This window comes from Sorex araneus, chromosome 8, assembly GCF_027595985.1.
Source record: "Sorex araneus isolate mSorAra2 chromosome 8, mSorAra2.pri, whole genome shotgun sequence".
NCBI classification, from domain to species: domain Eukaryota; kingdom Metazoa; phylum Chordata; class Mammalia; order Eulipotyphla; family Soricidae; genus Sorex; species Sorex araneus.
In genome coordinates, this window is record NC_073309.1 from 47,937,700 (window position 1) to 48,008,606 (window position 70,907).

Consider the following 70,907-nt stretch of genomic DNA (forward strand, 5'->3'; position numbering starts at 1 on the left):
TTGGGGGACTCTAACCCCCACCTTCCAGAGGACTCTAACCTCTGGGGAAGACTCTGACCTCCTACCTGTGGGCCGTCCTTGGGGGACTCTAACCCCCACCTTCCAGAGGACTCTAACCTCTGGGGAAGACTCTAACCTCCTACCTGTGGGCCGTCCTTGGGGGACTCTAACCCCCTTGGGGGACTCTAACCCTCACCTTCCGAAGAACTCTAACCTCTGGGGAGGACTCTAACCTCCACCCTTCTCAGTACCGGCCTTTGCTACTCGTTCCCTGGGCCTGTTGCCATGGACAGAGATATCGCTGGAGCCTCCAAATGTTAGGGCACGGTTCTGGATCTCTGACCGCAGACAAGGACCATGCAGAAATGCAATGAGCAAGTGGGTAGTTTATTAAGCTGGCTAGCCAGGGTCATACAGCGACATGCAGGTTCCACGTGCGAGGCAAGGCCCTGACCCAGGGTGCAGGAGTTACCTATGCCCATGTCGGCTGTTACTGTGAAAGCATGAAAGCCCGGCATTCCCTAGCCAATAAGTTCATAATTCGACATGCCTCTCCCTCCAGTCCCATTAGGCCCATCTGCTTGTCCAGCCTATAGATTTACAGGTCATGATTGCCTAAGTGCCTGCACGGTCCAAGGGCTGAGCCCAGGCCCGGGAGGCTATCTGTTTAGATTATACCCTTATATGGTCGTAGCTCAGGAGCCTGCACATTCCTCTTGGAGCAAGCAGATAGCAGAGGCCTGAGTGGAAAATATACGATTTTCATTGTCTTTGGTCCCACCCAGGGCAGTCCTGCCCTAACAAAGGAAAGGAGGGGACCAGGTGTGACACCAGGACAGTCTCAGTCATGCTGGTGACTAGGGGCAGAAGCAAGGGATTGTCATTGTGGCTTTCAATGGGTGCAGAGACCGAGACACTCTGGGTTTACAATTTTATCTCCCATAGAATAAAATTTATTCTCAGTTTTTTTTTTTTTTTAAGATGCCATGCAGCCTAGCTGCTGATCCTAACTAAGGACTTGTCATAGAACTTAGAAAAAAAAGTTGGCCACAAGCAGCAGTGCTCAGAAGTTGCCTCCTGGTCTTTGTCCTCCGGGATCCCTCCAGGTGGGCTTGGGGGACCATATGTGGTACCGGGGACCAGATCCTGGGTCACTGTGTGCAAGACAAGAGTCCTATTTGTTGCACTATCGCTCCATTAGCAAATTCTTTTAAAATGGCCGGGGCTGCGACTGCAGGGGCTGAGTGAAGGTTTCACCAAAGGAAACCTCAGCACTAAACAGGCATCACGTGGTCCCTGAGCACCACTGGGTGTGGCCTCCCCCAAATGGAGTAAAATAAAATTTAAAAATTGTAAAATTTTTTAAATAACCAAAGAGAAAATACAAAGAAAGTGTCCCCTTCTTTCTCTGCTGCTGTTGCAGGGCCGCTTCTCCCACACATGCTGGTTTTGGTGCTCCCTGGAGTGCGGGTCCCACATGTGCTGGTCACGGTGCTTCCTGGGGGGGGGGTTTCAGTGCTCGAAGTCTTCCCTTGTGGGACTCACCTGGCCACCCGCTCTTTAGCTGTGCTGCTCGCTCACCCTGGCTGTGGACCACTGTTCATGCTCAGTTCATCATCAGGGCAGGACCCAGACTCAGCGAATCACTGATCCACACTCAGCATATGTGGGGGCACCAGGGATCGAACTCACAACTCACAGTAGCAGTCTTTGTTTTGACAGAAGGGTAGAGGATAGCACTTGGGGGTCCCACTGAAGAGTCTATGCTGTGTGTTTATGAGCATTTGCTGATGGGTATCAGATGCATCTCTGCTGGGGCTGGAACCCAGGTTGGCCACACGGTGGACCCCTGTGTCCACTGTGACCCCACAGAAACTCTGGACATGGAGCTAAGCTGAGCTGCACGTGGGTGTTGGCACGCAGGATCCTGGGAGAAGGTGGTGGTAGGGACTCAGCAAGAACCAACAGAGTTGAGCTGGTCCCCTGGGGCCCCCAAGATTTTCCCTTTGGAGACCCCAATCCCACATGGTCAGGTGAGGAACCGCCCAGCTCTCTTGAGTTCAGTGAGTCCTTCCAGCAACGCCAGAACCTGAGGCAGTGCCAGGGCCCCAAATTTGTATCTGTGCCCTGTGTTAGGATGCAGAGGGGATCCCCTGCTGGCTATCTGGGGCGGGGTCTATGGGGGGAGGCTTGTCCTGGGGGACAGCTGCAAGCCTTAAAACCTCCTCCCTGCCCCAGTGTCTCCAGGTCGGTCCGTCTGTCCTCTGGCGCCCTCTGTCGGTGGTTCTGGGAAGCGCTGGCTTCTCTCTTCATAGCTGCACAGGAGACAGCCTGGAAAGGGAAGATTCAAACCTGAGCTGCAAGGTCCTTTCAGACAAAACCAGCGACTCTCCCTGCAGCCCCGTGGCCCAGAGCTGAGGCTTGTGGGTCCTTCTCCCTTTGGGCTGGGAAGTTTCCCCAGATGCAGCATGGGGTGCCAGTAAGAGGCCCTATTTAAATGCAGACCCCACCTTTGTTGGAATTTGGGAAGTGATGTTCGGTTGGCTGAGCACATGCTTTACACATTGGGTGCTTGTGTTTGTTCTCGAACCACATGGTCCCCCAAGCCCACCCAGAGCGATCCCTGAGCCCAGAGTCAGGAGTGGCAAAACGGAAATTGAACAGCAGCCCCCAACACAGCCCCAACAAACTAGTCTCTGCCTTTGAGTCTGATACAGTAGATTTTGGGGCAGCACAGGGGATGCTCCTGGGAGAGCGACTGGGCAGTGCTCTGTGGGCACCTCACCACCTCACTCACCTCAGCACCCGCCAGCACTTACCCTGCGATCGGGGGCGCTGTGGGGGTCCTGACCTGCAGACACAGAGCAGATACATCAGGAACTCGTGGGCAGTCACGGGCAGACCCCGGGGTGCAGGCCCACAGCTATAGGCCCATAGGGCTCCCCCTTCCCTCAGGGACCCAAGTTCTAAAATGGGGCTGGGGAGAGGCTTCATCTAGTAACTTCTTGGGATTCACTCTATTCTTCCCTTTCAGCTAATTCTTTGCAGTATCAGAAATCAAACCCAGCATCTCACATATGCAAGTCACGTGTTCCACCACTGAACCCCATCCCAGCCTGTTATAAATTATCAACCAATGAATTAATACCACAGAACCCCATCTGGCCTATTATTGGATATAAGTCAATAAATCACAGAAGCCAAACACTATCCCTGCCCCATTATTACCAATAGTAGTAGTAGTATTGGGTTTTAGCCCACAACCAGTGAAGCTCAGAGCCCACTGTTGACTCTGCACTCATCGAACACTGCTGGTAAAGTTGGGGGACCTCATAGGGTGCTGGGATCAAATCCAGGTTGGTGTGTGCAAGGCAGGAACCCTATCTGCTATACTACTGCTCTAATCCCCAGCCCTATAATCAATTATCGATCAATACTGATTGAGTCCATCATGGCCTGTTAATTCACTTGTCCCAGCAAGTTTTTCCACCTCAGCACCTGCTGGGGACCAGGGTTCCAGTTCCTGCTTCCCCCTCCTGTGTATAGGGGCATCAGAGGGCCTCTCCTAGCAAGGGACTTGAAGGAAGGCTGGGGGTGTCACTCTGCCTTCGATACCCCTGTGCCCCTGGTGGGCGCCCAGTATTGACGGGGCCTGAATCGGGGGCCTCACTCCCTCGGGTGGAAGACCAGCCCCTGCCTCAATGTCCCTGTCTGCGGGGTCGGGTCTGCCCGGCTGTGGGGACACACAGGACAGGCTGCCTGAGCGGACGAGCACAGAGCCTCATGCGGGATCAGGCTCAGGGATCGTGACTCGGAATGCTCAGGGCCGACACACGGGTGGGGAATGTTCCAGAGACACTCACGGGACTGCCTCCGACCCCGGGAATAAACCAGGGCCCCCAGCACAGCCACCAACACGATTCCTGAAACCCAGAGGCCGATCCAGAGAGCCGATCGTGAGGATGACAGTTCCCCGGGAGATCCTGGGGAAAGAGGAGGAAGAGGGATGTAGGATGGGAGACTTTGGGGTCCCCCTGCCTGCAAGCATCTCCCCTCACTCCTATCCACAGCCCCCAGTTTCACTCTAAAGAGCTCTCTGGTCCAGGAAGCAGGACCCGGGACTGACCAATCAGAGCGATCTCCTCTGTGTGGCTGCTGGGATTGGCCAGAGACACTATCAGTGTTGAGTTCAGGGGCCAGAGACACAGGACAGTGGGGAGGGCGCTGGCCCTGCAAACAGATTACCTGGGTTCCTTCCCCGCCACCCCATACGGTCCCCAGAGTACTGTCAGGTGTCATCCTTGAGCACAGAGCCAGGAATAAACCTTGAGCAACCCCGAGTGTGACACCCCCCCCCACCAAAAAAAACAAAACAAAACAAGAAAAGGTGTTGCAGTCTCCCAGGCCCCACTAAACTGGGGATGCGCACCTGGACTGCCCACGTGCCCCTGATTACTGAGGGCAGAGTCGGCTAAGAATAGAGCCCCACCATCTGTGGGGCTTTTGATATTGCCTGTGGGGGAACAGGGGTGTGGTGGGCACTGCACAGGGCTGGGAGCCTAGGGTCCGAGCACAGGAGAAGGGGTCACTCATGGACTCTGGTGGGCGCCAAGAGTGGTAAGAACAGAGGCAGCAGCAAAGTCAGGCCGGGCACGGTGGGGACCCGGGCCATGCCGGGGGTCCTACTAGGCTGGGCAGGATGGCCGGGGGTCTCTCCGCCCTTGGGGCCTCTCTTCCTGCTGGTTGATTCCCTCCGTGCAGGACTCCAGGGGCAGCTGCTGCTGGAAGAACCAGTTCTGCTAAAAGAAATTTCTGGATTAAGCACATTAGCAGCAAAGATCCAGAGACTCACGGGTGAATCTCAAAAGATGGCAGCTTGCCACAGAGATGCCCCCAGACCCTGCGCTGAGCTGATTTCACTGAGCACCTCAGATGGAGCAGACATCCTATACTCTTTATTACAAGCAATGCAAAATAAATTATCTAGCACCTGCCTGTGGGGCAGGCTTTAGTGGTGGTGAGAAAATTTGAAATAGGTGCTGGAGCAATAGTACAGCAGGTAGGGCGTTTGCCTTGCACCTGGTCGACCTGGGTTCAATCCCCAGCATCCCACATGACCCCTCAAGCACCGCCAGGAGTAATTCCCGAGTGCAGAGCCAGGAGTAACCCCTGAGCATCACCGGGTGTGACCCAAAAAACAAAAAGAAAAAGAAAATTTGAAATAATGGTGGAGGGAAGGGGTAATGCTGGTGGGATTAATGTTGAAATATTAAATGTAATCAATTACTGTGAACAACTTTATGAAAATAAAATTGAGGAAAAAAAAGAAATTTCTCCTTTAAGTTCCAGCATTTTCTCTGCTAAACCTTTATGGAGGGGCTGGAGCCATAGCGAAGCAGGTAGGGCATTTGCATTGCATGCAGCCAACCCAGGTTTGATTCCCAGCCTCCCATATGGTCCCCCTGCACTGCCAGGAGTGATTTCTGAGTGCAGAGCCAGGAGTAACCCCTGAGCATCGCCAGGTGTGATCCCAACATAAATAAATAAATAAACCTCAATGAAAACCTCAACCCCTCACTTTATGAGACTTGCCTAGGAGGAAAGTTAGGCCAGTCAGAAAGACCTGCCATTTTCCAATGCTGGAAACTGGAGACAGAACCAAGACAGCTTAGAATAGCCACAGATCCCGAGGTCTGGGGTGTTTTGTTGGCAGTGGTGGTTTTTTTTTTTTTTTTTTTTGCCACATGCAGTGGTGCTCAGGCATCATTCCTGGCACTGCACTCAGGCTCACTCCTGGGAGGGTCAGGGACCCACCTGGGTGCGGGACCTTACCTGTGAGGCCTGTGGAGATAAGCGCCCTCCCCACTGTACTGTTGCCCGGACCTCGAAGCCTCAGTTTCTCCTTCTGAAAAATCCCCACCCAAATTGCTTAAGTGAGCTCCAGTTTGGTCAAAGCTTTCCCCCACTTTGTCCCTGGTCTCTTATAAGTGCTCTCAGGGTGGGAGGAGCTAAAAGAACTGGCCTGACACTTGGGGTGCAGAGGGTGTGTCAGTTCACCGCTAGAGGAAACACAGGTGGTTTCTTTTGAGTCAGACTCGGCAGAGTATTGATTTCAGAATCTTCTGTGAAAACCTGAGACCCCAGACAGGCCCATGCAGTCAGTCAAGAGACCCAGTCATAGTCACAGTCACAGTCAGCCCTCAGGGTTGTGGGTGAGGTTACCCTGAAGGCCCCAGGGCTGTTGTTTGAAAGACCTAAAAGCCTCTATCAGCCCGCAGGGGCTGCCCAGCCTGAGAGCGGGGCTCAGCCACCAACAGCCCGACCTGAGTCCAGGCAAGTTTGAAACATTCCTCTATCACATTCTACTCAGCAACAACAATCAGGTTGTTCTTTTTTCTACACAAGCAAGCATGATTTTAGAATACTGAATGTCCTGTAATGACAAATAAGAAGTTTACATCACAAGGATTATGAAACTGTAATGAAAATTTTAAAAATGTGATGGGGACTGGGAAACTGGAATTGACCCCTGAGTTAAACAGAAGGGAGGGAGAAGCACTCCTTTCATGACCCCATTCAACCGAGTTAAGGGCACACCAGCCCACCAGATTGATGGGGGCACACTGGGCCTGACAAATTGTTGAGACCTCATGGGAGATGGCACCTGAAGGCTGTACCGAATGCGCAGAGACACTGACACTGACTGTTTTCCTCTGGGCACCTGAAGGCCATGTGGGAACGATGAATTGGTTGTTTCTCTCTTATTACCTCTGTATCCCCTGCTTCACTCATAAGAATGTTTGTACATTGTAGCTCACCTTTAGCGGATAAAGAGAGGGACTGGAGCGATAGCACAGCAGGGAGGGTGTTTGCCTTGCATGCGGCCGACCCGGGTTCGATTCCCAGCATCTCATATGGTCCCTGAGCACTGCCAGGAGTGATTCCTGAGTGCAGAGCCAGGAGTAAACCCTGTGCATTGCTGGGTGTGACCCAAAAAGCAAAAAAAAAGAATTAGAGGATAAAGAGAGACCCTCTCAGCAAACGGGACTCCGAGTCTTTGTCTCTTCCGACTTTGGGTCCTCAGTGCTGAGCCTCTAATAAAACTCACTATCGCATCCTGAGCGCTCTCTCTCTCTCTCTCTCTCTCTCTCTCTCTCTCTCTCTCTCTCTCTCTCTCTCTCTGTGTGTGTGTGTGTGTGTGTGTGTGTGTTTGTGTGTGCGTGTGTGTTTACTCGCGGCTTGCACCAGAACAACAGTTCAACCTCAAGCTTTGATTTCTGGGAAACTTTTACTTACTTGGTAGCTGACCAGAGCAGTTGGAACAGGGTGGAACTTGTCTCAAAGTCAGGTCATTTCCTTGATTACACTCAGAGGTTTCCTGTTTTGTTCACAGACTATCATCCTGTTTCTCGCTATTCTGAGTCACCTGTGAGTTCACAAAGTATTGTGTGTGCTGCCAGAAGGACTACGATGATGAGGACAAAGATAAGGAGACAAGACAACAATCAGGTGGACAACCAAGACAATGACTACGACAATGATCAGGAGGTGGAGGAGGACAAAGAAGATGTTGACAAGGACGACCAAATCCTTTAATTTGTCACAAAGGCAACCAGATGGCAGCAGCCAGTAGCAAACACACAGTGGGTTCCTGTCAGCCCCTCCCTGTGTGGCTGAGGTTTCCCCAATAGACCCAGGGCTTGATGCAGAACTGAAGAGCCTTACAGCCCCCAGGGTCTGCCCAGCCTGAGGGTGGGATCTGCCACCAACACCCCACCTGATGCAGGTAGTTTCCCCTCATTCTCACACATCCTGCTCACTAGCAAGGGTCCGTTTCTTTCTCACTAAGCAAGAGGGCGTGACTAGAGAGGCTGACAGTGGAGCTGAGCCTGGAGGGTTAAAACCATTTTCCCCTTGGCAGCTGAGAAGAGCAGAGTGTGACGACCCCATGGAAGCTCACCCCCTGGCCGAGAGACTAGAGTCTGGAGAACACGGTCTGACGGCCTCTTGGTGGAGGGAAGGGGACAGTGGGGGTGGGATTGGGGCTGATAGTGAATGCCTGTAACCAACCATCGTGCACAGCCTTAGAAACCAGGGTGTCAAAATAAAGTAGGGAAAATTAAATAAACATGTCAGGTTCTTCTCAGGTTATTTGTTTATCTATTTATTTTAATGAATTATCGTGAGATACATTTACAGAGTTACAAACTTTCATGACTGCATTTCAGTCAAACAATGTTCAAGTATCCACCCCTCCACCAGTGCCCACTCCCCACCCCCAATGTTCCCAGTATCCCTCCCCCACCCCCACCCCTTCCCACCTCCTGCCTCTGTGGCAGGCACAATCCCTCTTACTCTTTCTGTCCTTTTGGGTGTTATGGTCTGCAATACAGGTAACAAATAGCCATCATGTTTGGTCCATAGTCTACTTTCAACATGCATCTACTATCCCGAGTGATCTCTCCAACCATCATTTATTTAGTGCTCCTCTCTCTGTCTCAGCTACCTTTTCCCCTAGTGCATGAGATCGGCTATCAAGCTGTGGGGCAGTCCTCCTGACCCTTATTTTAACTGTCTTTAGGTGTTAGTCTCCTATTATGTTACTTTATATTCCACAAATGAGTGCAGTCCTTTTATGTCGATCCCTCTCTTTCTGACTCATTTCACTTAGCATGATACTCTCCATGTTGACCCACTTACATGCAAATTTTATGACTTCATTTTTTTTCTAACAGCTGCATAGTATTCCATTGTGTAGATATACCAAAGTTTATTTAACCAGTCATCTGTTCTCAGGCACTCAGGTTTTATCCAGATTCTACTTATTGTAAATAGTGCTGCAATAAACATACAAGTGCATATGTCATTTCTACTGTACTTTTTTGCATCTCCGGATATATTCCCAGAAGTGGTATTGCTGGGTCACATGGGAGCTTGATTTTTAGTTTTTTGAGAAATGTCCATATTGTTTTCCAAAAAGGCTGGACCAGTCGGCATTTCCACCAGCAGTGAAAGAGAGTTCTTTTCTCCCCACATCTATACCAACACTTGCTGTTTTTGTTCTTTTGGATGTGTGCCAGTCTCTGTGGTGTAAGGTGATATCTCATAGTTGTTTTGACCTGTGTCTCCCTGATGATTAGTGATGAAGAGCATTTTTTTATGTGCCTTTTGGCCATTTGAATTTCTTCTTTGAGCAATTTTCTCTAAATATAGTATCATGCGGGGTGGAGCTATACCGGGATTCTTGGTGGTGGAATATGAGCACTGGTGAAGGGATGGGTATTCGAGCATTGTATAACTGAGATTTAAACCTGAAAACTTTGTAACTTTGTAACTTTCCACAATAAAAAATTTAAAAAAAAATATTTTCAAGAATAAAAAAAAAAAAGAAAAGGGAAATGCTAGAAAAATATTTGTTCCTCTAACCAATTAGGAATATGGATCAGAAAGTATTTTATTAATATCAATAAAAAATTTGTAGAAACTAAAATAAATAAATAAATAAATAAATAAATAAATAAATAAATAAATATAGTATCATGTCATCTGCAAATAGTGAGAGTTTGATTTCTTCCTTTCCTATTTGGATGCCCGTAACGTCTTTTTCTTGCCTGACTACTATTTCAAGTACTTCCAGTACTATATTGAATAATAGTGGTGAGAATGGGCATACTTGTCTTGTCCCTGATCTTAGAAGGAAGGCTCTTAGTTTTTCCCGGTTGAGGATAATGCTTGCTGTAGGATTGTAGTAGATGGCTTTGACTAATTGAGTTCCTTCAATTCCCATTTTGGTGAGAGTTTTCATCATAAATGGGTGCTGGATCTTGTCAAATGATTTCTCTGCATCTATTGATCTGATCATATGGTTTTTGTCTTTTCTTTTATTGATCTGATGAATTATGTTGATTGACTTGCGAATGTTAAACCATCCGTGCATCCTTGGGATGAACCCACTTGGTCGTGACATATAATCTTTTTGATGAATTGCTGGATTCTATTTGCCAATATTTTTCTTGAAGATCTTTGCATCTGTGTTCATCAAAGATATCAGCCTGTCATTTTCTTTTTTGGTGGGGTCTCTGTTGGCTTTTGGTATTAGGGTGATTTGTGCCTCATAGAAACTGTTTGGGAGAGTTTCTGTTTCTTCAATTTCCTGGAAAAGCTTGAAAAGGACTGGCAGTAGGTCCTCCTTAAATGTTTGGAAGAATTCCCTAGTGAATCCATCTGGACCTGGGCTTTTGTTTTGGGGAAGATTTTTAATTACCCTTTCAATTTCCTTGATGGTGATAGGTCAATTCAGGTATTCCAGATCTTCTTGGCTCAGCCTTGGGAGGTTATAGGAAACCAAGAATTTATCCATTTCTTCTAGGTTCTCTTGTTCTGTGGCCTATAGACTTTCAAAGTAATCTCTGATCACCTTTTGAATTTCTTTGGTTTCTGTTGTGATGTCCCCCTTTTCATTTCTGATTCAGCTTATTAGGGTTCTCTCTCTCTCTCTCTCTTTCTTTGTGAGTCTTGCTAGTGGTTTATCGATCTTGTTTATTTTCTCAAATAACCAGCTCTTGGTTTCACTGACTTTTTGGATAGTTTTTTGGGTTTCCATTTCTGCTCTAAGTTTTATTATTTCCTTCCTCCTTTTTGGTTTGGGCTCCTTTTGTTGGACTTTTTCTAAGATCTGGAGCTGTGAAGTCAGGTTATTGTGTGGGCTCTTCCTCCTTGAGAAACACTTGCAGAGCTATAAATTTTCCCCTCAACACTGCTTTAACTGTGTCTCACAAGTTCTGGTAGCTCGTGTCTTCATTCTCATTTGTTTGCAAGTATCTTTTGATTTCTTCCTTGATTTTCCTCTCTGACTCACGCATTGTTCAATATTGAGTTGTTAAATTTCCAGGTGTTTGATTTGATTCTCTGTCTTTGTGTGATTAACTTCTATCTTCAGTGCATTGTGGTCTGAAAAAAGAGTTGATGCAATTTTTATTCTTCTGATTCAATTGAGGTATGTTTTGTGGCCCAGCACATGGTCTATTTTGGAGAATGTTCCATGTGCACTGGAAAAGAATGTGTATTCAATTTGGGGGGATGAAAGGCTCTGTATACATCTATTAGCCCACTCTCTTCCATTTCTTTATTCAAAGCCAGTACTTCCTTGCTGAGTTTCAGTCTGGTTGATCTATCAGGAGGTGATAGGGCAGTGTTGAAGTCCGACTACTATTGTGTTGCTACCAATGTCCTCCTTAAATTCTATTAGTAGTTGTTTTAAATATTTATCTGGTCCCTCATTGGATGCATATATGTTTAGGAGTGTGATTTCTTCCTGTTGTACATATCCCCTGATTATTAAAAAATGGCCTTTTTCAGCCTAAAATCTATGTTGTCGGATACTAGTATGGCCACCCCAGTTTCTCTGAGGGAGTTGTTTGTATGAAGAATTGTTTTCCATCCTTTGACTTTGAGTCTCTGTTTGCTCTGACTGTTCAGGTGTGTTTCTTTTAGGCAGAAGAATGCTGGGTTCAGTGTCTGAATCCATCTTGCCACTCTGTGTCTCTTAATTGGTGTATTTAGACCATTGACATGGAGAGAGATTATTGTCATGGAGTAGTGTGCCATCTTTTTGTAAAGGTTTGTTGTGCATGTAGGGGGGTTTTCTTCTCTTAGAGTAGCCCCTTTAGCCCTTCTTTTAAGGTTGGTTTTGAGTTTATGAAGTTCCTGAGCTATTGTTTATCCATGAAATAGTGTATCTTGTTCCTTCAAGTTTGAGTGAGAGTTTAGTGGAAAGAAGTATTCTTGGTGAGGCTTTCATTTCATTGAATTTTTTTCACTATATTCCACCATTGTCTTCAGGCTTGGAAGGTTTCATCTGATAAGTCTGCTGTAAATCTAAGGGGTGTTCCATTGTATGTGATTTCCTTCTTTGACCTTTTTGCTTGCAGTATTGTGTCTCTATCCGTGGCATCCATCATTCTGATTATGTTATGTCTTGGAGTCTTTTTATTGGGGTCTCTCTTGGCTGGCACCCTACGATCTCCTTGGATCTGGATGCCTTCATTCTCCAGTTCTGGGAACTTTTCAGCAATGATATCTTTAACTGTGGCTTTTTCATTGGGTTTGCCTCCCTGCCCTTCTGGTACTCTGATGATTCTTACGTTGTTCCTCTTGGATTCATCCCCTAGGTCTCTGATTTGCCCTAGAGCTATTTTGAGGTCTTTTCCCATTGTTTGTTGTTTCCTGTAGGCTTTCTGCAGCTCATCTTCAACATCACTGATTCTGTCTATGGCTATAGTCATTCTACTGTTGAGGGAACCCACTGAGTTTGTTATTTCATCTACCAATTCCTTTATTAGTGACACTTTTTTTTTCTTTTTTTGCTTTTTGGGTAACACCTGCAATGCACAGGGGCTACTCCTGGCTCTGCACTCAGGAATCACCCCTGACGATGCTCAGGGGACCATATGGGATGCTGGGAATCAAACCCGGGTCAGCCACATGCAAGGCAAACGCCCTACCCGCTGTGCTATTGCTCTAGCCCCATGTTAGTGACACTTCTGTTTGTAGCTTTCTTATTTCTGCTCTCATTTCTTGCTGTATTTTCTTGGCTGTCCGTTCCACTGTTCCTTTCATGTCCTCCTTTAATTTACTGGATGTCTGTCCCACCATTTATTTGAGTTCATTGAACATCCTCAACGTTTCTTTCATCTCTGAGTTCTTTGTCTGAGAGATTCTATTTGTGGGAATTCCCTGTTGAGACTTCAGGGCTCTTTTTTTCATCCACTCCTGGGGAGGGGGGTAGTCTGCACTGTTTCTTCATGTTGCTGTGGTAGCATGGAGATGGGTCCCTTCAGTACACTACCAGTGACCACCTCTCGCTGCAAGGGAGAATTCTAGATGGGCTCAGTCGATGGTGGTCTCTTTTTCCCCCTTTAAGGATACTGCTTCTTCAGTGCTCCTCTGTGCCTTATGTAGGGCCACTGGCGTAGCTTCAGGGGAAGTGTTCTTTTTCAATGGGATTGTGCAATTGTTTGTGTTCACTGTCATTTTAATGTTTTGGGGGAATATTTTGATTGGAATAGGATAATGGACTGTTGGCCTAATGTGGTTGGGATAGCCAGGATGTCCCCTTCAGAATTAGGTAATGGACGCTGAGCTGTGAGTCCAAACTGCTGTGCAGGGAGTGGTGGGCCACTTCAGTGCTGGATCGGATTGTGGTGCTCACTTCTGGTGCTCCTGGGGCTCTCGGATGTCTCAAATCATCATTTTTTTTTTACTTGGGTCCTGGTAAGTCTTGTTTCTCAAGAGTAATTAAAAAGCACTGCCCATTTGCCCTTTAAACACAATACAAACTTAAAACTTTCCAAAGTAACCTGGTAAACAACCTAAATTAAACTCAATTGCATACTAATTGCATACTAACACACATACTAACAATTTAATTCAAAACATTAATTACAATGATTTCTCTTTACTTTTAGGTATCTCTTATTTTTTTTTAACAAAAATTGCAATGGAGGCTGACCCCCAGCCTCATATTTTAAAGCTGCCGAAGTTCACCAAGGACAAATCTGCTCCCGAGTCCACAGTAAGAAGCCCTGCAGGGTGGCTGCACTTTCACCTTCAGACTTTCCCTGAGTGTCTGGGAGGAATCCAATCTAGTCAGCCTGGAATCATTAAAAATCTAAACTGGCAAAAAGACAATTGTCAAAAAGACCAGATATTTCTAAGCATTGGTACACATGGCCTCACACTCTGACCTTTATTGGTGATGCAGCTGGTCCAAGGGCTTCTGCTTCTGATTTCATCCTGGCTCTGGCTTTCCAGTGCACAGACAGACAAATTGACGATGAGCATTGTGGCCAGTTCTGTGTACACACACATACATACGCGTAGTTAATGGGTCGATTTGCACCAGCAGATTTTCTGACTCCCTAAGGATGGCGGGAGGACAGCTGGAGGGGTCAGGAAAGGCTCCTTTGGTACCAACACGGCAGGCTGAGTTACGGACAAACCATCACAACCCAACACAGTGATACATCAACATTTTCAGCTTTTCTGGTTTTGAAGGGGTAAGTAACATGCTCTTAGCAGACAAGGAGTATCTGGGTGGCAGTCCCTTCAGGGCCTGAAAGAAAGAGAGGCAGAGTCCATGGCTCAACCTGGCTCCAGTCAAGGGAGGAAGCAGGTGGGAGCACAACTGTCACTTCCCTCTCCAGAGAGAGGAAGTTGGAAATCTATTTGCAGTAGTGAAAGGAGGAAGGTCTGTGAGAAACTAAACCCCCAAACTGGGAACAGTTTGAATCTTCCCTTTCCAGCCTGTCTCCTGTGCAGCTGTGCAGAGAGAAGCCAGCGCTTCCCACGATCCACCGACAGAGGACAAAGATGGACCAACCTAGAGATGCTGGAGCAGGGGCAGGTGAGGTCAGGGCTGACCTCAGGATGCTGACCTCAGGACAAAGCTCTCCCTGTACACTGATCCCCCCCTTACTTTTTGAATAGCAGCATAGAAGCTGTCCAGAAGCACAGAAGCTGTTAGCATAGTGGCGGAGCTCTCTTTACTTAGTTGTGCCACAGCAGGTGCCCAGCAGATATGCTAGTGACTTAGTGTTACAGCTCAGTTACAGTATTCAAACTTGACCTGCAAGGTCCTTTCAGACAAAACCAGCGACTCTCCCTATAGACCCTCGGCCCAGAGGTCAAGCCTGTGGGTCATTCTCTCTGGGGGCCAGGCAGTTTCCCCAGATGCATCTTGAGGGGCCTACAAGGAACACCCATTAAAATGTAGACCCCCACGTTTGAAAGACAGCACAGGAATGGTGCTGGCCTGGCTGGCACATGTTTTGCCCACTGGGCGGGGGGGCTTGTGTTTCTTCCTTGAAAACACATGATTCTCCAGCTCTGCCCTGGCTGACCCCCAAACTCAGAGTCAGGAGTGCAGAAATGTAAACTTACCAGCAGCCCTAGCACAGAGCCAGCAAACTAGGGTCGGTTGTGAGTAAGTGTGAGAGATTTGGGAGCAACAAATGGGGTGCTCCTGGGAGAGCAACTGGGCAGTGCTCTGTGGGCACCTCATCCACCTCAGCACCCACCCACACTTACCCCATGATCAAGGGCGCTGTGGGGGTCCTGACCTGTGGACACAGAGCAGACGCGTCAGGAACCCGCAGGCAGTCACGGGCAGACCCAGGGGCCTGGGGACCATGACTCCAGGCCCACAGGGCTCCCCTTCCCTCAGAGACCCACAGTTCTAAAACCGGGTTGGGGAGAGGTTTTATTCAGTAACTCTTTGGGATTCACTTCATTCTTTCCTTTCCTTCCTCTGCAGTGTCAGAAATCACACCTGGCATCTCATATATCAAGTCACATGTTCCACCACTGAACCCTATCCCGGCCTGTTATTAATTTTCAATCAATGAATCAATACTACAAACCCCATATGGCCTGTTAGTGAATATAAATCAATAAATCACAGAAGCCAAACACTATCCCTGACCTATTATTATCAATAACAGTAGTATTGGGTTTTAGCCCACAACCTGCGAAGCTCAGGGCCCACTGTTGACTCTACACTCAGTGGTCACTGCTGGTGAAGTTGAGGGACCACATAGGGTGCTGGGATCAAATCCCAGTTGGCTGTGTGCAAGGCAGGAACCCTACCTGCTCTACTACTGCTCTGACCCACAGCCCTATAATCAATTGTTGATCAATACTGACTGAGTCCATGTTAATGACCTGTTAATTCACTTGCCCCAGCAAGTTCTTCCACCTCAACTCCTGCTGGGGGGCCAGGGTTCAAGTTCCTGCTGCCCCCTCCTGTCTGTAGAGGCATCCGGGGGTCTCTCCTAGCAAGGGACATGAGGGACAGCTGGGGGTATCACTCTGCCCTCAGTACCCATGTACCCCTGGTGGGCGCCCAGTGCTGACGGGGCCTGGAATCGGGGGGCCTCACTCTTTCGGGTGGGAGACCAGCCCCTGCCTCAGTGTCCATGTCTGCCGGGTCAGGGCCACCCGGCTGTGGGGACACGCAGGACAGGCTGCTTGGGGAACGAGCACAGAGCCTCGCGCGGGGTTGGGCTCAGGGATCTGGGTTCAGGATGCTCAGGGCCGACACACGAGTGGGGAATGTTCCAGAGACACTCACGGCACTGTCTCCGACCCCGGGATTAAACCAGGGCCCCCAACACATCCACCAACACGATTCCCACAACAACCACAACAGGCAGGCCCATCTGGCGAGCCAAACCTGAGTGTGACTGTTCCTGGGGGGTTCCTGGAAAAGAGAAGGAAGAGGAATTTAGAATCAGAGACTTTGGGTCCTCCTGCCCGCAAACATCGCCCCTCACTCCTATGGGCAGCCCCCACTGTCACTCCACAGAGCTCTGTGGTTCAGGGGGCGGGATCCAGGACTGACCAATCAGAGCGCTCCCCTCTGTGTGGCTGCTGGGATTGGCCAGAGCCACTGTCAGTGTTGAGTTCAGGGCCTGAGAGAGTGGACAGCAGGGCTGGCCCTGGCCATGCACACAGACTACCTGAGTTCCATCCCCACCACCTCATAAGGTCCCCAGAGTACTATCAGGGTTCATCCTTGAGCACACAGCCAGGAATAAACCATGCGCAACCTCAAGTGACCCCAACGAAAAGAAAAACAAAACAGGAAAAGGTGTTGCGTTCTCCTCAGCCCCACAAAATGGCGGGATGGGCACCTGGAATGCCCCCGTACCCCTGAATACTGAGGGCAGAGTCAGCACCGAAAACAGTACAGTCAAAAATCGGGAAAATGCCTGCTTTACTCCCACACATGGGCTCCCAGATCTAATCAAACCCGATGGGGCCGTTTTTTCTCCGACCTGTGGCGTTTCCAGTAGCTGCAATGGCAAGAGCTCGGCTGCAGCCCCTGGAAAGGCCTCAGCAGGAGTCCGGGAGCATCTCATGGCTTGGGCTCCTTCCCCAGGAACCCTCCCATCCCCCTCAGAGTCAATCCTGCTCGGCACCTCCTGGGGTGTCTCCGTGATCCCCACTGGTCCTTGTAGTGGGATTGCTTGGAGCACATAGACTAGAGACTAGAGACCAGCGTGGGACAATGAACTTTGTATGACCTGCACTGGGGGCTTGGGAGAGTCCTGTGCAGAGGGCCTCTTGAAAGAGGGGCCTTTAAAGTAAAACCTACCAGCAAGATAAGCAGGACACATCCTGCACGTACATACTTCTCGTGCTCTAAGTAACCTTGGGAATGATCTGACTTGGTATTTTTAATGAGAACATCTTGAGACAAACACAAAATATGTCTAACTCATGAGAGCATCTTTTGACTTGGCTACGTGCCTGGGCCAAGGTATGTAAATAATATAAAACTGCTTGCTTGAGAATAAACGGGGCCTTCAGCCTCGATAGCTGCTGGTCAACACATCATCTCTGAGTCGGTGGTCTTCATGCCGGAGCTGGACTCCGGCAGGTCCTCACCTGGGAGCTGGACTCTCATGGCTGCCTGGCCCATGCCCAGTTCATTGGAGACGCGGCAGATGAATGTCGTGTTGATGGACTCCTCAGTGGGCTGGATCAGGAGCCGGGAGCCCTGGGGTACAGCAGAGGGGGGCAGGGGGCCCGTGGTCCTGGGGGACAGAGGCAGATAAGAACTCGGCCTCTGCTGGAGCCCAGAGTGACAGGGACTGAAGAGCCCAGCACCTCCCTCTGTGTGACCTAAGTTGAAGGGTACCTGGGGTCCCCTTGGCTCTCTCAAACCTGTAAACTTTTCAGCAGGTCCTGAGACCCGCCTTCAGAATCCATCTAGAACTTTCCAGTCCTCAGGGCCTGTGTGGCCTCCACTCTGACCTCTGTCTCCTGATTCTTCCAACCCCAACACACACCTGGTGGCCTGAGAGAACTTGCCGGAACTGAGCTCCAGGCCCTCTTCTGCTCAGTGACCCAGAGAGCTCCTGCCTCAGTGAGAGGAAAGCCCAGTCCTGGGAAGAATCCCAGAGCTGCCCCGATCCCTCAGACCCCGGGTCAGTTACCACCTCCTTTGCTCTGCTCTCCGGGTCCTTGGGGGAAACCAACTAGTGATGCCCCTACTGGGTGCAGGTCATCTTTGACCCCGCATGGCCCCATGATGAGTGGGGATGAGGGCAGGAGGTAAAGACAGGGCAAGGGACAGGACTGTGAAGAGCTGGGGTACCTGCTGCCAGGGCTGAAGCCCCCAGAAACTGTGTGTGCATGTTCCCTTTATTTTAGAGAAGACCAATGTGGGTGTGGGGGCTGGGGCTGAGTCCCAGGTCCACATATCTGAGTGCCTGTCCCCAACTGAGCCCATTTTCCTGCCCACAGGCAAGACAGTCTAATAGGGATGAGAGGTGACTCTCTCTTTCTCTCTTTCCCTCTTTCTCTCTCTCCCTCTCCCTCCCTCCCTCTCTCCCTCCCTCCCTCCCTCCCTCCCTCCCTCTCTCTCTCTCTCTCTCTCTCTCTCTCTCTCTCTCTCTCTCAATCCCTCTGCTTTTCCTTCCTTGCAGACCAGGGGTAATCCCCAGCCTCCTCCCTCAGACCCAGTAGTTTATTTGCCAGCCTCCCCTCTCAATCCCAGGAGTCCATAGCCAAAGAGATAGCAAGTAGGGCACTTGCCTTGCCTGTGACCAACCCAGATTTGACCCGCAAGACCCCACACAATCACCACAACCCCACCAGGAGTGATCCAGGATTGCAGAGCCAGGAATAAGCCCTAGCACAGCTGTGTTTGTGCCTCTGAAACAAACAAACAAAAATACTCAAAATAGACCAAGGAGTTCATTCCTTAGCCCTTCCTTCTTCTCCCTAATTAGTCTGTCTTGCAATCCTTTCCCCCCTTAGATCCACAGATCCATCTTATACCTCCTCCCTCAGACCGAGGGGCCCAGCCTCAATGCCTCCTCCCTCAGACCCAGGAGTCCGACCCCAGCCATTTCCCTAGGAACCGGTAGTCATCCCCAGTCCCTTCTCCCTCAGACCCAGAAGTGCATACCCACTTCCTCCCGCAGACCCAGGATTCCATGCTCAGCCTCCTCCCTCAGATTCAGGAGTCCATCCCAGCCTCCTCACTAGACCCTGGCTTCCATCACCTCTTTCCTCAGGTATAGTAGTCCAGGTCAGCCCCTCCTCTTCTTCACCTTGAAGTTTGGGCACCCAGGCCCTGCCCCTCAATAGTTGTGAGATCATCCCTAGACCCGCTCTTTAGACCTGATTGTCCATCCCCAGTCTCCCCCCTCAGACCAGGATCAGCCCAGGACTCACGTGCTCCAGTTATAGCTCTTGGGTTCTGGGTTGCTGCGGGCGTCACAGGTCAGGCTGATCTCCCTGTGGCCCTGCGGCCCAATGTCATCATAGAGGGCGATGGAGACCTGGGGGGCATCTGGAGAGGAGACAGGGACAGACACAAGGACAGGATCCCCGAGGGGCCAACACTTGAAGAGAAGAGAAGAGCCTCTCCCACATTTCACACAGGCAACGTGAGGGGCAGCTGAGTCTGGGCAACATGACATGACCCTGAGTCATTCAGGATCCTGGGAAGGGTCAGAGTCTAGTTCTCACGTTAGTGACCTGGGGACAGATGCCAAATGTGCTCATGTCCTCGGAGTCCAGACCCTGCTCTGCAGCCTCACATGCTTGGGGATTTCTGCTCTGTCCCCTCCGACAAGTGCCTGCATGTGGGGTGCTGTAGGGTATGACTGGGGGAACAGCCAGGGATGAGGGTGAGCCCCTGAGCCTTGGCCGAAGCAAGGGCAATGTCATCGCTTCTCCTTGCTGGATACAGCAAAAGATTTTCATTGCCTGACTCATGTTAATCTTAAAGGCCTTCAGACCTATATCCTGATACCCGTGTTGCTTTGAAAATCTATTTTAAAAAAAGGGGGGCATATACCCCCTAACATCAGGTTGTCCTTAGCCCTTTCCATCCTTAATCTTTTTAATATTTCAAAATTGTTGGATAACCCCCCCATTATTATTCACTGGCATCCTCCAGCACCGGTCCCATTCATTATGGTATGTGGAGGGTCCCCTCGTTTATGACAGGGAGAGTTATTACTTGCATTTTCCTGTAGGACAGTCCAAAGCTCATATGGATTTCAAGTAGACATGTCTGGCACCTCCCTGCTGACCACCAAGATGGCTTTCAGACCCTGAGAGACACTACGAAGTCTGACCACCGCCCTAGGTCTCTCCGCTGGGCTGTAACCCATGGGCTCCAACTGCAGAGCACTTTGCCAGGCAGCTGCGGCAAGCCATTGACTTCACCACCGAGAGACTGGCAGCGCTCCAGTGCCAGATTAGCTTCCTTGGCGCCGTGACTCTCCCAGACTGGAGGGCACCGGACTTAATAGCAGACAAGAGGCATCTGTCTCTTCCTGTGAGAACAATGCTGTTTATTGATGGATCCGGGGTGGTTGAGCAGAATATCAACAGTTTGACCAAGTTTAATGAGGATTAGCATTCCCAGTACTTGTCCCACTCCCCCTTTCCCTGGCTTCAAGGGTACCTGGCTGACTGGGTTATGCCTTTCATGGTTCCCTTGATTGTGCTGGCCGTCATACTGTTGCTGGCCCCCTGTGGTCTGAGATTTGCTCAACAGCAACTTCAGACTATGAGCAGAATCATGGTCTGTGACCTGATAGATCACAGGAAGCCTCCTATGATGCTTTCACTTACTGACAGCGGTACCTGCCACTGTCCACTGACCCCCAACAAAACTGTTTTGAATCTGAGCTTTGAAAAAACAAAAAAGGGACTTTGGGGGTGCTGCACGGGATGATTGGGGGAACGAGTAGTGTTGAGGGTGAGCCCCTGAGCCTTGGGCAAAGCAGACAAGCTGGAGGGGCCCCTCCCCTGGCAGGGCCCCCTTGGCTTCCCAGCAGCAACTCCTCCCTCCCTCCTCAGACACCCAGATGCAATGTCCAATCACTACGCTTAAACAAACCATCAGGGACCATTGAGCAAACTAACTGCCCACAGGGAGAATAAGGAGCCAGAACACCCTGTTCAACTGCTTGTGGGCTTGTGCAGGAAATGCCCTCTGAAAGGTTCCATCCATTCTTCTCTCTTTCTCTAAGGTACATAGACCTAAGCCTGCCTGCAGCAGAGTGAGTCTCCTCCCTGCAGAGGCTCCCGGAGCCGTGTCTGGTCTTTGTCTGTCTTGTCCTCATATGGCTCCGTGTCCTCATCCTCCCTCTAGGAGCTGTTCCCCTTCCCTCCCCAGTGCCCAACGGTGGGGCTGGGTGGACTGCCATGACCGACTGTCTTACTGGTTCTGTGGATCTAACATGTCACTGTGACAACTGCAAATGCAGCAGAGCATGTCCGGGCAGTTGGGAAAGACAGACTATGAGGGATGTAGATGACAGTAGGCTGGACAGTGCAGAACATGAATTTGGGTCTTCACTGTCCACACTGCCTGCCTCTTCCCACTCATGTTGTCCACAAGCCCTGGGCACACTGGCTCCAGAGAACACAAAGATGCAGAATTAGTGAGTCAGTGCAGATGAGAGCAGGAGGGTCTGTGGCGCATGACCTCACATGCTCGGGAAGGCGAAGGATGATTAATGCTGAGAATTTGGATCTTCCACCTCTGATGCTTTCACTGTCTTTATTCTCAACTAGGATAGGCTGGAACCATCTCTGCTGCTCCTATGGGCAGCGCTGGGGTGGGGGGTGGAGACATGGGGACCCTGTACAGAAGGTCTTGCATGCAGGTGATCCCTGGGGCTTGTGTCAGACACTGTTGGATGCACACTGCATGGATGGACACTCCAGAAGGGGCCCCACTGTGACCCACATCTGCCTGTACTGAAGGCCCTGGCCTGGGCTTGCTAATGGAAATGAGGCTGGGGTGGGGAGACCAGGCAGATGGTTTTGGGGGCTGTGTAGACAGTAATGGGGCAGCAGGGAGGCTGTGGGACAGGTAGGCAGCCCATGAGGAGGCAGTATAGATGTATCGGGTAGAAAGCTGTGAGATCTGTAAAGAGAAAGACAGTGTAGACCCTTCCCCTGTAGGACCAGTGTAGACAGGGCAGGATATGAGGGGGGTGCATGGAGTCAGGGATCAGCAGCGAATATAGACAACACAGGAACAGTGAGAACTTCACCAGTTTTGAGAGAGACCACTGTGTACACAGTGGCTAGTGCTGTGTGGCCCAGGGGCCAGGGTGAAGTTGTTTTATACTATTTTGCACCTACATATCAGTGAAAATTGAAATATTTTACCAATCGCTAAAGAAGAGATTAAAGAACATTATAAAGTATTTTGTGCATTTGTTCTTAATCTCTTATCATAATAAAAACTCTATATTTATTTAACTTAACCAGAAACAAGCAGTAAACCAAAATGCTACTGACAGTCCTAGCCAATTTTCCCATGGCCCAGCAGGAAATTTCTGTGGATCAGCACCAGGCTGTGGACAGGGTTGGGAAGCGCTGGTGGAGATGCTGGAAAGGGGCACGAGAATGGGCTGGTAGCCGAGCAGATGGGGGGCAGCAGGTGCCAGAGTGGGCAGCCCGGGGCAGAGAGCAGCTGAGGCAGTGTGTGTGGACCCTGCTGAAGGAGCAGGTGTAGACAGTGTGGGAGTCAGTGTAGATGGCAGTGGCGGAGACAACGGGGGAACAGGAATATCTGTGATGCAAGAAGTTGGAGGAGAGGCCCTTGGCGGCAGAGGAGATGGGCTGCCCCTCCTGTCTCCCCTGCTTGGGGTCCTGATTGTCACACCTACAGCTGCCTCCAGGCGCCATCTAAGTGCATCAACGGCCTTGATCCAGAGATTCCCAAATCAATCTCAAAATGGATCAGCTCCGTATAGAGATGTCTCTGGAGTCCAACAATTTACAATTTTAGAATTTCAGAAGCATGCGGCCACATAAGCAGCTGCGTGACCTTTCACAATATTTATAATAAGCAATAGAAAATAAATTATCTAGCACCTGCCCCTGGCAGGCAGATTTGAACTGTGGTGGGAAAACTCAAGCAAACCATAATGCTCAAAAGTAGAGAAAGAGTATGGGGGAAATTATCTGCCATAGAGGAAGGGGGAGGGGTGGGGATGGGGAGAGGGGATACTGGGGACATTGGTGGTGGAAAATGTGCACTGGGGAGGGACAGGTTTTCCATCATTGTGTGACTGAAATTCAAACATGAAAGCTTTGTAACTGTATCTCACGTTGAGTTAAAAAAAAAAAAAGAAGAAGTTGGAGGAGGCAGCAAAGGACAGTGGTGGTGGTGACCCAAGTATAGATAAGGCTTGGTGTGATGGGGGTGTTGGTGTCCAGATGTAGACAATGAGTGTTGGTGTGGTGTTGGTGGCCCACGTGTAGACAATGAAGGTGAGTGTGCTGGTGTTGGTGGTGGGGTCACAGCAGCGCTGAGGCAGGAACTGAGCATGAGCATCTCAGCTCTCAGCCTTTGTCCTGGATCAACTCAGGGCCCACTGGGAAACATTACTACAGATCCCCAACCTGGTTCGGAATAACTGATCCGACCCAGGCAAAAAACAAAACAAAAAATGCCTCCACCATCACCAACCCCACAAAAGTCACCAAGATCTCTGCAAGAACCAAACTATATACTCTCTCCTGACCCTCAACAAGGCCCCATATGCACCCTCAGCCCCACCATTGCTGCTTTACCTCCTTGGGTCTCGTCCTGCCCCTTCCCTCTCTGAGTCCTTCCCGCACTTCCCTACCCACTAGCTCCACCCCTCCCCAAAGCCCCGCCCCTCACACTCACAGAACACGCGGAGCCAGGTGCGGGCGCTCCCCATCTCGGACGTGCTGATGTGGATCTCGCAGGTGTAGTTGTCTTCATCCCCAGGGCTTAGCTCACGAATGGTCAGCGAGGCATCCAGCAGGTCCGCACCCAACTGGGTAGAGTTGAATTTCACACGGTCGGGTTCTGGGATTCTGGGGCCCCTCTCCCAGTGGAATTCGGCCACAATGCTGGGGTCCCCCAGCGGGTCCAGCCGCTTCCACCTGATCTGAGTCACCCGCGAGGTTTTGGATTCCAGACGTTGCAGGTGACATGGCAGGGTCACGGTGCTGCCCAGGGAGCCATGCACCTCAGTGGGTGCCAGCACGACCACCTTCCCAGCCCCTGTGGGGTAAACAGGGAAGCAGAGAGGGGCCAGGCTGAGGAGCTGCAGATCCCAAGAGGCAGGTCAGGATGGGGAGAGCCCAGGGTGTTCAGCTGGGTGGTCACCTGCAAGTCAGCAGGATGGAGAGTGTGGGGTAATGGTTAGTTAGCTGGGGCAGGGTGGATGAGGTGAGAGTGGTGGTGGGATTGTATTGGAATATTGAATGCCTGTAACAATTCGTCATATTCAACTATGTAACCCACGTGGTGTTTAAAGTGTGTGTGTGTGTGGGGAGAGGGGAGGAAGAACACAAGAACCTTTGCCAGATGGGCCCTGAAACACTTCCTGTGGTAACTTCCCTCTGAAAGACGAAACTACCTTCCAACTCTGCAAAAGATGCTCTGAGTGTCTTTAACTCACAGCCCCGACCCGGGTTGTAGGGCACCTGGCACCCAGCACCTGCTCAGACATCCTGGAACCCATCCTGGACCCTGAGCCCCAGTAATGGCCCCTAAGAACACGGTCTGATGGCCTCTCACTCATGGACAGTCCATCCCCTCCACTCTCCAGCATTTCTGGGGACACTGAGGTGCCTTTCCAGGGGGTCAATGCCTGACGCTGTTTTGAGCTGAGGCTGACTCAGGAGTGGCCACCTGGTCCCTGGAACATTGAGATGAAGGGGCAGTGAGGGGTGAATGCTGGCGAATAGGCACCCTCTAATTGGACGTTTAGGTACAGAGTGGAATGGGGTGCTGTGCCCCTTCTGCAGAGTGACTGATCCCGTGGGACTGGAATTGCCGATTCCCTGATGGCTTCAGGGGCCCCAAGGGCCACTGATCCTGCCTGTGGGGGTCCAGGGGTGGGGTGAGCACTGCACAGGGTTGGGAGCCTGCGGGAGCCTGGGGGTTCGAGTATAGGTCAAGCAGTCACTTACCATCTCTGGTAGGCGCCCAGGGCAGTATGAGCAGAGGCAGAACAGAGTTAGGCCCATGAGAGTTGGGGCCCCAACCCTACGGGGAGGTTGTAGTGGGCTGGAGCAGGGTGGATCGGGGTCTCCACCACCATTGAGGTCCTAACATCCTGCCCCATGATTTCCTCTTGCAGAAACCCAGGGGCAGCAGCTGCTGAAAGGAACCAGATGCCTGACTAAAGTTTGCAAACTGTAAGAGGGACTTTCTCATCCCCCAAACACCCGCCCCCTCTGCCCACAGCTTTCTCCTCTGCTCTGTGGCTGCCCCACAGCTCACCCAAGGGACCGGCCCAGTAGCCTGGAGAGGAAATTGATGCTGGTCTGAGGGGCCACTTTCTTCCTTTTTTCTTTATTTTACAGGGTGGGGCTGTTAGGACCCACTTAGCCGGAGAACTGCAATGACAGGCTCTGAGTAACTTAAGCCTCTTCTAAGAACAAGAAACGCAGAAAAATCAGATGCTTCTGTCAGAGAGTACATCCCCGGAATCAGATTCTCTGGAAAGTAACTGTCAGGGAGGTGGGCTGGATGTTGCGGGCCAAAACAACAACAACACAAATATGCGTGTACTCTGTAGGTAATAGAAATTTGCTGAGTAGACCTTTCCACTGCTGCACGAGCATGATCCCAGAGGCCAACTAAACTACTTTGGGCACCAGCAGCTCGCAGAAATGTCTCTAGACTGTGAACTGAGCCACTACCCCATGCGACGCCAGGAGGGAAGGGTTTTTCTCTCTCGGCTTTTCCATCTTATGAGCACCACAGAAGGGAAGTAAAAGTTTGCAGTGATGCAATTCCTGGCAGAAAATTCCCTGGACTTTGTTACTAAAATACAGAAATGCAAAATCGCGCGGCCACAACCGTGACCTCATATCTCTTAATTGTCTGCAATGTAAAACATTATCAAATGGTTTCTTTTCAACAGGTCTGACTTTGGGGGTAAACTCCAAACAATAATAGTGAGTTTTTTGTTGAAATATTGAAGGTAATCAAAGTAAAGTGAAATCTATCAACTACACAGGCAGGCAGAGGGGCTCCTGGTGGTGGAAAATGTGCACTGATATTGGGATGGGTGTGGAGCATTGTATAACGGAGACTTAATACTAAAAGCTCTGTAACTTTCCACATGGTGATTCAATAATAAATAAATAAATAAATGTAAAAAAAAAAAAAGAAATTTGCTGAATAATGCTGACTTGCCAAAATGAAAGTATAAGAACTTGCTGGACCTAGTGCTCAGGGTCCTTGTTGAAGCCCGCTGTGTCAGGCGGACATTTGGACCCCAGCTAGCTGGAGCAATAAACTTCGCTACGTGATTTGCAATATCGGTTCTGTTCTCTGTCCTTGAGGGGTGGTCGACTCCGAACTCTAACAGGGGCAGATGAGGTGATTGGGCCCACACCTGTCTATACTCAGGGCTTACTCCTGGCTGTGCTCTGGGACAATATGGGATCCCAATCATGGAACCTTGGTTAGCACTTGGCAAGTGAAACTCCCTAACCACTGGACTATCTCTCCGTCTCTGAGACCCAGACATTTTCTCATGCTGGAAACTTGTACAAAGAGTGACTCCAGTTTCCTTCCTTCCTTCCTTCCTTCCTTCCTTCCTTCCTTCCTTCCTTCCTTCCTTCCTTCCTTCCTTCCTTCCTTCCTTCCTTCCTTCCTTCCCCCCCCTCCCTCACTCCTTCCCTCCTTCCTTCCTTCCTTCCTTCCTTCCTTCCTTCCTTCCTTCCTTCCTTCCTTCCTTCCTTCCTTCCTTCCTTCCTTCCTTCCTCCCTTTCTCTCTTCCTTTCTTTCTGTCTTTCTCCTGTTCTTCCTTCTTTTTTTTTATTTGCAAATCCAGTGGCATTCAGGGATGACTCCTACCAGTGCTCAGGGACCCTGTGTGGTGCTGGAGATTGAATCCAACTCAGCCTCATGAGGCCCTCTCCGCTGTGCTGTCTCTCCAGCCCTGAGACCCCCAGTTCTTAGCCACCTGCTGATCCTCCCCAGCAGACAAATTCCAGGGCTCCCCACAGGCAGGGTTCGAGCTCCTTTGAGCAACTTGCTTCCCCTCTTGGAGCTTCAATTTTTTCTTCTTTATCTTTCCTTCTTTTCTTTTTCAGAAAAGGTGGGGGCCACATACAGCTGCGCTCAAGTGCCCTACACACTGTGCTCTCTCTCCTTCTCTCTCTGACCCCAACACCGTCGTATCTGGGAGGGCTGATGGTTATGAAGCAGCAGAGCAGCAGACACACAGACAGAGAAATACAAAACAGACAGATCTACAGAGAGAGCCGAATCCATAAGGTACATAGAGGAAAATGTAGGCAGAACCCTCCATGACTTTGAAGCTAAAAACATCTTGAAGGATGAAACACCACTGACCAAGCAAGTGGAAAAAAACATCAATAAATTGAACATTAAACTAAGAAGTTTCTGCATCTCAAAAGAAACAGTGACCAAAATACAGAAAGATTTCACTGAACGGGTATTTACCCAATACCCATTTGATGAGGGGTTAATATCCAGGATATACAAGACACCAGTAGAATTGTACAAAAAAAATCCTCCAACCCCATCAAAAAATGGGAAAAAGAAATGAAGAGAAGCTTCCTCCAAAAAAAGAGAAAATTACAAATGGCTAAAAGGCACATGAAAAAAATGCTGTACATCGCTAATCATCAGGGAGAGGCAAATCAAAAAAACAATGAGATATCATCTCACCCCAAAGATACTGGCGTACATAAAAAAAAAGTGCAGGAGCAAATATGGGGAGAAAAAGACTCTTTCATTGATAGGGGGAATGTGACTAGTCCAGCTTTTTTGGAAAGAAAATGGGCATCCTTAAAAAACTAGAAATTGTGCTTCCATATGACCCTGCAATACCACTTCTGGGAATACATCCTGAAGGTACAAAAAGCATCTGCACCTGTATGTTCATTGCAGCACTGTTCATAATAGCCAGAATCTGGAAACCACCAGAGTGTCCGAGAATAGACAACTGGTCAAAGAAACTTTAGTACATATACACAATGGAATACTATGCAGCTGTTAAGAAAGGTGAAGTCATGAAATTTGCTTATAAGTGGATGGTGATGGAGAGTATCATGCTAAATGAAATGAGTCAGAAAGAGAGGGACAGGCATTGAATGACTGCACTCATTTGTGGAGTACGAAATAAAATAGTATAAGATTGACACCCAAGAACAGTAGACACAATGGCTAGGAATATTGCTCCACAGTTGGAATCCTGCCGCATGAGCTGGGGGAGAAGGCAGTTGGAATAGAGAAGGAATCACTGAGCCAACAATGGTTGGAGGGATCGTTCAGGATGGGAGATGTGAGAGAGAGGATGGGGGAAATTGTCTGCTATAGAGGCACGGGGAGGGCTGGGATGGGGGGATACTGGGGACATTGGTGGTGGAAAATGTGCACTGGTGGAGGGATGGGTGTTCAATCTTTGTATGACTGAAACTCAAGCATGAAAGTTTTGAAACGGTATCTCATGGTGATGTGAGAGAGAGAGAGAGAAAGGGAAACCAAAGAAAAGCCTTTCCTGGCCTTTAGTATCTGCTGGACTTTCCTTCAGAGGTGGGTTCATCCTTCTCTGGGTCTGTTGCTGGCCAGGTGAAAGTCTTATCAGACTTTAGTTCCTGTTTTCTGCAGTTGTTTTTACAACTTCAGGCCTACTGATATTATTATTTCCCAGGAAATTCATTGCCTTGCCATTGCCTTGAGGGAGGGCCCTTCCCTATCTCCCTGCCTGCCCACATCACTGAGATCATGTTCATTTCTCAGGAAAACTGCAATGGATGTTGCCAAACAGGACGAGATTCTAATGCCTGAAAATTGCCTGGACTCAGGCTGGGGCTGTTCTTTGCACTGAAACACTACTGTTAGGTTCAGCAGCCCCTGTGGGTTAATAAAGGCTCTTTAATTAGGCAAACAAGGGTGCTCCAGACTTCTTGGCTACTTTCTCACCCCACAACAGTCTGGCCTGAAAACAAAAACACAAGATAAGAAAGAAAGAGAAAGAGACAGAGACAGAGAGCTCTGCTGGGAGGCATCAGGTTGGTTCCTGAGTCTCTCTGGTCCTTTCCTAAGTTAGTGAAAGGGATGAGGACAGTGAGCACCGGGCCAGAGTGGTAATACAGCAGGTAGGGCATTTGCTTTGTGTGCAGCAAACCGGGGTTCAATCCCCAGCATCCCACATGGCCCACCAAACACTGCCAAGAGTAATTCCCGAGTGCAGAGCCAGGAGTAATCCCTGAGCATAGCTAGGTGTGAAAAAGAAAAAAAAAAAGAACAGTGAGCACTCCCGAGTGCTCCCACAGTCAGGGCTGTTCCAGGGCTTCCCCGATCTCAGCCCTTAGTCTCCCAGCAGCTCCCTGAGCCAAGACCCATCCAGCCCACACCTGTTCTTCCCAGAGGCCAGGACACACCTCACCTCACTGCACCTCACTTTTGCTGTTTCTCTGACTTCTGGGCCTGGGGAGTGTGTCTCTCACCCCATCCCTATGGATTCTCGGGGACACGCACACCCACCGGGCAGTGAGCGCTCACTACCCCCGTGCTGTTGGGGGCCTGGGTGTAAGAGGAGCCAACAAAGGCTGGGAGCAGCTTGGGTGTAGGGGGCAGAGGAAGCTGGTTTCACTTTCTGTTTCTGGGAAACAGAAATGATGATTTCTCATCATCAAACAGGATGATTCTCAAAAGCTAAAAATAGGGTGACACAGCACTGACAAAGAACGTAAAAACTTCAAGGTGCCCACAAACCATCTTAGCCAACAGATAAGCTCATGCTTACTGGCCTTGTTCCAGGACACATAAATAAATCTCTAAAGGGATCCATCAACTAACTTGCTGCAAAATCTTCTCAGACGCTTACCTGGTTGAGACATGAGGGGGCGCTCTCGGGGTGGGAGACCAACTGACCCCACTCCCCTGAGAAAGAAAGAGGCAAACTTTGCACCTGGTGCCCAAAATGTGAGCCCCTTTGACAGGTAAGATGGTGTGTGTTCCCAGGGCAGAAAAGCAGGATGTGTGCAAGGGAGCTTGGCCGAAAAGCAGGATGTGAGCTCCTGTGGCAGAGAGGCAGGACGTGTGCGCACTTGGCAGAAAAACAAGTCCCAAGACGTGGGGGATCAATGAAGAGGGTAGCCTGCTGCTGATATGTGTTAGTCCCAGAATCAACCAATCAGTTGTTTAACTGTTACCTGACTACTCTGTTTTGATATTTGTTTGACTATTGTCAACTGTCTTATCTTTAGTATCTTATGGGGGTGGGGGCTCTTTGTTAAGCAGTGAATAGCTCACCTGTATCACTGTCATCCCGTTGCTCATCAATTTGTTCGAGCGGGCACCAGTAACATCTCCATTGTGATACTTGTTGTTACTGCTTTTGGCATATCGAATATGCCATGGGTAGCTTGCCAGGCTCTGCCATGCGTGTGAAATACTGTCGGTAGCTTGTCAGGCTATCCGAGAGGGGCGGAGGAATCAAACCTAGGTTGGCTGTGTGCAAGGCAAATGTCTTACCTGCTGTACTATAGCTCCAGCCCACCGCACAGGACAATCAAACTCAAAAAAAAAGGGTTTGAGAGAAAGTAGCTGGCGGAGATGGGGGGAGGGGAGTTCTTTCTCCATTTACATAGTCACTCTTCCTCCCACCACCACTTGTAAGAAAAGCAAAACTCTCTGCCCTTTGCTTGCCCAATGCCCCCACCCAGCAGTTGGTTGCTGATGAATTCCCTTGAAGGCAGGCAGCTGGAGCTTGCCTTCCCTCCTTCCCTTCCTTGGGAGCAAGGACAGACAGGATCCCAAGTACCATCTCTCCCCTCTCCCCCTCCTCCCTTCTTTCCTTGCTTGTTCTTGGGCCACAGCTGGTGGTGCTCAGGGCTTACTCCTGGCTCTGCACTCAGAGATCACAACTGGCACAGTTCAGGGGATTCAGGGGACCATATGAGTGAGGTGTAGGGGATCAAACCCAAGTTGGTCATATGCAAGGCAAGTGCCCTCCCTGCTGTTCTAGTACTCTCTACCCCTGCTCCCTGCTTTGCTGGGGAGGGGAGAGACGCCCAGCAGTGCTCAGGGATTACTCCTGGCTCTGTACTCAGGGGGAACCAAATGGGGTCTCAGGGATCAAACCCGGGTCAGTCACATGCAAGGTAAGTGCCCTCCCCACTGTACTCCCTCCTGTCCCCGCCCTCACCTTCCTTTCTTCTGTCAGAATAGCTCACCTACTCTCCTAGAAATAGTCCTATTTTGGAATCAATAGATTGCTTTACTAATCGCTTATCTTTGGCTTCTGTGTGTGGCTTGCTCACTTAGCATGAGAATGGGAGGAGAATGAGGTCCACAAAAAGCTCAAAATCATATTTGGGGGGTGGTTCTGCTCTCTTGTTGAAATTCTGGACAGAGAAAAGAGTCACTGATCTGCTAACTAACAATTCCTGACAAACTTTTCCTAGTGCATCTCTCCTAGTACCCATAACACTCGGGGGGGCAGGCCAGTTCCCACCCAAAGTCCTGGCAGCTTCTGGCTCCTACCCCTCCAAACAAGCACCCCTCACCTCAGGACGACGAGCCTCACAGTGAACTTAATCCTGTAAATCCTCAAGTACAAGGGTCCCTGTGGCTGAAAGCACCCAACCTTATGGAACTGGGATGGCTACTTGCCCCCACTTCCCTGTACTTCCGAAGCCCCTGCTGTCATGTTCGAAGATAAAGACTCGGTTCGGAAGAAATAGAGAAAGGGGAGAGATAAGAAATATAAAAGAAGAAATTGAAAGAAAGAAAGAAAGAAAGAAAGAAAGAAAGAAAGAAAGAAAGAAAGAAAGAAAGAAAGAAAGAAAGAAAGAAAGAAAGGAAGGAAAGAAGAAAAAGGGAATAAAGAAATAGAGATAGAAAGGAAGGAAAGAAGAAAAAGATAAAGGGAATAAAGAAATATAAATGAAGAAATATAGAGAGAAAGAAAGGAAGGAGAGAAGAAAACGGAAGGGAATAAAGAAATAGAGATAGAAAGAAAGGAAAGAAGAAAAAGATAAAGGGAATAAAGAAATATAAATGAAGAAATATAGAGAGAAAAAAAGGAAGGAAAGAAGGAAAAGGGAATAAAGAAATAGATATAGAAAGGAAGGAAAGAAGAAAAATAGAAAGGGCATAAAGAAATATAAATAGAGAGAAAGAAGAAGAAACATAGATAAGGAAGAAGTAAAAGAGAAAGAAGGGAGAAAGAAGAAATATAGATAGAAAGAAAGAAAGGAAGTAAAGAAATAGAATGGAAGAAGAAAAAAAGAAAGGGACAGAAAAGAAATATAGATAAGGAAGAAGAAAAAAGGAGAAAGGGAGAACGAAGAAGAAATATAGATAAGGAAGGAAGAAGAAAAAGAGAAAGGGAGAAAGAAGAAATATAGATAAGAGGGAAAAGAAAAAAAAGAGAAAGAAAGGGAGAAAGAAAGATAGGCAGGAAGAAAGAAAGGGAAAAGAAGAAAAGGAGAAAGGGAGAAAAGAAATAAAGAATAAATAAAGGAAGAAAAAGAAAAAGGGGCAATGGGCAATTCTGTAACTTCTCAGCAGGATGCCTATGTTGACACTTTGAACTCTCTAACAGAAGCAGCTGGTCTGCCCTTAAAGGAAGAGATAATAAGATGCCTCCTTGAGAGGATACAAAAGTATTGTCATTGGTTTAAGTCAAAAAATATAGAACAATTCAATCTAGATTTATGGGTAAAAATAGGGAGAGATTTGTGTCATGCACAGAAAAATGGAGATTTGATCCCAGCAAAGGAATGGAGGGCGTACAATAGCATTACTGGTGCCCTGAATTTTTCAGTTTGACTTTGAGTATGAGGAACCTTCTCTCTCTTCTCATACTACTCTCTCTACTGATTCATCAGCTCCTTCGTCTTCTCATACGACTCTCTTCACTAATTCATCAAATTCTAAGGCAACTTACAGGGAAACTCCTGTGTTAGAGGAGAAAAGTGGGAGAATCTTTGATATTACCAAAATTTTGTGCTAAGCCAACAGCATCTGTCTTGTCTGGTGAATCATATCAAATTGATGATTCACCTGCCCAGTCTGAGTCTGACAGCGTCAAGTCAGACACAGAAAATTCGGTTTTAAAAGAGGATGTAAACTCCCATGAGTTGAGAAAAGTTAATGAAAAATTAGATAAATTCATTAGACAAATGAAGTACCTTGAGATGCACCACCCTTCTGAAAGAAGGATAATGCCTACTGTACAGGGTATCACTGATCCTGACTCTTTGGCAGTTCCTTCTCCTCAATTATATAAGAATAGGGAAGAGAATTCTCTGTGTCCCCATTTTAATTTTACTCCTGAGTTGCATTCTCTGATGCAAAAATGTGAAACTCCTTTATATAAAACAAAGTTGTTGAGTCAACAGCCTGCTCAGTTTATGACTTTTCCAGTTGTTTGTAATACTGATATACAAAGAAAAAGACAGGCAGGGGAATATGAGCCTGTTCCTTTTAAGTTTCTTTCCTCGATTAAGCAAGCTGTGACCACCTATGGTGTTACTTCTAACTATGTGCTAGCCCTTCTGGAAAATTTTGCAGAAGCTAATACTGTAATTCCATTTGATTGGCAAACTCTTGCAAAGGCAGTGTTAGAAAATTCTCAATATGTACAATTTAAATCCTGGTGGAGAGAAGAGGCTGAGAAATTTGCTAGAATTAAAACACCAAAACAAGTTGCTAACACTGTGAACCAGATTTTAGGCACTGGCAAGTGGGCTTTAGTGGAAGAACAAGTCCGTTTAGAGGCAAACATTTTAGAAGCTGTTAATAAGACCTGTCTAAAGGCGTGGCGTTATCTTGAGACCTCTGCAAAACGTACTATGTCATTCACAAAAATCTTTCAGGAAGCAAATGAACTTTACACAGATTTTTTGCCAGACTCCAAGATTCTCTTGAAAAGGCTATACCTGATGAAGGCCTTCGTGAAATGCTTATGCTAACTTTAGCGGTGGAAAATGCTACAGCAGACTGCAAAAAGGCAATTCAAACTGCTAAGCTAATGGGAAAAAACTCTCTGAATGATTTTATTAAAGTATGTAGGGAAGTGGGAACACCAACCCATCAGGCGCAAATAATAGCCGCTGCTTTTAAAAGAGTAAACCAGATAAAATGTTACGGCTGTGGAGTTTTGGGACATCTCAGACGAAATTGTACAAGTATTAACTCTAGAATGAGAAAAGAACCAGGCGTCTGTAGAAAATGTAGGAAGGGGAAGCATTGGGCCAATGAATGCCATTACAAAAGAAAAAAAGTTAGAAAAGATAATGAGCCATCGGGAAACGGGAGTCAGGGCTCCACCCAGGGCCCCTTCAACAATACAGGAAATCTTCAGTAAAATCTATCAAGAGTTCTTCACCCCCTACCATGATAACAATCAATAAACCAAAAGGCATTAGCAATAAATTGTCCTACACAGACCTTGTAAGAGCAACAGAGGGAAGTGTAGCAGCTGATATTTCAGTTTTACAGGATTTGTTTCTGAATCCTAATAAAATTTATAACATTCCAACTAATGTTTATGGCCCCCTTCCAAAAGGAACAGCAGGATTGATCTTAGGGAGAAGTAGTATGACTCTGCGAGGTGTTAATGTACAAGTGGGACTCATTGACAGTGATTTTGTGAATGAAATCTCAATTATAGTCACTGTCCAAGCAGATATTAGAATATTAAAAGGGGAACGTATTGCTCAACTGCTTTTGCTTCTGTGTATACTAGGAAAAAATACAGGCATAAAAAGAAAGGGTGATTTTGGAAGCACTAATGCAGAAATATTTTGGGCAAAAAAGATTACTGATGATAAGCCTACTTGGTTATGACCTTTGAGGATGGAACAAGACTGGAGGGTATGTTAGATTCAGGTGCTGATGTTACTGTCGTCGCCTCCCATCATTGGTCTAAAGTTTGGCAAAAGCGTTGTGTGGACGTTACTTTTTCTGGTATGGGTGTGGTCACTGATATTCAACAGAGTGTGCAGGCTCTTCGTTGTAGTGATCCTGATGGAGACACGGCAGTCATCCGGCCATATATTGCTCCAATAGCTATCACCTCATGGGGACGAGATTTGTTGCAACATATGGCCCCCAAACTTGGTGTGAAATATATTAAAGAAAAAGAGGTGTCTCAGCAATCGCCTTTTTAATTTGGGCTGCTGTTTGAAGAACAGCTCTCCCAATAGTCTGGAAAAAGGTTCAGCCTGTTTGGGTTGAGCAGTGGCCCTTAACAAAAGAAAAACTTAAGGCTTTAAATGAATTAGTTACAGAACAGTTTGAATTGGGACATATTGTTTTCAGTTCTAGTCCCTGGAATTCACCAGTATTTGTTATCAAGAAAAAGACTGGTAAATGGCGAATGTTAAGTGATCTAAGAAAAGTTAATGACTGCATGGAACCAATGGGCCCTTTCAAATGGGCCTACCTAATTTAGCCATTATTCCAAAGCAATGGAATATTATTATAATTGATCTAAAGGATTGTTTCTATACCATCCCTTTGAGAGAAGAGGATAGAGAAAAATTTGCCTTTACTGTGCCTTCCTTAAATAGTGAAACTCCTGCTAAAAGATATCACTGGACTGTTTTGCCTCAAGGGATGATGAATAGTCCCACGATGTGTCAGTACTTTGTTAATCAACCACTGGATATAATTAGGGCACAGTACCCTGACATCAAAATTATTCACTATATGGATGATATTCTTATCACTGCTCCACCTCATATAAATTTGCAAAAGGTTTATGAGGCTGTAACTTATGAACTAGAGTTATGGGGTTTAAAAATTGCACAGGACAAAATTCAACGTCAGGTTCCTTGGGAATTTTTGGGACAAATAATATGGGAGAGTAGAATTACACCTCAAAAGGTCCAAATTCGGAGAGATAAATTAAGAACTTTAAATGACTTTCAAAAACTATTAGGAAATATAAATTGACTACGGCCTTCTTTGGGTATTCTAACCTATGCCCTACAAAATTTGTTTCAAACATTGGAAGGTGATCCCTCTTTAAACAGTCCAAGGCAACTTAGCCCGGCAGCTGAAAAGGAATTAGAAATAATTGAAGAAATTGTTAATAAGGCTCAGCTGGATAGAATTGACTCTTCAGAAAGTTTAAATCTGATAGTGTTGCCTACTTCACATTCTCCTATTGGGATTTTGGTACAAGGAACTAATATTGTGGAATGGAGTTTTTTATGTAACAAGTCTAGTAAAACATTGGTTACTCATGTAAATAAAATATCTCAGATAATTTTTAAAGGAAGAAGAACTAGACAATTAATAGGGAACGATCCTACTGAAATTATTGTACCATTGACTAATGAGCAAATTCAGGAGCTGTAGGAAATTGATGAAGATTGGCAAATTGCTTGCACTGATTATCTGGGCAAAATTCACAACAACTTTCCAAAGCAAAAGATATTTCAATTTCTTAAGTTTGCACTGTTCACATTGAATTTTTTGAATTGCTCTGATGAAATGACATCGGCGTGAAAACATTGGAAAATTCAGGATAGCTCAGAAGAAATAAGCTCTAATAGAATTAAAAATGATTCAGATAAAATTAATCAGAGATGTAAGGTCCTTTACAGGGACCCAGTCTCTGGGAGTTGGATGCCAGGCCAGGTGGAAATTTGGGGACGAGGTTTTGCTTTTATTTCAGCAAACAGAAACCATTTTTGGTGTCCTACAAAGAGACTAAAACTTCTCAGTGAATAATGGATAGCAAATGAAAAAACTGCAGTGTGGATTCTTTTTTCATGAATTTTGGCCGGCTTTGTAAAAACAGAAGCGCTTCTCTTATTTTCTTTTTGGATCCAATTCTACAAGCAAGAGACAGGCTAGTTGGACTGAAAATGGGGGATAATCCCAACTGGCCGACGGAAATTTTTACCCTGGGGACTGCCCTTTCTTTCTCTGTCCATCAGTTTTTTTCTCTGGTTCTTGGAAGTCAGAATAAGGATCAGGTATGTATGAATGCACATGCATGTTGGAGACTGTTCAGGACCCTGAACAAAAGAGGGCCCGGCAACCTTTACCCTGGACAAACCGGAAAATTCCATTACCAGCGTTTGCATAACCTGAGGCACAGGTGCCCTTGTGACAAAGGAAATAGCTAAACTCTAGAAGTAAAAGTAGCCCAGGGCAGTTAACCACGATACCCCCAAGAGCCCATAAAGTAGAATGCCTTCCTTTACACTAAAAGCCTTGTACATTCCTCCTGACAGATGCTCCTGCCAGATAAACCCTTGTCTTCCCCTCCCCACTATTTCTCAACCAACTCTTGGAGAATATCGTAAGCCCACCAAATAACGCCCCGAACCTTTCCTTATTTGGTCTGAGAAGACACTTCCTTGATGATTGACAACTCATGTACCAACCCCCTGCTAAGAAAGGTATAAAACCAGCATGGCTGGTAATAAAGACACTCTTGATCAGCACGTGTTGTCTTGAGCCCCTTTTTTCCTAACCTCACCAGTTTTATTTTCAGGTTGGGACCGCTCATAGAATCCACCCAATTAGGAGCGCTTTCCACTGTTGTCTCTCCGCGGGCCGGAGAGATTTTGGGGGAACACGCACATGCATGTGATTTTGTTGTTTTTCTGTATGTCTGTCTGTGTTAAGTGTTTAAATATTGAAGTCAGATTGAAATCAGAAGTGGCAATCCTACTCCGAAAAATCTTTAAAAGTGTGAGTGTTTTTTGGAGCTTATTAAGAGCTGTAAAATTAGAGCATGAAACCAAGGTAAAAACTGTTAAAGATTGATATAAAAGGTTCATGATTTAAAATATCTTAAGCATAAGAACCATTAAATGAGCCGTAAAAAGAGACTTGAAATAACTGTATATAAAATAGGTTCAAAAGATATTGGTTTATTTTAAGAGATAACAGGTTTATTATAAGAAACTGGATGATATTCTATGCATATTTTATTGGGACATTTATGAAATTTGAGAAAGAGGAAATTTCTAATTTTACTTATGGATGCTGGTGATTCTTCTGAGAGAAGTATCTGATAACAGGAGTACTTCAACAGTTACTGATTGTGGAAAAACCTGGACTGTGAAGTTCATCCAAAAATAGCATGAAAGTGTTGTTTTTGAACTAACTAATAGAGACTAATTGATCTTCCTTGACAAATGTCTCTGAACCAGGACTGGAATTGAAATATTGCTTAATGTGTATAAACTCTGTATTATAAAATGAAAAACAGTTTCTGTAAAATAAGGTTAGATTTTCTTAAGATTTTTTGAGGTATTGCTGGAAAGGTTTATGAAAATGTTTGTATTATTTACTACTGGTCATTTTAAACAAAAAAGGGGGAAATGTTGGTATACAACATCCCATAATCTCAGGCCTAGCTAGGCCTGGATGTAAACGACGCTTTATGTTTTTGTCACTGTAACTTTAAATAACTGTTATTGTTCCCGTTGGTTAGTTTGCATATTCAGCTTATGTGGCTGAATATGATTGGTTTGTACGTTAACCTAATAAATAAAAGGAGGTTGAACAGGCTGCTATCTGGCAGGCCATAACACAATACCTCTGGAGGCAGTCCTGTGATCCTCCCCAAAAAATGTATATTTCTTGTGCGAGTAAAATGCCTCTGACAGTCTGGTAAAATTGCAACATTGTTGCAACAGAGTTTCTTTTTTTAATTAATTTATTTTATTGAATCACCATGTGGACAGTTACAAAGTTTTCAGGCTTATGTCTCAGTTATACAATGCTCAAACACCCGTCCCTTCACCAGTGCACATATTCCACCACCAAAAACACGAGTATAACACCCACCCCCCAATCCCTCTACCCCCGCCTGCGTAGCTGATAAATTTCACTTTACTTTCTCTTTACCTTGATTACATTCCATATTTCAACACAAAACTCACTTTTGTTGTTGGAGTTTCCCCCCAAAAAACAGCCCTGCTTACAAGGAAGCATTTGATAATTAGTTTTCCATTGCTGAGAATGAAGAGATATCAAATTGCGGCCATGCGGTTTGGGAGTTCTGTATTTCAGTATTTTAGTAACTAAGTCCAGGGAGATTTATGTTAGAAATTGCATCATTTCTCTTCCTGGGCAGCATGGGGCTATGGTTTAGTTCACAGTCTAGAGACATTTCTGCAAGCAGCTGCTGGTACAAAAAGTAGTCTAGTTGGCCTCTGGATTGTGGTCGACCAGCATCAGAGGGGCCAAACAAACGTGTGGCCACCAGGGTCGCATCTCGGTGGAGAGCACGCCGTTATCGCCCCCATCCCAAGATCGCCCATACGTCCCGCTGTTGCAAATTCATACCTCTTTTTTTTTCTTCCCGCACCACCAAGTTCATACCTCCTTAATGGTCCTTATGAAATGGCAGACTCCATGCCGTCTTTCCTCAAAAAGGGAAAAAAAAACGAGAAAGAAAGACCTTTCCCCTCCTCGGCCTGTGTGGGGCTATGGCTTAGTTCACAGTCTAGAGACATTTGTACAAGCAGCTGCTGGTACCAAAAGTAGTCTAGCTGGCCTCCAGATCCTGGTCGATCAGCATCAGAGCGACCGCAAAAATGTGTGGCCACCCATGTCGCATCTTGGTGGAGAGCGAACAAATTAGTTTCTTAATTTGTAAACCAGGGTGGTGCTTAAATAAGCATGTGTGTGTTTTGTGGGGTGGGGAGAACACAAAACCCTCTGCTCAATAATTCCAGAAACACTCCAAGTGGTAACTTCCCTCAGAAAGACTCTGAACCCCCTTCAAACTCTGCAAAAGATGCTCTGAGTGTCTTGAACTCACAGCCCCCGTCCTGGGCTTTAGAGCACCTGGCACCCAGCACCTGCTCATGATGTAGGGAGGGAGGGAGGAAAGGCCCCTTCCTAGGCAATGTCAGTGAGTCTCCTGGGAAGTAATAATATCAGTAGCCTTGAAGTTGCAGAAGCCAAATTTACAGAAAAACAGGAACTGAGGCCTCATCTAGCCCCAGTAACAGACCCAGAGAAGGCCAGACCACTACTGAGGGGACAGACATCAGCAGATGCAGGAACTAGTATCAGAGACTTGAGGGAGATTCACAGGAAACTTTGAAGCTGTCCTTTTGTGATCAAACCACCACCTCTGACAGAAAACTCCAGACCAAGGCAAGATGACCCGCCTAAGGGCGAATTACCATCTAAGGGTGCATTTCTCCTTTCCTTAATCCAACAGCCATTCAAACATTCATCCAAATTCTATTCCTTAATAGTATTAGCCATTTGTGTGGACACGGTAAGAGATACATCAAGCTAATAGGGTGTCTCCCCTGTGGACATCTTGCTATAGATCTCAGACTACAGTGCTCAGGCCAGATTAGTTTTTCCTAACCCTACCAGAGTCCTAGTTCAGTTGTTACATTTTGGATCATGACAGAATTTGTCCATGACCATGGTCCTAACTTATAGTATTATGGCAAGTATTATGGCACTTGTCCTGGCCCGTTTCGATGGCAGGGTAGCTCACAGTTTGCCCTGGATACATCCAGTCCCTCATCAGGACCCTGCTTTTGGGGTGCTAGGATCTAAGGGCAACTGAGGCTTAAATAGTGAAAACAGATGCCCAGGAATGAATATTATTCAGAGTCAGTTAACTCCCAAGTTATAAAAGCATAGCATTAACTGGTCTTCCTGCGTCTGTACAAAAAGAACATTGCTCTAACGTAACTATGCAGAGGACATAAGGAGAAGAGCAAAGCAATATTACACTTACAAATACAAATCCAGTGTCCTAGTAGGATCTGACCAAGTCAACAGAGTCTGATTTGGGAATAAAGGTGATTGCCCAGTTGGGGAAGCAGGGGACAGAGAAGAGGTTACAGACAAAGAGAGGAATGTGAGTGCCTGGGGAATACGGTGATGGGTTTAGCCCAATAAACCGAAACTCCTGCAATCAGGGAGAACAACAAAGCAATGTTATCCTACACAGAGTGACAAAGTCCCTGGGACTAGTATTGATGATTTCTAGGTGGTTGTAGGGGTAGCCCGAGGGCTATTGATCCTGCCTGTGGGGGAGGCAGGGGTGGGGTGAGCTCTGCACAGGGCTGGGAGCAGGCGGGAGCCTGGGGTCTGAGCGCAGGAGAAGGGGTCACTTACTGGCTCTGGTGGGTGTCCAGGGCGGTAAGAGCAGAGGTAGCAGCAGAGTCAGGCCTGGCAGGGTCCCTGTCCAGGCCATGCGAGAGAGAGAGAGAGAGAGAGAGAGAGAGAGAGAGAGAGAGAGAGAGAGAGAGAGAGAGAGAGAGAGAGAGAGAGAGAGAGAGAGAGAGAGAGAGAGTGGGGCGGGGGGGAGAGAGAGAGAGAGAGAGAGAGAGAGAGAGAGAGAGAGAGAGAGAGAGAGAGAGTGGGGCGGGGGGAGGGTCCTAGCGGGCTGGAGCAGGGTGGCCAGAGGTGTCCTTCATCCTCGGGGTCCTAACATCTCCCTCTTTAGTTCCCTCTGAGCAGGACCCCAGAGGCAGCTGCTGCTGGAGGAACCAGACACCTAACAGTTAAAAGCTGTTGCAGAAACACTAGCCAGACCCGGATGGTCTCCTCCCACAGCTTCCTTATTGGGCTGGAGACAGCTACATTCCTGACATGCGCAATAGCTGGGAGGGACTGGGCAGATGGGAAGGGGGGGAGAATTGAATCCAAGAGAAAGGCCACTTTCTTGCTTTTTCCTTTATTTACAGTGGGGGGTAGGTAGTGAGGTAATTTGGGCCATTCCTGTCAATATTCAGGGACAATATCGGATCCTGGTCATGGAACCCTGGACCCTGGTTTGTGCCAGGCAAGGGAAACTCCCTAACCACTGGAATCTCTCTCTGGCTCCCGCTCTGAGACACGGCCATTTTCTCATTCTGGAAACTGGAACAAAGCTTGCTAAAAAAAAAAAGGGGGGGGGGAGGAATCCTGTAAAAGTGAAACTGGTTTCGAGGAACAGGACAGAATGAATGTAAAGGAATGTGTAGAAGGCTTGAGTATGTGGAGAAATATGTGTGTAGGTTTGAGGTTGTGTTTTAAGAAAGAAGACTGTAATCAAACTATACTGTTATAAGAAACTACTTAAATTATCTGAAGAATAGTTCGAGTATAAGACTCCTGTTACAGTGCTCTTAGATAATTGAAAATCAAGGCTTTTAATTTGGGACTAAATAAGTTAGATCTGATGTTGTTAAACTGTATATTCTATCTCTACAGAACATTCATTTGACTGGGACCCATAGTAAATGGGTAGATCTCATTGTGAGTAAGGGAAATGTTTGCTTTTCTCTCCTCAGTGCCATGAAACATTAAGGTATTATGTTTGCATAAACCCAGACAAGAGTTTTTCCTCTCTGCAATAGGGTCTATCCTGGAGCAGACAGGAAAACCAGCTATGGGACCCCAAAAACCCTCCTTCAGGGAAGGAGTCAGGGGATTGGTCTAAATGACTGGAGCAGGTATTTAACAGTTATTGTTTCAAGTGCTCTACTAACCTCAGGGAGACCCTAACGGCAGGCTGGCTCAAGGAAGGACTGGACATCTCTGTGCCATGGAAAATGAGGAAGCTGGAAATCTGCAATGACTGACTCAGCCTGAGCCCCACCCTCCATGTATGGGATGAGCTCCTGACTGCCGGATACTCCTATGGAGGGTGAGAGGCCTGAGGCCACATTCTGTTCAACCTGAAGGCTCTACCTTTAAGTTCATCGTGGGACCTGATCTTCACATCTTATGGCCAAGCCTGGGGTATCCCTGACGTGAGTTAAGAACATTAAACACCATTATTGGTGTGTTTCCTGCTCTGTCTTTGACCAGTTCCTAGGACTTCTCAGTAAGTAATGGGGTACCCCAAGTGGAGAGTTCTCAAATCTTGCTGTGCTTATGCAAAAGAGCAAGCCAGATTTATTAAGCTGTCTGGCAAATTTAAAATGGAGGAGGAGAGAAAACCATGCTTCTGTAATTTGCCTCTTTTGTGAGAATCAGATTCTAGTTATACAAAGGTGATTGAATAATTGGGTAATTTAGTAAGTAAGATGTCTAGTCTATAAAGATACTCAATGTTGTGCACGCTGTCACCAGTCTGGCCAGAAAAGCAGGAGCCAGAGCTTTACCAAACTGGGGGAACTTCAGCTTAAAGTATCAATTGCCTCTCCCAACCTGTAAATTGATTAAAGAACTGAGAGTGGTGATCTAAATCAGTTCTAAGTATTCATTCTTAGTTAGTACATAACAGCTCTCAATTCTTGTTTCATCATGGGGTTAATAGCCCATTACAGAATAGCTCCCCTAAGCCAGAACACCCTGCAGAAGAGGAAGAATAGGTATTGGAGCAAGGTTTCCAAAGGGACGCTGAAAATTACAGACCCTTAGACTAAGAAAGTGAAATACTGAAGAGATGAACAGGGCAGTAAGAAATAAGTAACTCAGAACCGTGCCTCCTACGCCATTGATAATTGGTTCTTGTGCCCTGAGTGCTTGAGCACTTGTCATTTGTTCATCTGCCTCCAAGATTTGGTCATTTCAAAGTAGCATTTCCTAGACTAAGTGATGTGATTTTTCAAATTCATTGCCTGGGGCCCACTAAAAACTAAGGCGGCCTGAGATTCCACCCCTTGTGCAGGCAGGGTCAGCATCCCTGTGTCAGCAGGAAGCAGTTCCAGAAGATGGACCTTCGACCATTTTCCCTTAAAGGATTAAAGGTGGTGGAATCTCTGGGGTAATGTGAAAGATAGATTAAGGAAGCCCATCCCGCCTTGAAAATCCCAACTGCCCTGTTGTGAGTGTGAACCCCATTAATGGAGGAATTCTGCTCCCTTTGGAATTCTTTTGGGTCAACTGCCACTATTCCAACTTAGCCTTGAAATGGAAGTGTAGGCCAAAATGTATGATCTCTCTCTTTTCCAGTTATTACTAGCCTTTACAGGTGTCAAGGTCCAGCTCCATGCGTGGCTCGGATCACACTGCCAGAGTGAACTTCTCATCTGTATGCATTGAGACATCTGGTTTGAATCAGGTGATAAAAACTGCCACCCGAGAATCTCAGTGGAGAGGTCTTCACACTGTGATCCTGAACACACCATCTGCTTTGAAGGAGGATGGAATCAAAAAGGCTGCCTCCTCTCTTGGAATCAGAATGACATCGACTAGTGGCATGTCCAGACAACGGGGGACGACCCCCTCAAGATAAGACTGATGAAAGTGACTTAAAGGAACCATGGGAAGGGCATGGGTAATTCTCTGTTTCTGTATGCTCGTAGTGGAAGCTGTAGAGCGAGCTCCTTACCTGCCCCAGTTTTGGCACTGGGTAGTTTTTGATATTGAGGCATGTAAAATTAACCTTGGTCTTTGCCAGTTATGACCCATGTTGGGATGTGTGTTTGATCAGGGACCTATTGAGCCTACTGTAACTAGAACTATACAGTGGCCTTCCAGCATGTATACTACAGGTTAGCTAGAAGAACCCCTATACTGGGCCCCAACAATACTTGGCTTGCTTGTATGTAACCCCTTGCTTGTTCCCCTCCTATCTTGTAATAGAAAGCAAACTGGGAAAGCCAACTTGCTTACCCTGATCCCATCCCACCTGGGACCCCAGTACCCCTGCTTTTTGTTTCTGAGCACGAACCCCTTGCAACCAGAATAAGGTAGTAGTATTTGTTAGGGATCTTGTTAATGCAGTCCAACTGCTGGTTCTGAGACAGCAATACCAGCCTCTAACACTGGCAGTGCCCAGTGAAGGGCATCCTTCAGTCTAGAGGCTGGGCATAGAGAAAGATTCCTCAATATGTAGCAGGGAAAGGGAGGAATGTGGGGATCTAGCCCAGGACAGACCACAGGAATCTATTTAGCTTTCTTAAGACTCTTTTTACAGGAGCCTGCATTCTAGAATAACTTGATTTTCTGCCCCTGAGCAAGGAATTCAGATACAGGCACCCCGGTTCGCAAGAAGGGTGGTGGTCAGACCAGATAACCAGACCCATATCACATGACCCGTATCACAAGACCCAGGACTGCCCCCAGAACCGGGACATTCCTGAATATTGGCGCGAATACTGATCTCTAAAACCATAGGCTAAGGAGTGATGTCCTTTTAAATGGATTGGTTAAGAAAGTTTGCAATATTACAAATCTATTGGCTATGAAATGCGCGGGCTCTGCTGTAACGGACAGGGAAGGCCTATGTAAGATCTCCTTTGGAGAAGCTCGGGGTCTTTGCCCAACCTGCTGGACCTGCGTGTCCGTGTAGGCGGCTGGACCCTGGCTAGCCAGTCTTACAATAAACCCTGCTTGCTGTTTGCAGTCTCTGGAGTCTCTGTCGTTATAGGGAGATCTCGGTCCGCGCCCTAACACTTCCTTTTTTTTTCCATACCCAGTAGTGCTCAGGGATCACTCTGGCAGTGCTCAGAAGCCCTGTGTGGTAAGAAATTGAACTCAGCCTTGTGGAGCAGGCGCCCTCCCCTCTCTGCTGTCTTTCCAGCCCTGAGACCCCCAGTTCTAAGCCACCCACTCATCCTTCCCAGCAGTCGCAGTCCGGGGCTCCCCACAGGTAGGGCCCAAACTCCTGTGATCAACTTGCTTCCCCTTTTAGAGCCTCAATTTTTTCTTTCTATTTATTTGGTGACGGTTTGGGGGATTTGGAGGTGGGGGCCACACACAGCTGTACTCAGGGGAGATACGTGCTATGCTCTCTCTCTCTCTGACCTCAATACCATCACGTCTGGAAGGGCTGATGGTCAGGGACCAGCAGAGCAGAAGACAGACAGACAGATATACAGACAGATCTACAGAGAAACCCAAAGGGAGGGCGGGAGCGATAGTTCAGAGGGCAGAGTACAAGCTTTGGGTGCAGGAGGCCTGAATTCAATCTCAGGCACCAGAGCTAGGACTCACCCCCAAGCACTGAGCCCAAGCACAGAGCACTCAGCACTGCCCCACGTGCCCAGAAACCAACCGACCAAACAGTAAAGAGGAGAAATGAGGGACTCGGTCTGCACTGTGGGGAGCACCTGGACTTGTGTTCTGGGGTTCCCTGTGGTTGGGGATCAGGCTGTGGGGGTCAGGGTGGAAGCCAGAGACCCAGTGAGAGGCGACTGTGAGGTCCAGGCAGGAGGTGGGGGCTGCTTCTTGGCAGCGGGCAGAGTGTGGGGATTGAAGGGATTGGTTTGATTCTCTGTTCTGGGCTTTTGTTCTGTTTGGCTTTTGTCTCCCTCACTGGTCCTCAAGGCAGCTCCCAGCTCTGTGCTCGTGCGTCACTCCCAGTGAGTCTCGGGGACCATGAGGTGCCGGGGATTGGAGACCAGGAGGTGCTGGGGATTGGACAAGAGTCAGCCTCAGTCAAGACCAGAGCTTTCATGTGGCCCCAACTTTCTCTCTAGTCCCTCCTGTGAGTCCCCAGCCTTGCTGATGGATAGTTCATGAGTAAGAGAGAAACCCCCTTTTCTTGCAAGGACACTCAGTGTCTGGGGTGAGGGAGAAGCTGATTCTGGGAAAGCTGTGAGCAACGGCTTTGGGGACCACATGAAGGAGCAAAGGGCAAGTTTAGTCCTGAACAGGTGGCAGCTAACACCCACACAGACTGACACAGAAACAGACACACACCAGACACACACATACATGTACACAATGGCACACACCGACATACGCACAATAGAAATCTTTAGATTTCATGAGGTTTCGATCCCCTCCTGGATAATCAGAAAATTCTACACAAATTCAGGCTCATTTTCTCACTCTTTTGTCCAGGAACTTGTGTTACTGTTACTTGGTTCTTGCTATTATTATTTTGTCCCCTTCCTGCCCCTCTGGCTGTAGCTCTGGGGGCGGCGGTTCCTGCACCCAGTTATGATGCTCTTAAATGATTCTCGATGATGTCACTTGGGGTCCACCCAGACCCACTTCCCTTGGGAACCCCGGGGGTACTGAGGGTGCATTGACAAGAGGACTTGGAGGAACCTTCTCGGTTGCTGCTGTCCATCCTGGGCCCTTCTGCAGTACCAACATATATAATTTCCTACTTCCTTCCTTCCTTCCTTCCTTCCTTCCTTCCTTCCTTCCTTCCTTCCTTCCTTCCTTCCTTCCTTCCTTCCTTCCTTTCTTTCTCTCTCTCTCTTTCTTTCTCTCTCTCTCTCTCTCTCTCTCTCTCTTTCTTTCTTTCTTTCTTTCTTTCTTTCTTTCTTTCTTTCTTTCTTTCTTTCTTTCTTTCTTTCTTTCTTTCTTTCTTTCTTTCTTTCTTTCTTTCTTTCTTTCTTTCTCTCCTCTCTTTCTTTCTTTCTTTCTTTGTCTCTCCCTTTCTCTTTCTTTCTTTCTTCTCTTTCTTTCTTTCTTTCTTTCTTTCTTTCTTTCTTTCTTTCTTTCTTTCTTTCTTTCTTTCTTTCTTTCTTTCTTTCTTTCTTTCTGTCTTTCTTTCTTTCTCTCTCTCTCTTTCTCTCTCTTTTTCTTTCTTTCTTTTTATCTTTCTTTCTTTCTTCCTTTTTTTCCTTTCTTTCATCATCCTCTTGATTGTCAATTTTCTCGAGTGGTCTCAGTAACACCTCCATTCGTCCTAGCCCTGAGATTTTAATTAGTATCTTATCATACACTAATAATAGGGCCCAAGGGGTTGCATGCAGGTTTTGCATGCAAGAGGCTTGGGTTTGATCCCCAGCACCCCCATGATTCCCTAAGAATCGCCAGGAGCACCTCCTGAGAAAAAACTGGACAATGACAGGTGTGGACTGCAAACTGCTCATCCCATCCCAAAATGTGAAGAACCCTAATAATGAGTCAGTGGCTCAGAGAGGGCTTCGGAAGCACTGCTCATGTCCTCAGCACAGTCCAGCAAGGTGGGCTCTGCCGGTGCCCTTCACAGATCTGGACATTAAGGCATGATGGCCAGCGACCTGCTCCCTCCCAGGGAAGGGAAGATGCCAGCCCAGTCTGAGACCCGGGCAGCTGGGCTCCTGATCCCTGTGACAGACGCTACGGGGCACAGCTTAGACAGCACCAGCTCCACCCACACGCTGGTAAAACACCCCCACCCCTAAGACAAGAGAACCACAGCGGGCAGGAGGGGGGGAGGCGGAGCTGAGGAGTGACCCCCAAGGCCCTCATTCAGGTCTGAGGGTGAAAGCAAAGATCCCATTTTCTTCACCTAAATCCTCACCTGAACCCACATCTTGTCTCCCCAAACAGTGTCCCGTGTGTTGGGAGTCCAGCCCCTGCCTCCTGGAATCAGGTGCCTCCGGTGACCTGGCCGGGAGGGTGGTGGCCGCTGTGTGAGTGAGGCCGACCTTGGCCTCCTGCCAGCACCTGTTCCCACTCACTGCTCAGACCTGCCATGGGGGGAGCCGTCCCTGCTGCCCCCACACCCTGGGCTCCACTTGGGCTTCATCCCGGCCCTCAGGGACCCCCAGAAGAGCCACTGGGCAGAGGAACAGCTGGACCCTTGGACCTGAATGAGACTAAAATGCCCCAATCACACAGTGACCAGGCAAGACACCAAGAATAGCTAAAAAATAATAACAAAAATCATAATAAAAGGTCTGAACATCCTCTCCAGTCAGCCTCTCTTGCCATTGGGGGATTTACTGGAATGGGGTTGTTCTGGCCCAAAGAGCATCAGGCATGTGTGTGTGCATGGGGAGAGGACTGCCACTCTCAGGGTGCAGGGACTGAACCTGGAGATAAGGCATGAGGAGGGCCGGGACACAGGTATGCACAGGCCCCTGCTCCCTGTTCCTGCAGAAGAATTTTATGGGGAGCACAAAATCATCAAGCAAACATTGACTTAGGAGGCAAGAAGTGGCAGGGAAGTAAAAAACAACAAAAAGTAGGGTACATAGGCACAACACATGCTCCTTGTTTTATGTCATTTTTGCTCTTAACCTTCCTCCTACCTACAAATAGAGAAAGTAACACAGTCTCCCATAAGAAGTGAGCTCAACAAGGGCTAGGAGGCCTGGTCAATGGTTGTGATCTACCACAAGCATGTGAGTAGTGGAGGGTAAGTAAGATAGAGAAGGGACAGTATGACAATAATAGTTGGAAATGATCACGCTGGACAAGAACTGAGTGTTAAAGTAGGTAAAGGGATATACATGATAATGTTTCAGTATATATATTGCAAACCATAATTTCCAAAAGGGGGGAAGGACAGAGAGACAGAGAGATAGAGATAGAGGGACAGAGAAAGATAGTGACAGAGAGACAGAAACAGAGAGAGATGAGAGAGAGACAGTGATAGAGAGACAGAGAGACTGAGAAGTCGACTGAGAGAGACACACACATAGAGAGGTGCCTGCCATAGAGGCAGGCTGGGGGTGGGAGAGGGTGGGGTGATGGGCGGGAACCTGGGGACACTGGTGCAGGGAAATGCACACTGGTGGACGATTGGTTTTGGAGCACTGTATGACTGAAAACTAATCATGAACAGCTTTGTAAGGGTCAATCTCACAGTGATTGAATAAAATAAATAAATAAAAATAATTAACTAAAAATAAGTGGGGTTCAAGGGAAACAAAGTTTGAGAGAAAAGTTCTCTTTGTTTTGGCTTTTTTATTATTTCAGGTCCCCTCCTCCTACTCTCTCCCTGTCCTTTCAAATCCAGGACCGGGGGTGCTGAGGGTCTGGGGTCTGAGATCTGGCCATGTTTGTGCAAGTTCCTGGGGTGCTGTGACAAACTGTTCTGGCTCTAGTGACTTCCTGTGTCAGCTCCATGAAAGTGGTTTCCGGTGTGATCTCCTGGACCCTTTCACAGCTGGGGCCCAGCAGTCCCCGGGGCTGACCTACTTGCGCCCTGTCGGGCAGAGGGAGAGACCTTGTGAGGGACCCACTGCAGTTTCCTTATTCCCAGACACCGGGACCCACCTGGCTGGGAGCCTCCCTGCCCACAGCCCGGAACCTTCTTTCTCCTTCTCCCCCTCAGGGCTGCCCAGAAACCCTTTGCTGTCTCCCTCCCACCGCAGCCTGGAGTCCTGCCCCTGGGCTGTTGCTCCAGCCCCAAGGACTTCACTGGGTGGTGGTTGGGGAGGGGAAGTGGGTTGGGTCTACACCTGTACTGCTCAGGGCCGACTCCTGGGTTTTCAGGAAAGGACTCACGAGAGCCCTTCTGGAAATCGACCTCATTTTTTAGGTTTTAGGCCACACCCAGCTGTGTTCAAGGGTCACTCTGGTGGGTTTTGGGGAACCCTGTGTAGTTCCTATGATTGAATCTAGGTCACCTGTGTGCAAGTAAAGTGCCTGACCCCTTGGACTATCTCTCAGGTCCCAGAACCGACCTTCTTTAAGTAAAGAAACAGGGGCTGGAGCGATAGCACAGCGGGTAGGGCGTTTGCCTTGCACTCAGTCGACCCGGGTTCGATTCCCAGCATCCCGTATGGCCCCCTGAGCATCGCCAGCAGTGATTCCTGAGTGCATAAGCCAGGAATAACCCCTGTGCATTGCCAGATGTAACCCCCCAAAAAAAAGAATAAGAAAAAAAGAAACAAAATTGCTCCCTTCACAACTGCATTCAAGGCTACAGTTACTCCCCTGGATCATTCCTGCAATCCCAGGGTTTGGTAGCTCCCACGTTGGGAAGCCCTGATACCCCATCTCCTATTGTTTATGTAGCTTCTATACATCTGTCATTGAGCCAACTGTCTGTCATTCTGTCCATGTGCTATCCATCCAACCACCTAGCACCCATCTGTCAATATAAACATTCATCTACCCAGCTTCACATCCATCCCTCCATCCCTCCATCATCCTCTCTGTGCACAAATACCCTCCACAAATACCCTCCCGGGGAAGAGTCTCGGTTTCTGCACTGGAGCAGGCCCAGGGGACAGTGGTGGGTAGAATAATGGTCCCAGACATCCGGGTCCTAATCCCTGAGCATGTGACTGTCCCTGACATGGACAAAGCCCTTTGCAGGGAGATGAATTCAGGGTCTTGGGTCGGGAGATTCTCCTGGACATCCTGGGGACCCTGATGGAGACACCAGGGTCCTTTACAGGAGAGGGGAAGGCAGGGACAGGGTGTGGCACCAGGACAGTCTCAGTCCCTGCTGGTGACAGGGGGAGCGGGAAAGGCTTGTCACCACGGGGTCCTGCAGGGACAGCAACCTAGTGTAGTAGCTGAGCACAAGGGCCACATCCAGTCCTCGGACCCCCATTTCTGCCTTGAAACAGCCTCCAGAAGTAGCCCTGACCATAAAACTGGGGCTTTGCATGTGGCTGACCTGGGTTCAGTCAGCATATCCCATATGGTCCCCCTGAATAATGTCAGGTATGGCCACAAAACCAAAAACAACAAACACAAGAATCTGCAAAGCACTGAGCCCCCCAGACTGTTACTAATTGCCAGTCTGAGAACCCAGGGTGGCCAGCAGGTGTGAAAAGGTCAAGGCAACTGATTAGCCCAATTCTACATTTAGAGGGGGTCAGTATACACGAAATTGCGCTAGCATAACCCTGTCATTTAAGGCACACTCAGCAACCCCACTCAGAGGAGTGATGGGGAAGATGCGCTAGTCTTAGAATCGATGACAAAGGGTGTCATTATTCTCAGGGAATGTCCTGGCACAAGAAGGGGCCGATTACAACCTTCAGACTCTGCTGGGAGGCATCAGGCTGGTTCCTGAGCCTCTCTGGTCCTTCTTCCTAAATAGTAAAAAGGGACTGAGGGGGCTGGAGCAATAGCGTTTGCCTTGCACACAGCCGACCCGGGTTCGATTCCCAGCATCCCATATGGTCCCCTGAGCACCGCCAGGGGTAATTCCTGAGTACTTAGCCAGGAGTAACCCCTGTGCATCGCCAGGTGTGACCCAAAAGGCAAAAAAAAAAAAAAAAAGGACTGAGAACAGTGACCCCTCCACAGTCAGTGATGTTCTGAGGGTTCCCCTGGCTCAGCACTTAGTCTCCCAACAGCTCCAGGAGCCAAAAGCTCCTGTCAGTCCTGATTCATAGAAAGGGAAACTGAGTCGCAGGCTCCTTTGCTGCTGTCACAGCCGGAAAGGGCAGAGGTGGGATTTGAGCCTGGGCATCTGTAGTGAGGTCTGGACTGACTTCGACCCACCAGGCGCCTATGGAAGTCTCTGTTTCAGCAAAACTCAGCAACAAAAACAAAAACAAACCATCCACAGATGGGGGAAAAGTTTAGATTCTTCTGTTCAGCGAGGTGAGAGTGGGGAGGGGGCTGATGGGAGACCATACAGGGCTGGGGGCCATGCAGGGACTCCATGTGCAGAGCAGACCCTGTGCTCCAGCTACTGAGCCTTCTACCAGACCCTGACAGACACTCTCCCAGGGGACTTCCAGATGGCCAAGACGCATGGGAAATGCTCTTCCCTGGGCCAGAGAGATAGACAGCGAGCAGCACGCTTGTCTTGCAGGTGGCAGACCAAGATTCAATGCCGGCACCCTAGATGGTCCCTGAGCACTGCCAGGAGTGATTCCTGAGCACCACCAGGCAGGTGTGGCCAAAAACAAAAAACCACAATAAAAACCTTCAAGTCTCTCCCCACTCCCCATGCTCCCTGGGAAAGACTCTTATCAGTCCACTCAAACTGCATACTGACTCCCAGCTCAGTGCTCTGCCCGGCCCAGGCTATCAGGTCCTCTGTCCTGACCTGAACAAATGCACCCAGGATGTGACCTTGGTTGTGGAATTGGTCCTGCCCCAGAATGTCCACTAGCCATGGCCTTAATGATCGCATTAATGATTCTGTCTGTGCATCTACACATTTGCCACCAGCCCCTCCCCACACAGACCCTGAAAACTCAGCTGAGGCGCCTTGATGAACTCACTCCGGTTTCCATGCCTAAAAGTGCTCTGAGCTCAGTGGACTCAGGACCTGGGACCTGCTGCCTTGGGGACAGTGTCAGATGGTCACCCAGTGGGTGCGTGCTGTGCATGTCGTGATGGGCACTCTAGAGTCACACATCTGGGTCAGAACTCATGTGGCCCTGGGCCTGACCCCTCCATGCATGGGTGTTTGATCTGGAGGCCCTGGGGAGAAATGTCTGGCAGTCTGAGGGTCTCTGCAGGTCACCCCGTGGTGGGACCCCTCTCCTGTGGGGTCATCCCCTGCTGCATTTCTCCACACTGATTTCCCCAGGAGTCTCACCGCAGGACTGAGCTGTCCCTTCTGAGTGGCCGAGAGCCAGGCCCTGCAGCCACTGGCCCTGCATCCGGGGTGGCTGGGACTAGGGGCCAGGAAGGAGGGCGGCTCTCAGCTTGGGGAGTCAGGGGAGCTGAGCGCAGGGAGAAGGGGAGGCCAGTGGTGTGGGGTCACCCACCAGCATCCACAGGACCTCAGAACAGACAGAATAGTGGGTGCAGCGCCAGCTGGGCGGGACTGGGCCATATGAGGGCCCTGGGGCGCAGGGCAGCTGCCCAGGCGCCTGTGTGCTCTGTGCCTTCTTCCCGATAGTGATTCTGAGAATACCCTGCAGTGGGACCCAGAGCCCAGGTGGTGACAGAGCTGGGAGCACCCGTCCACAGTGAGACCCTGTGCCAGCACTGTGCCTGCGACTCGCTGATGCCACCTACTGGCCAGGTGAGGAAACTGAGGCAGAACAGAGCAGGTCCCATCCTAGTGCTGGTGGCTGGGCTGAGATGGGCTGGGAGCGGGGCTGGATCACAGATGGCCCATCTGTGGTCCATCTTCAGCAGCTTAGAGCCCCGGGCTGCTGTTGGAAAATTTCTCCCCTCTCAGGGCCTCAGTTTCCCTGAAAATGCCCATTCATGGGGGTGGGGGTGGGTGCTGAAATCTGGCCCTGCTAAGCCCCATGCTGGCCACAGCCCAGGACAATAGGGCCATTGTCTTGTCACTGTGAGGCCAACTGAGCAACTTGCTGGGAGCAGGAGGGGTTATTCCTGCTGCTTCGGGGATATTGGGAGACTGAAGTAGTGCAGGGGTCCCCAACCCAGACGCTCAGGCCCGCGGGGGTCACTCTCCGGGAGGGACCCAGAGCATTCCCAGGAAACCCAGGTCTGGAGGTGCTGATGGTCAGGGAGCAGCATAAGAAATGCAGCAACCAAGGGGAAGGACCCCAGTTCTGTACTTGGCACCACAAAGTGTCCTGAAAGCATCAGGAGGAGTGAGCCCTGAGCACCACCACGTGGGGCCCAAACCCTAGCCCTGACCCCAAATAAAAAGAAGAGTAGATGAGTCCAGAGAGTGACTAGCTGCTCATTAAGCTCATTTCCTCTTCACTCTCACAGCAGGCCAGGCCCCATCTCAGAGTGACACTGTCACTGACCCTGGGAGCAGAGGGGCAGGGACCCGGCAGGGAGGCTCAGTGCCTGAGGAGCTGCACGGCCACAGGGCAGGTGAGAAGGAAAGGCAGGGAAGCCGGGTGCATGGGGCAAGAGGGCCCAGGTGCCCTGCACTGCCCCGTGGCACGTGAGTGGGAATGACAGGACAGGCGGTGCCAGCCAGGACGGCAGCGAGTCTCTCTCCATCACGGCCACCTCCTGCTGTCAGGAATGGGGTGGTCAGGGTGCCCTCTGGTCGAGTCACATCAAGAATGTAGCCATGGAGGCAGGGGAGGGTGGGAAAGGGGGGTATATCAGGGATACTGGTGGAGGGATGGGTGTTTGATCATTGTGTGATTGTCACCCAAACATGAAAGCTTGTAACTATCTCACAGTGATTCAATAAAATTTTTTAAAAAAGAGTGTGGCCATGGGGTACAGGAGCTTTATCCCGGGGGCCTGAGCTGCCCTCGAGACTGTTTCCTGAGCCAGAAACACACTCTGCCTTCATTTCTTTATCTGGTTTTGAGGCCACACCTGGGGATGTTCAGGGCTTACTCTTGGATCTGCATCCAGTGGATTTTGGAGTAGGGGTGAGTTTGTCAGTATCCATAACACACACACACACACACACACACACACACACACACCCCCTTGGCTTCACTTTCTTTTCTTTTCCTAAGAAGTTTTATTGGACCACTGTGAGATACAGTTACAAACTTGCATGATTGTGTTTCAAACAATGCTGGAGCACCCATCCCTCCACCAGCGCAGGTTTTCCACTACCATTGTTCCCAGTGTCCCACCCGCAACCCCCACCCCTACCCCTCTGTGACAGGTACAATCTTTTTTTCTCTCTAATTTGGGGCATTATGACTTACAATACAGATACTAAGAGGTCATCGTGTTTGGTCCTCGGTCTACTTTCAGCACACATCTCCCATCCTGGGCGATCCCTCCAATCATCACTTACTTAGTGCTTCCTTCTCCGTCCCACCTGCCTTTTCCCCCAGCATGTGGGGCCAGCTTCCAAACCATAGTGTGATCCTCCTGGCCCTTATCTCTGTTGTCCTTAGGTGTTAGTCTCATATTATGCTACTTTATATTCCACAGGTGAGTGCAGTCATTCTATGTCTGTCCTTTTCTTTCTGATTAATTTCACTTAGCATGATGCTCTTCATGTCCATCTACTTATATGTGAATTTTATGATTTCATCTCTCCTAACAGCTGCATAATATTCCATTGTGTAGATGTACCAGAGTTTCTTCAACCAGTCATCTATTCTCAGGCACTCGGGGTTTTTTTTTTTTCCAGATTCTGGCTATTGTAAACTGTGCTGCAACATACAAGTGCAGGTATCATTTCTGCTGTATTTTTTTGCATCTCTGGGATATATTCCCAGGAGTGGTATTACTGGGTCATATAGAAGCTCAATTTTTAGTTTTTGGAGGAATGTCCTTATTGTTTTCCAAAAGGGCTGGACCAATGGGCGTTCCCACCAACAATGAATGAGAGTCTCTTTCTCCCTGAATCCGCGCCAGCACTGGTTGTTCTTGTTCTTATTAATGTGTGCCAGATGATACTTCATTGTTGTTTTGATTTGCTTCTCTCTGATGCTTAGCAATGTGGAGCATTTTTTCATGTATCTTTTGGCCGATTGAATTTATTTTTTGTGGAAGTTTCTGTTTATTTCCTCTCCCCATTTTTTGATGGGGTTGGAGGTTTTTTTCTTGTAAGCTCCCTTTCAGGTCAGTGTCCTACACAGCCTCAACCTGAGCCAAAAGACATGAGCTCGAATCGCCCTCAGTGGTAATTGCAGGTATGACATGAACATGGTTCTTCCCTCTATCTTCCCATCCACCCTCCCATCATCCATCCCTCCATCCCTCCATCATCCTCTCTGTGCAGAAATACATTCCCGAGGAAGAGTCTTGGTTCCTGCGCTGGTGCAGGACCCAGGGACAGTGGTCAGTAGAATAATGAGTCCCAGGCATCCAGATCCTAATCCCTGAGCCTGTGACTGTCCCTGACACCAACAAAGGCCTATGCAGGGTGATGAATTCAGGACCTTAGTCAGGAGCTTCTCCTGGGTATCCAGGGGCCCTGGTTGCTGACAGGAGGGTCCCTCCACAGGGGAGAGGGAGGCAGGAGAGAAATACGGGGACTGTGTGTGACACCAGGACAGTGTCAGTCATGCTGGTGACTAGGGGCAGTGGCTAGGGCTTGTTATGTGTTCAACGGGTGCAGAGACCGAGACATTCAAGGTCAGACTCTTACAGAGTCAGATTTTGTCTCTCCATAGAATAAAATTAATTCTCATAGTCTTTTAAAGATCCCATGCAGCCCAGCTGCTGATTCTGGTTCAGGATCTGTCATAGAGCCTCCCAACCTTTTTTTTTTTTTTTAATTGACTATAACCAAGAGTGCTCAGGAGTTAACTCCTGGTGTTTGTCGTCAGTGGGCTCCTAGTGGGGTTGGGGGATCATATGTGGTACTAGAGATCAGATCCTGGGTCACCCATGTGCAAGGCAGGATCCCATTTGTTGCACTATCACCCCATTAGCAAATTCTTTAAAAATTACCGGGACTGGAGCCAAAGAGATAGTACAGTGGGTAGGGCATTTGCCTTGTACGCGGTCGACCTGGGTTCAATCCCCAGCATTCCATATGGTCCCCCAAGCCCTGCTAGAAGTAACTCCTGAGTGTAGAGCCAGGAGTAACCCCTGAGCATCACTGGGTGTGACCACCCCAAATAAATAAATAAATAAATAAATAAATAAATAAATAAATAAATAACCGGTACTGCGGTTGTAAGGACTGAGTGAAGGTTTCACCGAGGGAAACCTCAGCACTAAACAGGCATCATATGATCCCTGATCACCACTGGGTGTGGTCCCCAAAATGAGGAAAAAAATTTTTTAAAATAAGAAAATTTAAAATCCACTGAAGAGAAAATAAAAAGAAAGTGTCCTCTTCTTTCTCTGCTGCTGTTGCAAGGGCCGCATCTCCCACACGCGCTGGTTTTGGTGCTCACTGGGGTGCGGGTCCCACATGTGGGTCATGGTGCTTCCTGGGGGGCTCACTTATGGGGCTCACTCAGCCGGCAGTTCTCTAGCTGTGGTGCTCACACACCCCTGGCTGTGGACCACTGACCATGCTCAGTTCATTATCAGGGCAGGATCCACACTCAGCACATGTGGGGGCACCAGGGATCAAACTCACAACCTCACGATAAGCAGTCTTCGCTTTCACGAAACGAGTAGGGGGTGAGGCTTGGGGAGAGTCTACGCTGACTGTGCGGTGATGGGCGTCCGCTGACGTGTATCGGCTGCATCTCTGCTGGGGCTAGAGCCCAGGTTGGTCCCAAGGGGGACCCCAGAGAAACTCTGGATGTGGAACTGAGCTGAGTAACTGGGTGGGGGTCGGCACGCGGGGTCCTGGGAGAAGATGGTGGGTGGGACTTGACAGGAAACAGCAGCGCCAGAGCTGGTCCCCCCAGAGCCCCGTGATTTCCCTTTGCAGACCTGGATCGCACAAGGTCAGGGTGAGGAACCGCCCGGCTCCCCTGAGTCCCGCGAGTCCTTCCTGCCACTCTGGAAACTGGATGGTGATGGGCCCCCAAGCTCTCACTTGCGGACTGTGTTAGTTAGGATGCAGAGGAGACCCCCTGGGGATTGCCTGGGGCAGGGCCCAGACTCTGGAGGGAGCTTTGTCCTGGGGACAGCAGGCAGCCTTGACTCCTCCTCCCTGCCCCAGTGTCTCCAGGTGGTTCGTCTGTCTCCTGGAGCCCTCTGTCCGGGGGTCCTGGGAAGCGTTGGTTTCACTCTTAGCTGCACAGGGGACAGCCTGGAAAGGGAAGATTCAAACCTGACCTGCAAGGTCCTTTCAGACAAAACCAGCGACTCTCCCTGCAGTCCCGCGTTCCAAAAGTCAGCCATGTAGGCCCTTCTCCCCGGGGTGGGGCAGTTTCCCAAGAGCAGCATGGAGGGCCGGCAAGGGGCGTCCATTAAAATGCAGACCCCACTTTAGAGGGGCATTGGGAAGAGTGATGCTCGCCTGGCTGAGGACAGGTTTTGCCCATTGGGGGTTTGTGTCTGGTCCCCAAAACCCCACCCTGAGCGACCCCTGAGCCCAGACTCAGGAGTGGCAAAAGGGAAATTGAACAGCAGTCCCCAGCACAGACCCAGCAAACTAGACTCGGCCTTTGAGTCTGATGCGGCTGATTTAGGGGCAGCACAGGAGGTGCTCCTGGGAGAGCGACTGAGCAGTGCTCTGTAGGCACCTCACCCACCTCAGCACCCGCCCACACTTACCCCGTGTTCAGGGGTGCTGTGGGGGTCCTGACCTGCGGACACAGAGCAGACGCTTCAGGAACCCACAGATAGTCACGGTCAGATCCCGGGGTTCGGGTCCTGCATCTCCAGGCCCACGGGACTCCCCCTTCCCTCAGGGCCCCACAGTCCTAAAACACGGCTTGGGAGAAGCTGCATCCAGTCAGCTCGGGATTCACTAGATTCTTTTCTTTGGATTTAGTTCTTTGTTGTGTCGGGGATCAAATCCAGCATCTCACTGGTGCTGTACCATGTTCTACCACCAAACTCTATCCCTGTCTGTTATTAATTATCTGTGAATAAAATCAACACGGTCTGAATCCTATTCCAGCACTATTATTATTGTTGTTGCTGTTGTTGTTGTTGTTGTTACTGGGATTTGGCTCAAAACCACTGGTTCTCAAGAATTATTCCTGCTTCTGCACTCACGGATCACACATGGCGTGTAAACACACAAAATAAGAAGGGAGGCACCACAATGGGCAACAGGGCAGCAGTGCTCTATCTCTCCCACTGCCTGTGTTTGGTAGTCTCCAGCCGCTTCCCCCACCCTGGGGAGGTTGATGGTGATGACGAGGCAGGCGAAGGAAGGAACAAGGGCCAGGCTGGTTGGTCTCAGTTGCAGTTTATTCCATTCCAATCTCCATTCTCCTGAGTCTCCTCCTGCTTCTTCCTTCCCCCATGCTACTTCATTCTCCTCCTCTGGATCTGGATCTCGATCTGCCTTCTCCAGATATGACACTGGGACTTGCCCCCAGCCCACTCTTTCAGCCTAGTTAAATCCCCAAAAATGAGGGGCTGGGGCTTGCACATAGGTGTGGTCACCATCAATAGGGGTAAAATTCTTTCCCCCTAGAAGAAAAGAAGCATTTCCATCAGGGAATGCTTCTTCTAGGACAGAATCTTTTGCAGCAGGACAACCTGCCCAAGAGCAGGGTCCCATGGGTGTGTTTCTCCTCTCCTTGTCCAGCTTACATATAAGCATTCATAATATTAATATTTTTGTATGGACACAGCAAGAGATACATTAAACTTATGGAATTGCTCTCCTGGGGTCACCTCGATCTCAGACTACAGTGCTCAGGCCAGATTAGTCTTTCCTATCCCTAGCAGGGTCCTAGTCTCGTTGTTACTTTTGGATCATGACAGCATTTGTCCATGACCAAGCTCTTAACATATAGTTAAGCATTAGGCACTTTGGCTAGACCCATCTCGATGCCAGGGTAGCACATAACTCACCGCTTAACCCGGATCCGTCCTGTCCCTCATCGGGACCCTGCTTTTGGAGGTGCTAGGAAGTTAGGGCAGCTGACGCTTAAGTTGAGAAAGCAGATGCCCGGTAGTGAATAATATTCAAAGCCAATTAAATCCCATGTTACAAAAGCATATTAACAACTGTCTTTCTTTGTCCATGCAAAAAGGACATTGCTTTAAAGTAAACTATTCAGGACCCTCTGCGCCTAAAGACTTTGATTCCAGAGATGTAACACATTTGGGCATCCAGCACAGCATTCAATAGCAATGCACTGGGACTGCGAACTGGGCTACAACTCTGTGCTGCCGGGGGTGGATTTTTTTTCCTCCCCACCCTGTCTTCCTGCATGGAAAGCAGTGTCCTGGCAGCACCCATGTGGCAGGCGCCATCTTCTGTGACTCCAAACCCAGAGGTATTTGGTTTTTACTTTTGGGGCTCCCAGGAACTCATGGGAAGGGGGCGTAACCAGCACACCCTCGGCCCAGATAAATCCGGAGCCGCTGAGCGCGAATCGGACACTCTGCGCCTAAAGACTTTGAATTCAGAGACTTCTTACAGCAATGCACTGGGACTGTGAGCTGGGCTATATAATTTCTGGCAGAATTTTCCCTGGACTTTATACAGAAATCCAAAACCGCGCGGACGCTGCTGCGTCCGCGTGACTTAACATTTATAATTGTCAGCAATGTGCAACGGTTCCTTTTGAACAGGTCTGACTTGGGGGGGGGGAACTCCAAATAATAACAGTAAGTTTTTGTTGAAATTTTGAAGGTTTTTAATGTAGCAGCCACCTCTCTGGACTGTGAACTAAGCAAAAGCCCCACGCTGGCCGACGTGGCGTGGCGTACACCATACTATGAGGCGCGGGAAGGGGGATGAGGGGGAAAAAGAAAAAAAAAGGGAAAAGGAAAAAGGAAAAAAAAAGAGAGAGAGAAAGAGTTATGTACTTGTAGCAGTGGGGCTACATATCTCTTCATTTCCAGCAATGAAAAACTAATTATCAAATGTAGTAGGTCTGTCTCTCTTGGTTGGAAACTCCAACAACTATAGTGAGTTTTGTGTTGAATTATGGAATGTAATCAAGGTAAAGAAAAAATGAAGTGAAATTCATTAGTTATACGGTAGGGACAAGGGGGTGGGGGCGGGGGGCATACTGGGGTTTCTGGTGGTGGAATATGGGCACTGGTGAAGGGATGGGTGTTGGAATATTGTATAACTGACATATAAACCTGAGAACTTTGTAACTTTCCACATGGTGATTTAATAAAAAGTTAAAAAAAATAAAATAAAAAAATATTAAAGTAAACTATTCAAATGACACAAGGAGAGGAGAAAGGCAATTTATTATTATTTTTTTATTGAATCACCATGTGGAAATTACAATGCCTTCAGGCTTAAGTCCCTCAGTTATACAATGCTGAAACAACCATCCCTTCACCAGTGCATATATCCTAACACCAAAAAAAAAAAGTACAGCTCCCATCTCGCCACCCCCCACACCCCTCCACCTTATAATTGATAAATTTCACTTTACTTTATTTACTTTGGTTACATTCAATATTTCAACACAAACCTCACTATTATTGTTAGGAGTACCCCACTAGAGTCAGACTTGTTGTGAAGAGATATGAGGTCACGTGGCCACGGTAGTGGCTGCGTGGTTTTGGATTTCTGTACTTTAGCAACTAAGTCCAGGGAGATTTCTTCCAGGTATTGGATCATTGCAAGCTTGTTAACCCCATCTGTGGTCATCATAATATGGCGGTCACCACGCCCTTCACCCCCGGCAAGGAAGAGACAAGAGAGAGAAATACCTTTCCCCTCCTGGGCGGGCATAGGGCCATGGTTTAGTTCTCAGTCTGGAGACATTCTGCGAGGAGCTACCCATGCCGAAAAATTTAGCTGGCATCTGGAGTCACGTTCATGCAGCTGTGGAGAGGCCGCACACACATGCGGCCCCCGGGATCACATCTTGGCAGCAGGCGGTGCCGGTCGAGAAAGGTAATATTAACTTACAATACAAGTTCAGTGTCCAAGAAAGGTCTAACCTTACAAATTAGCAGAGTCTGATTGGGGGAAAAGCTGATTAACTGGTTCGGGAAGAGAGCATAGAGAAGTGGTAACAGATAGACAAAAGAATGGGAATGACTCGGGAGCACTTTGACGGGTGTGACCAATATACCTAAGCTCCTTGTAGCAAGGAGAACAGGACCTACCAATGTTGTCTTAAAATGTTTAGAGATTATTACCAGATAAACCCAAACTCTTTGTGACAAGGGAGAAAGGACAAACCAATGATATCCTACAACATGGTGGACATGGATGACCAAATAGGAAGTCAGTGTTAAAAGGGGGCTGGCTGTGGGCAAGGCAGGCATCCTACCTGTTGGGCAGTGGCTCTGGGCCCCCAGCCCTAGAATTAATCATCGATCAATACTGGCTGAACCCATCGTGGCCTGTTACTTCACATTTCCGAGTTCTTCCTCCTCAGCCCCTGCAGAGGGGTCCAGGTGCCTGCTGCCCCCTCCTGTCTGTAGGAGCATTAGGGGTCTCTCCAACAAGGGACATGAGAGACAGCTGGGGGTGTCACTCTGCCCTCGGTCCCCCTGTGTCCCAGGTGGGTGCCCACTGCTTATCGGGCCTGGAATCGGGGGCTTCACTCTCTCGGGTGGGAGACCCTGTCTGCAGGGTCGGGGCTGCCCGGCTGTGGGGACACGCAGGACAAACTTCCTGGGGGGACAAGCACAGAGCCTCGCGCGGGGTCGGGCTCAGGAATCGTGACTTGGCATGCTCAGGGCCGACACAAGGGTGGGGAATGTTCCAGAGACACTCACGGGACTGTCTCCGACTCTGGGAATAAACCAGGGCCCCGTGCACAGCCACAAACACGATTCCTGAAACCCAGAGGCCGAACCGAAGAATCGAGCGAGAGGGTGACGGTTCCCTGGGAGATCCTGGAGGAAGAGGAGGAAGAGGAATTTAGGATGGGAGACTATGGTGTCCCCCTGCCTGCGCATTGTCCCTCACTCCTATCCGCTGCCCCTAATTTCACTCCATAGAGATCTGTGGTCCAGGAGGCAGGACCCAGGACTGACCAATCAGAGCGCTGCCCTCTTTTTGGCTTATGGGATAGGCTAGAACCACTGTCAGTGTTGAGTTCAGGGGCCTGAGAGACTGCACAGTGGGGAAGCGCTGGCCCTGCACACAACTACCTGGGTTCCTTCTCCACTACCCCATATGGTCCCCAAAGTACTATCGGGTATCATCCTTGAGAACAGAGCCAGGAATAAACCTTGAGCAACCCAGAGTGTGACACTCCCCCCCACCAAAAGAAAAGCAAAACAAGAAAAGGTGTTGCATTCTACCAGGCCCCACTAAAGGGCGGGATGGGCACCTGGAATGCCCAAGTGCCTCTGATTACTGAGGGCAGAGTCGGCTGAGAATAGAGCCAGCACCAAGAACAGTGCAGAGAAAATCAGGAAAGTTCCTGCTTTACACCTGCACTTGGGGCTCCCAGATCTAATCAAACCTGACGGGGCCATTTTCACCTCCATCTGTAGCATTTCCAGCAGCTGCAATGGCGAGAGCTCGGCCCCAGCCCCTGGAAAGGCCTTTCTGAGTGTCCAGGCATAGGCCTCAGCAGGAGTCCAGAAGCATCTCATGGCTGAGGGCTCCTTCCTTGGGGACTCTCCCATCCGTCCTCAGAGACAGCCCTGCTGGGGCATCTCCGTGCTCCCCACTGTTCTCACCTGGGAGCTGGACTCTCATGGCTGCCTGGCCTGTCCCCAGGGCATTGGAGACGCAGCAGATGAAGGTCGTGTTGATGGACTCCTCAGTGGGCTGGATCAGGAGCCGGGAGCCCTGGGGTACAGCAGATGGGGGCAAGGGGCCCGTGGTCCTGGGGGACACAGGCGGGTGAGAACGCGCCTCTGCTGGGGCCCAGAGTGACAGGGACTAAGGAACCCCACACTTTCCCCTGTGTGACCCAAGTTGAGGGGTACCTGGAGTCCCCCCACTCTCCCTCTCACTCTCCCATAAGTGCACAGCAGGTCCTGGGTCAGCTTCAGAATCCATCCAGAACCTTCCAGTTCTTAGGGCCTGTGTGGCCTCCACTCTGACCCCTGTCCCCAAGCTGCTGCTCTCCTCAGCACACACCTGGTGGCCTGAGAGAACCTGCTGGAACTGACCTCCAGGCCCTCCTCTGTCAGTGACCCAGAGAGCTCCTGCCTCAGTGAGAGGAAAGCCCAGTCCTGAGAAGAATCCCAGAGCTGCCCCGATCCCTCAGACCCCGGGTCAGTTACCGCCTCCTTTGCTCTGCTCTCCGGGTCCTTGGGGGGAACCAGCTAGTGATGCCCCTACTGGGTGCAGGTCATCTTTGACCCTGCGTGGCCCAGTGCTGAGTGGGGATGAGGGCAGGAGGTAAAGACAGGGCAAGGGACAGGACTGTGAAGAGTTGGGGTACCTGCTGCCAGGGCTGATGCCCCCAGAAACTGTGTGTGCATGTTCCCTTTATTTCATAGAAGACCAATGTGGGTGTGGGTGCTAGGTTTGAGTCCCAGGTCCACACATCTGGGTCCCTGTCCCCAACTGAGCCCTGAGCACTTTTTCCTGCCCACAGACAAGACAGTCTCTAGGGGTCAGAGGTGACTCTCTCTCTCTCTCTCTCTCTCTCTCTCTCTCTGGATCCCTCTGCTTTTCCTTCCTTGCAGACCAGGGGTCATCTCCAGCCTCCTCCCTCAGACCCAGTAGTTTATTTGCCAGCCTCCTCCCCTTCAAACCCAGGAGTCCAGGGCCAGAGAGATAGCAGGTAGGGGACTTGCCTTGCCTGTGACCAACCCAGATTTGACCCCCAAAACCCCACACAATCCCTGGAACCGCACCAGGAGTGATCCCAGATTGCAGAGCCAGGAATAAGCCCTGGCACTGCTTGGTTTGAGCCCCTGACACAAACAAAAATACCCGAAACTGATCAAGGAGTTCACACCTTAGTCTTTCTTCCCTCTCCCTAATTAGTCTGTCTTGCAATCCTCCCCCCTTTAGATCCACAGATCCATCATATACCTCCTCCCTCAGACCCAGAGGTGCAGCCCCAATACCTCCTCCCTCAGACCCAGCTGTCCAACGCAGCCTTTTCCCTAGGAACTAGTAGTCACCCCCTGTCCCTTCTCCCTCAGACCCATGAGTCCATCCCAGCCCCCTCACTAGTCCCTGGCTCCCAGCACTGTTTCCTCAAATACAGGAGTCCAGGTCAGGCCCTCCTCCTCTTCACCTTGGAGTCTGGGCAGCCAGACCCTGCCCCCCAGTAGTTGGGAGTTCATCCCTAGCCTCCTCCCTCAGACCCAGGAATGCATCCCAGCCTCTTCACTAGACCCTGGCTCCTAGCACTTTTTCCTCAGGTACAGGAGTCCAGGTCAGCCCCTCCTCCTCTTCACCTTGGAATCTGGGCAGCCAGGCCCTGCCCCCCAATAGTTGGGATTTCATCCCTAGCCTCTCCTGTCAGGCCCAGATCAGCCCCAGGACTCACGTGCTCCAGTTATAGCTCTTGGGCTCCGGGTTGCTGCGGGCCTCACAAGTCAGGCTGGTCTCCCTGCAGCCCTGCTGAACAATGTCATCATAGAAGGTGATTGAGACCTGGGGAGCATCTGGAGTGGGGACAGGGACAGGCTCAGGGACAGGAGCACCGAGGAGCCCACACTTGAAGAGAAGAGAAGATCCCGCCCACATTTCATACAGGCGCCATGAGGGGCAGCTGAGTCCGGGAAACATGACATGACCCTGAGGCATTTGGGATGTCTTGAGAGGGTCAGAATCTCATTCTGTCACTTTAGTGACCTGGGGACAGATGTCAAATGTGCTCATGTCCTCGGGGTCCAGACCCTGCTCTGCAGTGTCACATGCTTGGGAATTTCTGCTCTGCTCCCTCCTGCCAGTGCCTGCATGTGGGGCGCTGCAGGGGTGATTGGGGGAACAGCTGGGGTCGAGGGTGAGCCGCTGAGCCTTGGCCAAAGCAGATGAGTGGGTAGGACCCCCTTGGCTCCCAGCAGAGACTCCTCCCTCCCTCCTCACACAACCAGATGCAATGTCTGGCCACTAAGCCTGAAACTAAACTTCAGGGACCATTGAGCAGGGTCATTGCCAGCCAGCAGGGGAGAGTGAGGGGCCAGAATACCCTGTTTGACTGCTTGTGGGCTTGTGCGGGAAATGCCCCCTGGAAGGTTCCATCCATTGTTCTCCCTTTTCTCTGAAGGTACATAGACCTAAGCCTGCCTGCAGCAGAGTGAGTCTCCTCCCTGCAGAGGCTCCTGGAGCCCTGTCTTGTCTTTGTCTGTCTTGTCATCATACGGTTCCGCGTCCCCATCCTCACTCTGGGAGCTGTTCCCCTTCCCTGTCTGGTGCACAGCGGGTGGGTTGGGTGGACTGCCATGGCCGGCTGTCTTGCTGGTTCCGTGGACCCTACGTGTCAGTACGACAGCTGCAAATACAGCAGAGCATGTCCGGGCAGTCGGGAAAGACAGGCTGTGAGGGGTGTAGACAACAATAGGCTGGATCAGTGCAGAACACGAGTCTGGATCCTCACTGTCCACACTGCCTGCCTCCTCCCACTATGTTGTCCACAAGCCCTGGGCACACTGTGGCTCCAGAGAACACAAAGGTGCAGAATTAGTGAGTCAATGCAATGAGAGCAGGAGGGTCTGTGGCTCATGACCTCACATGCTCGGGAGGGCTAAGGATAGTTAATGCTGGGAACTCGGATCTTCCCCCTCTGACGCTTTCACTGTCTTTATTCTCAACTAGTATGGGGAGGCTGGAACCGCCTCTGCTGCTCCTATAGACAGCGCTGGGGTGGGGGTGGGGACATGGGTACCCCTGTACAGAGGATCTAGAGTTCAGGCGATCCCTGGGCTTGTGTCAGACACTTCTGGATGCACACTCCATGGGGGGACATTCAGGATGGGGCCACGATGTGACCCACATCTGGTTGTACTGGGGGCCCTGATCTGGGGGTGCTGGTGGAAATGAGGCTGTGTGGTGTTGGTGTTGGTGTTGGGGCTGTGTAGACAGTCATGAGTCAGCAGGGAGGCTGTGGGGCAGATAGGCAGCCCGTGAGGTGGCGGTATAGATGGTGTCGGGTAGACGGCCGAGAGATCTGTAAAGAGAAGGACTGTGTAGACCCTTCCCCTGTAGGGCCAGTGTAGACAGGGCAGGATATGAGAGGTGTGTATGGAGTCAGGGTCTCAGTAGCAAGTGTAGACGACCCAGGGAACAGTGAGTACTCTCCTAGCCTTGACCAAGACCACTGTGTACACAGTGGCTAGTGCTGTGTGGCCCATGGTGCAGTGTGGAGAAGTGGTTTTCAACTCTCTTGCACCTACATACCAGTGAAAATAGAAATATTTAACCAATCGCTAAGGAAGAGATTAGAAAACATCATAAAGTATTTTGTGTATTTGTTCTTAATCTCTTATCATAATAAAAAACTCATATTTATTTAACTTAAAATAACCAGAAACAAGCAATGAACAGGGGCTGGAGAGATAGCACAGCGGTAGGGCGTTTGCCTTGCACGTGGCCGACCCGGGTTCTAATCCCAGCATCCCATATGGTCCCCTGAGCACCACCAGGGATAATTCCTGAGTAAAGAGCCAGGAGTAACCCCTATGCATCGCCGAGTGTGACCCAAAAACAAACAAACAAACAAACAAAAACAAAAAACAAGCAGTGAACCAAAATGCTACTGACAGTTCTACTGAATTTTCCTGTGGCCCAGCAGGAAATTTCTGCAGATCAGCACCAGGCTGTGGACAGGGTTGGGAATCGCTGGTGCAGATGCTGGAAAGGGGCGCAGGAATGGGCTGGGAGCCAAACAGATGGGGGGCAGCAGGTGCCAGAGTGGGCAGCCCGGGGCAATCTGGGACAGCTGAGGCAGTGTGTGTTGACTCTACTGAAGGAAGAGGTGTAGACAGTGTGGAGTCAGTGTAGACGGCAGTCGGGGAGGCAAGTGGGAAGCAGGAATATCTGTGATGCAAGAGGTTTGAGGAGAGGCTCTTGGCGGCAGAGGACATGGGCTGTCCCTTCCTGTCTCCTCCGCTTGGGGTCCTGGCTGTCACACCCACGATCTGCTCCAGGAGCCATCTCAGTGCATCCACTGCCTTAATTCAGTGACTCCCATATGAATCTCAAAATGGATTAGCTCCCTAGAGATGTCTCTGGACCCAGCATTTACAATCTTAGAATTCCAGAAGCACATATGCGGCCGCGCAACCTCTCGCAATATGCATAATAAGCAATGGAAAATAAATTATCTAGCATCTGCACCTGCAGGCAGGTTTGAATGGTGGTGGGAGAATTTCAGCAAACCATAATGCTCAAAGTAGAGAGAGAGTGGGGGAAAGTGTCTGCCGGAGTGGCAGGGGAGAGGTGGGATGAGTTGGGGGAATGCTGGAGACATTGGCAGTGGAAAATGTGCACTGGTGGAGGCATGACTGAAACTCAAACATGAAAGCTTTGTAGCTGTATCTCACGGTGATTTAATTAAAAAAAAAAAAAGAACTTGGAGGAGGCAGTGAAGGACTGTGGTGGTGGTGGCCCAGGTATAGACAAGGATTGGTGTAATGGGGCTTTTGGTGCCCAGGTGTAGACAATGAGGCTGGGTGTGCTGGTGTTGGTGGTGGGGTCAGGGCAGCGCTGCTGTCACTGTGTTGGAGGCAGGAACTGAGCATGCGCATCTCAGCTCTCAGCCTTTGTCCTGGATCAACTCAGGGCCCACTGGGAAAAGTTACTCTAGGTCCTCAACCTGGCTCCGAATAACTGACCCGGCCCAGGCAAAAACCAAGCAAACAAATCCCCCACTCCCCACCCCCCAACCCCACGAAAAAGTCACCAAGATCCTCTGCAAGAACCAGGCCATCCCCTCTCTCCTGACCCACAACACCAGCCCCATATGCACGCCCAGCCCCACCAGTGCTGCTTCACCTCCTTGGGCCTCGCCCTGCCCTTCCCTCTCTGAGTCTTTCCTGCCCCCCACACTCACAGAACACGTGCAGCCAGGTGCGCACCCTCGCAATCTGGGACGTGCTGATGTGGATCTCGCAGGTGTAGTTGGCTTCGTCCCCAGGGCTCAGCTCACCAACGGTCAGCGAGGCGTCCCACAGATCTGCACCCAACCTGGCAGCCACGAACTGCACACGGTGGGGCTCCGGGATGCTGGGGCCCCGCTCCCAGTGGAATTCAGCCACAATGCTGGGACCGCCCAGCGGGTTCAGCCGCTTCCACCTGATCTGAGTCACCTGCTGGGTTTCGGATTCCAGAGGTTGCAGGTGACAAAGCAGGGTCACGGTGCTACCCAGGGAACCATGCACCTCGGAGGGCATCAGCGCGACCACCTTCCCGGCACCTGTGGGGGAGACGGATCAGGCTGAGGGACTGCAGATCCGGGACACAGATCAGAATGGGGAGAGCCTAGGGTTTTCAGCTGCGTGGTCACCTGCAACTCAGCAGGATGGAGAGTGTGTGCTGAGGACTGGTTGGCTGGGGCAGGGTGGATGAGGGGACCGGACCCGTGTCCTGTGGGTGCATGTGCTGCTCTGGGATGTGACCAGATTTTATATAACCAAATTTCCTGCATTTTTAAATTTTGAAAAAACATTGTGGTTAAAATGTTCCATGACCAGAACTAATACAAAGGTGCTTGCATTGATGCTCAGCGGACCAGCAATTCCCAGCATCCCATATGGTCCCGTGAGCTCACCAAGAGTGATCTCTGAGTACAGAGCCAGGAGCAACCCTTGAGAATTGCTGGGTGTTGCCAAAAAAAAAAAAAAAAATTCGTATGCGAGGACGGAGAGATAGTACAGCAGGTGGGCCACTGCCTTGCACCTGGCTGACCCCATTTTGATCCACATCATTCCATATGGCTCCCTGAGGACTGCCAGGAGTAATTCCTGATTGTAGAGCCCATAGTAACCCACGAGTATTGCAGGGTATTGTTCAAAAACAAAGATTCCAAGGGTCACAGCATTAGTACAATGGGACCAGGGCATTTGCCTTGTAACTGGCTGACCCAGGTTCAACCCTATAGGATAACATAGCCTCAGGTAGTTTAGGTTTATTGGGTTACTCCCACCACAGTGCTCCCACTCCTCTGTGTTTATTTATTTATTTTTTTCTTTTTTGGGTCACACCCGGCGATGCACGGGGTTACTCCTGTCTTTGCACTCAGGAATCACCCCTGGTGTTGCTCAGGGGACCATATGGGATGCTGGGAATCGAACCCGGGTCGGCCGAGTGCAAGGCAAATGCCCTACCCACTGTGCTATCACTCCAGCCCCTTCTCTGTGTTTATTTGTAGCTTCTTTCTTAATGTTCTGTTGACTTGTAAATATTGTTTTTCTCTTCTCCTTGAGTCCTTTGCATAGTTTATTCAGAGCAATGTCCTTTTTTGTATGGACACAGGAAGACTTAGCAATTCTATGCTTTTGTAACCTGGGAGTCATTTGACTCTACATGATATTTTCCTCCTGGGCATCTGTTCTCTCAACCTAAGCCTCAGCTGCCCTTACTTCCTAGCACCCCCAAAAGCAGGGTCCCGAGGAGGGATGGGATGGACCCAGGGCAAGCGGTGAGTTGTGTGCTACCCTGGCATCGAGATGGGCCTGGCTAGAGTGCCTAATGCTTAACTATAAGTTAAGACCTTGTTCATGGACAAATGTTGTCATGATCCAAAAAGTAATAACTAGATTAGGACCCTGCTAAGGTTAGAAATGATTAATCTGGCCTTAGTGCTGTAGTCTGAGTCTGTGGCAAGATGTTGCCAGGAAAGCTGCCTTGTAAGCCTCAATGTATCTCTTGCTATGTCCATACAAAAAGGACATTGCTCTGAATGAACTATGCAAATAACTCAAGGAGAAGAGAAAAACAATATTTACAAGTCAACAGAACATTAAGAAGCTACAAAGAAACACAGAGGAATGGGAGCACTGTGGTGGGAGTAACCCAATAAGCCTGAACTACCTGAGGCTATGTTATCCTACACAACCCCAGTTTCCCATTTGGTCCCTGAGCACTGCAGGAAGTAATTCCTGAGTA

General features: G+C 49.1%; 1 protein-coding gene across 7 annotated transcripts; it reads right to left on the reverse strand.

Annotated features, from left to right (window-relative positions):
- Positions 1-8,300: 8,300 nt before the first annotated feature.
- On the reverse strand, positions 8,301-41,282 carry LOC101545665 (poliovirus receptor-like). 7 transcript variants are annotated; one of them, XR_008631210.1, is made up of 7 exons: positions 41,153-41,276; positions 23,723-24,085; positions 19,246-19,363; positions 17,449-17,597; positions 16,130-16,258; positions 15,088-15,119; positions 8,303-14,113 (listed from the first exon to the last, which is right to left on the reverse strand). XR_008631210.1 is itself a non-coding variant. In XM_055145068.1 (6 exons), the coding sequence occupies exons 2-6, from the start codon at positions 24,013-24,015 to the stop codon at positions 16,152-16,154; spliced, it is 558 nt and encodes a 185-aa protein (XP_055001043.1). In that variant the 5' UTR covers positions 24,016-24,085; positions 41,153-41,282; the 3' UTR covers positions 8,301-16,151. The 7 variants fall into 7 exon arrangements, 6 of the variants coding, with proteins under 6 accessions (XP_055001043.1, XP_055001037.1, XP_055001039.1 ...); XM_055145068.1 differs by having other exon boundaries at positions 8,301-16,258; positions 23,723-23,855; positions 23,965-24,085; positions 41,153-41,282; XM_055145064.1 differs by having other exon boundaries at positions 8,302-15,119.
- Positions 41,283-70,907: the final 29,625 nt, after the last annotated feature.

Excerpts from the sequence above, each read along its gene's own strand:
- LOC101545665 (XM_055145062.1), bottom strand. The coding sequence starts at position 41,231 with ATGGCCTGGACAGGGACCCTGCCAGGCCTGACTCTGCTGCTACCTCTG. Across the intron at positions 19,364-23,722 it reads CACCTGGCTCCGCGTGTTCT|ATGCCCCCCAGGTCTCCATC; the intron begins GTGAGTGTGAGG and ends TCTCCTCTCCAG. Across the intron at positions 16,259-17,448 it reads CATGAGAGTCCAGCTCCCAG|GAACCCCCCAGGAACAGTCA; the intron begins GTGAGGACCTGC and ends TCTCTTTTCCAG.